The sequence below is a fragment of the Gossypium arboreum genome, chromosome 4 (genome assembly GCF_025698485.1).
Source record: "Gossypium arboreum isolate Shixiya-1 chromosome 4, ASM2569848v2, whole genome shotgun sequence".
NCBI lineage: Eukaryota > Viridiplantae > Streptophyta > Magnoliopsida > Malvales > Malvaceae > Gossypium > Gossypium arboreum.
This window is the reverse complement of record NC_069073.1, coordinates 84,082,693-84,154,781: the sequence shown is the minus strand read 5'-3', so window position 1 is coordinate 84,154,781 and position 72,089 is coordinate 84,082,693. Positions and strand designations below refer to the sequence as shown.

General features: G+C 35.3%; 2 protein-coding genes and 1 long non-coding RNA gene across 4 annotated transcripts; all 3 read right to left on the bottom strand.

Moving 5' to 3' along the window:
• Positions 1 to 27,420: 27,420 nt before the first annotated feature.
• Positions 27,421 to 29,056, bottom strand: LOC128291859 (uncharacterized). The gene is made up of 2 exons (XR_008281801.1): positions 29,019 to 29,056; positions 27,421 to 27,926 (listed from the first exon to the last, which is right to left on the bottom strand). It is a non-coding gene; the product is annotated as an uncharacterized LOC128291859 (long non-coding RNA).
• A 5,756-nt stretch (positions 29,057 to 34,812) lies between these two features.
• LOC108460586 (2-Cys peroxiredoxin BAS1, chloroplastic-like) lies at positions 34,813 to 39,131 on the bottom strand. Its single transcript, XM_017760130.2, has 7 exons — positions 38,812 to 39,131; positions 38,129 to 38,203; positions 37,931 to 38,012; positions 37,764 to 37,843; positions 36,216 to 36,341; positions 35,381 to 35,494; positions 34,813 to 35,178 (listed from the first exon to the last, which is right to left on the bottom strand). The coding sequence occupies exons 1-7, from the start codon at positions 39,013 to 39,015 to the stop codon at positions 35,062 to 35,064; spliced, it is 798 nt and encodes a 265-aa protein (XP_017615619.1). The 5' UTR covers positions 39,016 to 39,131; the 3' UTR covers positions 34,813 to 35,061.
• A 1,424-nt stretch (positions 39,132 to 40,555) lies between these two features.
• Positions 40,556 to 42,353, bottom strand: LOC108458857 (putative HVA22-like protein g). 2 transcript variants are annotated; one of them, XM_053026661.1, is made up of 8 exons: positions 42,245 to 42,353; positions 42,049 to 42,147; positions 41,889 to 41,966; positions 41,665 to 41,763; positions 41,501 to 41,557; positions 41,351 to 41,414; positions 41,017 to 41,274; positions 40,556 to 40,940 (listed from the first exon to the last, which is right to left on the bottom strand). In XM_053026661.1, exons 3-8 carry the CDS (start codon positions 41,918 to 41,920, stop codon positions 40,683 to 40,685), a joined length of 768 nt encoding a protein of 255 aa, XP_052882621.1. In that variant the 5' UTR covers positions 41,921 to 41,966; positions 42,049 to 42,147; positions 42,245 to 42,353; the 3' UTR covers positions 40,556 to 40,682. The 2 variants fall into 2 exon arrangements, with proteins under 2 accessions (XP_052882621.1, XP_017613743.1); XM_017758254.2 differs by having other exon boundaries at positions 41,017 to 41,256.
• Between the last annotated feature and the right edge of the window lie 29,736 nt (positions 42,354 to 72,089).

Genomic DNA, 72,089 nt, shown 5'->3' with positions numbered 1-72,089 from the left:
TAAGTGCAATTAAGGGTAACTACTTTGTTATTTCGACATAGTTGTTGGGTAAAGATTATGAATTAATTAAATGAAGAAATTTAATAATTAATTATCTATTTATTTTCTAGTATATTATTGAATTAGGTGCTGACCCAAACGCCCCAAATCATCTGTAAAGGCGAAGAACGATTATACGTACGGTTCGCATCGATACGGTGTAAGGAACCTAACTAGTTTAGGTTCATAAAAAAAGTTATAATTTCAATGATTGGTTTGAACTAATAAGTGGGTGTTTGGGGTCTGATTTAATGGTAAATTTATTGTATTTATATTGAATTTTGGTTTAGGTTCGTTTAAGGAATTATTAAGGAAAACTGAAAGATTCACTAGTGTACTGCGAGGAAACGAAAAATAAGGTGTGGGTCCTAAACTCATAAATTTATTTGAAAATGTTAAATATCATGTTATATTTTATAAATTATCTTGCTGATTGGGTTGGATTAATAGCTAAATTATTGATTTTGTGAGTGGCTGAACCAGGTATGTTTCGAGCCTTAAAAGATTGACATGTTGGCAAAATTGCTAGTTTGATAGTATGGATGTTTGATTGAGTTTGTAATTGCATATTTGAGTTATGAGATATGAGAATGTTTGATTGAATGATATAATGCATTGAGATATTAAGCTTATGTATGATTTAAACGCATGAGATATTTGTTATATTGTGTACTAAAAAGGGTGTTATTTATGCACAACGAAAATCCGTAAAGTATGTGAAATTGAAAGATATTGATTGATACCAACACAATGGTAATTTGAAATATTCGAACACTATTTCCATTTACTGAAAGTATGTGATTATTGATGATTGATTCTCCACAATTTTTCTTTTAAGGGAAAAACTGAAAAAGTGAATGTGAACTGTGCTCCAGGTAGGGTCCCAAAAAAGGAAGGTGAGTCAAATTTGATTACCTAAAAACCAAGCCTTTCCTAGCCAGAGCCAATCCTAGACATGCACCTTTTCATCACCACACTTCTCACAACAATTGAATAACCTAAATAAGTGAATAGAACAATAAAACACATGTACTTTCTCATTACCACACTTCTTATTTTTTAATCAATCAACTATGGATCATCTCATATATATATATATATATATATATATATATATATATATATATATATACAATTATAATATTACATAATATAAATATTATAAATAATTATAAAATAAATATATAAGGAGATAGGTGATTAAAATAAAATTGTTAACCAATGTTTCCATTTTTCTATTTCTAGAAAATAAATGAAAAAAGTGAAATTACATAGTTTTTTACCAGAACGCATTCCTTGGGTCTTCAACCGCCATCGCTCCATCTTCTCCTTATCACGGACTCCTTTTGGAAAAAATACATTTAAGCCCTATGCCCGTTTCCGGCTCACAAGAATTCTATGAATTAAAAAGGTAGTCCTACGTGGAGATGAGAGTCCACGGTCTATTTCCTAAGAACCACAAACATGGCAAAAATTAACAATTATATAACAAATATATAATATTGCATCTATTCCCATATATAACTCAAAACATGCATAAAATCTAAAAAATGTCACTTTCTATGTAATCAAACCATTCAAGAAGAAGAGAAATCTATTTTGATTATCTGTTTATACTTATAGATAGAACACAACCTGGCTCATGATACCAATTATAGGAAAACCGAGTTTGGAAAACATAGTGGAAAATAAATTTAGGGAAAAATTAGAGTTTTAAATTTTTTTTCCAAAATAAGAAATTGGATTTGATATCTAAAGTAATAAACACTTAATCAAAATTGTACCTTTTTGATTCGTCTAGGAAACGCTTCGACCGAGTAGTCTTCTCTGCTATCCTCAAGCTCACGTTTGCCGAGTGTGGGGTCACTTCGAATCAAAAAATTTGTTTACAAAAATTACCATTTGTGTAATTTTACAATTTCTCTAAACTTTTGGGTCAAGTTGTAAATTAGAAAAATATCTCTAGAAATTTTCAAAAATAATTTCTTAAGAAAATTTTCTCTCTACAACTTTCTCTTGAATTCAAATGTATGATAAATAATGACCTAAGACTCTCTTTATATAGGGAAACTTTAGAGAGTTCAACTATTATTAAACTTAATCACTTTAATATTAAATTAATGTAATACTGATCAAGATAAATATTAGATTTAAATTTAATATTAAATCTTATTAAATTAATAGAATATTTATCTACAAGATAAACATTAAATTTAATTTAATGTTAAATCTATTAAAATAATATTCTCTAGTAAAGTCCCAATAGGAATGTAATTCTTCCACTACTCAACCACCAAAGACCCACCGCAACTGACCATTTGCCGGCCATCGGATTGTCATTGGTACCCCATGCTGGTTGGGTTGCTTCCAGTTGGACCGTCAGCCTGGTTTCACATACCAAGCCCGGTTCAACTAGTTTTTGGGTCTTGGTTTCAGTTTTGGGCTCTCAAGCCTAATTTATGATTTCAGGTCCAATTTTCAAGTTCAATTACCCATTGGACCAATTGTCTAACTTGAAAATTAATTTTCAAAAATCTCACGTTAATTTTAATTAATTTGATTAATTTAATTTTACTGGATCAAAATTATTTTTTTCAAAAATCACTTAGATTTTCCAAATTAATTTTTCAAGAAAATTATTTAATCAAATTCTCTAGTTGAACAATTTTTACGATCGCCCAATTTAATTCCACATCAAATAAATCGACTCAATTAAATTATTTCCATGGTTGTAGAATTTCCTTCTGATTCAAATGCAATTTGATTGAGCTTTTTGTTGAGATAGTGGAGGGACCAATTGGACATATACAATTAGGCTCTAGTAATTGCAATTATGTCCAGAAGCATTGTTCCGATAATTCGTAATTACTTAACCATAGAGTCAGTCCACAAGAAGTACCATGATTGAAAACTCCTTATTGTATACTCTTTACGAAAGCAATTCATCCAACTGCTTTGTCCAATAACCTCGTCATGTGTGTGTTACCCTCATAAGATATCCTTAATTCCTTAGAGTTAAATCCGTTGACTCAATACAATCCTATTTTATCTCATTATCATCATTGTGTCTTCTTAATGATTTATATGATCACTGTCAATAAATGACTGTGATAAATTTCTCATTCAAGAACAAGCAACCCGTAGCCACGTTCCGTATTTATGAATCCATACAGTGCCAATGAGAGGATATTATTAACTCTTTAATTGAGCTATGAATTCCACATTTCAAATTTATCAATCTACCATTAGCAGCCTTGGCTTTTTCCTCGACAACTTTGACCTTTGTTTCTGCAATACTAGATGAGTCATGCAAGTTTATTATAGTTCGCATGGATATCTTATAAGCAACATTTATCCCTATAAAAATGTCTTCTAGACTTGCACACAAGTATTAAGTTAAACCCACTCAGGCATATTAGATGAACTTATAAGGACCAACCATCACTTACAAAGAGGAGGCAATAAGGGAGCTGTGTGGCAGATAGATACCACTTGGGTAGTAACGATAGGTGGATCGATAGGAGTGTTGGCATTTTTAGCCTTCCCTTCACTTCTCGCTGCAAAGGTGCTCGATCCTTCACCTCTAGATGAGGTTTTAACTGAATTGTCCTTAATCGCACTCCTGAAGGGAGCGTTGGCCATAACACCCCCTTTGTTTTGGGAGGAATCTTTTCCATGCCATCCCTCCCTCTCTTGGTGGGAGGTCGAATGGAGGGCCTATCCTTTAGTGTTAAAGGTGCTCGAGGCATCTAATTGGGCCTTATAAGGATGCCACCCTTATTCCTCAACACAATGGGTATAATGTAATTAGTAATAGGGTCTTTGCTACCTGCCACGCCTTTTGAGTCCAGACCTGTACAATAAACATTAGTCAAAAAAATATTAGTATCAATGTAAACAAAAGCACAAGATAAATACTCAAGTTGCTTCCTCTTCTTAGAATGAGAAAGGAACACAAGTGTCTCCTTGGTGATCTTAGCTTCATCCCAATCATGTATGTCACCAAACTGACCACCCCCAGAGGAAGCTTAGGCAAATACTCCAACTATCTCCCTACTGATGTAACACCCAAAAAATTTTGGTGTTAGATTTTGCAAAATTCAAGTAAAATAACAAGGTTTACCGTGAATTCTTTTTTATAAAGTGATTTTTAATACTAAAGGAATTAACTTTTGGAATTTTATTAATTATTGGACTTTTAAGTGGGCTAAGGGATTAAGTTGTAAGAAAGGTTAAGTTGCAAGGTAATAAGTTTAGGATTTGGGTTAGTTAAATGAATGAAGTGTAGGGGTTTAAGTGACAATTTTCATCAAGGACTATTGTTGTTATTTTCCCTTTAGGGGAATTGTGTGATATTTAGTGGAACTCTCTCCTCTCTGGCGTGGTCCTCATAAGAAAGAGGGAAAGAAAATGAATAAAGAAAAATACATAGGGAGAGGGACGGTTTTGGTAAAGGAAAGAAAGGAGATGACTTGTATATTCTCTCGAGAAGAATACCATGATTCTTGAGCCAAAATATTTTACATTATATGAACAGAGAATTGGGAAAGATAATACTGAGATTTAAGGTAATTTAATGGCTTTTCTTTTTAGTCTGTAACACTATTTTTATTAAAGGGAGAAGTTTGTAGTGTGAAAATTTAAGGTTTCATTACGTATTGATTATCGAGACATTATTTATCAGAATAATGGTTTGACTAATAATATATTAGCTTCCTTTTATTAGATTGTTAATTATGTGCTTTAGTATGATTAGTTTAACAATTTTAGATTAATGAAAATTTTAAATTGTGATAGGATTACTTTGCATATAACACTATTGATGTATTTACGTTTAGTTGTAATTTGATTGGAATTTATATTAGAATTAATTAATTGTAAATAACTACTGTTCATATAGGTTTGTTTTAAAAGGGATTAGAATGTTTTGAATTGACTCCGTACTAATTTTTGTATTGAATTGGATGTTTAAAAAAGTATTGTGTGAATAGTTAGAAATGATTGTGAATACTCTGTAACTGTTTATAAAAATGTTTTTAATTGTTTGGTAAAACGTATCAAAAACTTTCGGATGTAGTCTGCATGTTATTAAGTATAGGGCTCCCTATATTGTTTATTGTATTGTGCGGATTGTCTAGAGCATCCTAGAGTATCGTTATTGTTGCACTTTGTACATTTAATGTGATGGTTGGCTAAGTTTTGCTATGCATACGCAAGAATATTGTTATCGTTATAAGAAGCGCCTTGTGCCTTCTTCATTAATCGTTTGGTACAATGGTTGGATACTTATGTATCGCAACGTAGTTCCTTAGCAAAATTTTAATTTGAGTTTTATTAAGGGGTAGTGGAAATTGTTAAATTGTTATTATTGTTTGTTAGGGAAAGTTTTTTCTGCAATTTTGTACTTGCCATATTTAAATATTTAAGTGTGTTTTGTAATGTATTTTAATTAACCAGCTAAATTAGAATTTGGAAATCATCACTGAGCTTTGTAAGTTAAAAACGTATCAATTAATTTTTTTTTTGTGCATAGATTATTGTTGTACCGCCAATTTGTGTCAAAATAGCATTGTCTTAGAGTCTTCACATTTTCACTTAATTCATAAAGACTCTTGCAATAATATAGTATTTGACATGTACTTAGGATATGTTAATTTGGCCAATTTGGTTTTGTTTTAGAACTTATCAGTTATTTGATTGAGTTCATTAAATGATTTTTATTTTATTATTATTAGTGTGTCTAAAGTTATGTCTTTGCTTCGGCTCTTAACCTCTTTAGGTAAACTCACCTCCATAGCATCGCATGTCTCTTCTCCTTATTTCTTTTTGTCCTTTTCTCTTATTATATAGTATGTCAAAAAAAAATTTCAAAAAGAGTTTGATTTTTTGTTTGCACAGCAAGCTTGTGCATACCTAATTAATGTTTTTCTATAATCATATGAAGCATGAGGGGTCATAATGTTCACTAATTTGAAACTTGTGTAATGTTGCCAAATTCGAAAAAGTTCAACTCGAATCTGATCTTGTATAGGTTTATTCTTAGTGTATCATACATTAAAAAAAAACTACCAATATGCCCTTTATTTACCACATTATTTGATGATAGATTATAAACTATTATGATTAGGATCAATAGTTCACAAAATTAAAAATAGATTCCAACCATAGTGTTAAGTTCATTTTTTATTTGGTTTTATTAACTAATCAATTTCAATCTAGTTATTGTTTAAATGTATTTGGCTGACTCACTACTTAAAAATTGTAAATATCTAATCAGAGTTTAATTCTATTTTTATTTAATTTATAATTTAAATTAATGAAAATAACTTTTTAAAAATTACATGGATCAAACCCATCACAGCCAAGCTATTATTGTAGGTGATAAATGGTTACGCTGATTTGTAGTAACTTCTATCTCAAATTCAAACACTTGGAGCTATGTACATTTTGGGTTAATGGATGTAAGCTAGAAATGATGTTAGATTGTGTTTGGGTGAAGAAATTTTAAAATGTTAAGATTTGTAATTGTTTTGTTTGGATAAATAATTGATATAGGAAAATTCATTTATTAAAATTTTACAAATTAAAAATAATAATAATTATATTAAAATAAATAATATAAATATCATTATATTTGTAAAATTTTATAAATATTTTTAATAAAATAAAATTTAAAAACTATATATTATAATCAAATAAAAATGATTTTTGAAGTTTAAGTTTTTTTTATCTTATGATGGGACCATATGTATTAAATTAAAAAAAGTTTGGAGAAATTTTGAAAAATCATCTGTTTAGGTGAAATTTGAAAAAGGAAATTGAACTATTAAAATACCCTTTGAAATTACTCACAAATTTTAAAATTCTCTTATATATTATGTAACGCCCTAAATAATTTATCCCTATTTCTGTATATATTTGACATAAATATCTGTCTGTTTTAGTGGTTAAGTGTTTTGGGTGTGTGTGAGAGGACTTGGGTTCTGGCCTCATCTTTTCCAATTTTGTTATTTTTTTCTAATCCTAACCTTACACTCGTTGAATGGGATTTTATAAAATTGTTTGTTAATCAATATAAGAATGAGCTTGCTGATTCATTGGTTAAGCATCTGTCTGTATTCTGTTAGGTCTTGTGTTTGAATCCTTGCACGAACATGGGTATTATTTTTGCTCGATTTTATGTTTGAGTTTTAGTTGTGTTAGAATTTTGAGTAGTGGGTCGTTGATTGAGAAAATCTAGGGATATGCTATCATATCTGATTTTATTTTATTTTTAATGATTTTCCCAAAATTCCTTGTTTCTTTTTGACGTTATTCATCTTCCCAAACAAAGAAAAATCCCCAATTTCATTTTGACTCCTTTAATCTCTGACGAAGGATTTAATTCTTTTGTTCCATTCTTTGACTTTGCCTCTAATCCTTGTTTTTGTGCGTTTTGAACGTTTGGTTTTGGTGTAATCGGTAAGTGGGCTTGCGTTTGCATTCTTTTAGCATCTGATTTTTGAAGGTTGAATCCTTGTTGTATCTTTTGCGTAAGAGAAGTGGTGGAAACAATAGTTTCTTTTCAACGGTCGAATCTATGCGAGTGAACGGGGGTGTAAACAGTAAGTGAGTTCGCATTACTTGGTTTAGATTTGAAGGGTCTGTTAATCGATGGCTAAATTTGCCGTAGGTATTTTATTTTTAGGTTTTGGAGGGCTTGGGAGTACTTTAGCATCATAACCGTAGCAGGTGTGTACCTAAAATGTAGAAAAATGAGTTTCGGCAAAAGCCGAAAAACTGTTCTGAATACGCCACATGGGTGTGTGGCCACTTATGTGGTTGGTCGTGTATGAGACATGACCATGTGGTCGACGAAGGCATGGTCGTGCGTAAGACATGGCCGTGTAGTAGCTGGAGTGTAGCTGTGTGAGCCACATGGGTTAGGCCAAGTTGGGCATGTAGGTTTTGGGCCAAGCTGTACGGGCCACACGAGCAAGCCACATGGGCTTGTGGGCCCATATTTCTGAAATTTTTCCTAGGGTCGCACAGGTTGTTCCTGTAACACCCCTCACCCGTATCCATTATCAGGATAGGGTTCGAGGTATTACTGAAACTTTACATTTAAAACATACTGAATCGACTCACCAGGTTCAGCTCAGATCTGAAACTTTCAAGCATTCACATCTTGTCGCTTAAATGGGCCTTTAAGGCCCTAAATATACATATAGATAATTCGGGATAGGACTGGGAACATTTAATAACTTTAAAAAAAATTCCTTATTTAGAAGTGTCACAGGCCCGTGTATGAAGGGCCGTGTGGTCATCCACGCCCATGTGGCCTAGGGCACATTCATGCCTTTAACCCGTGGGCAAGATTGACTATTAGGCACGGCCAAGACACACGCCCGTGGGCAACACCCCGTGTCCAAAACTTGAGCATTCTATTAAATTAACACGTCCCAGACACACGTCCGTGTGTCCTACCTGTATGCTAATTTGACTTAAAGTTTTAAGTGCAAGGGACACACAGCCATACTACACGCCCATGGGGGTGGACCTTGTGTCACACACGGCCTAGACACACGCTCGTGTATCTAACCATGTGGACCTTAATAGGCTATTTTCCAAGCCTTTAGTCACCCCTTTCTACCTCTTTTTCTTAATAGATACCAAATTCAAAATAAAACATGATTATACACTTGTAAATGATCTTGATGAAGTTAGTTGTATGGAAACCTCATATCATTGGTTTCATAGAAAAAGGTTATTTCCCATCTAGTATTTATGGGTTCTTATGTTATTGTAGCACATTCAAAATTTGGCTCGTTTTTGAACTCATTGCCAATTGTAGCAACCCATCATATAAGAACAAAACATGCATATAAAGGCAGGTCATAGCCTACTTCCAAATATGCCAATTTCCATGGCCTTATACAAAAAGATGAATACATCTTTACATGCCTTTATTTGGAAATTCAAATGACACATATGAAAAAATACTCAAAGCCCTATACATGCCATTAACAAAGTAGAAGTGTCTTTATACCAAAGCTTGACTAGTTGATAGTGTGTTGCTTCTCCAACCGTCTTCCAATCCTTATGAGTCCTCGAGCTCTGTAAAACGGGAAAAGAGAGGGGGTAAGCATTTTCATGCTTAGTAAGGTCGAATAACCGGAAAGTAAACTTACCGAGTAATTAGCATACATCCACATTAATCATGAAATCATCAATTATGAAATGATTTTCTATCACATACACTCAATCAATAAGTTAGTCACATAACAAAGCATCATGTAATTTATGTAGATGAACTCATCATTCATCATCTTATTGACATACGTCATATTAATCCCATTGAGTTTCTAGGAAATCTTGATAAAATACCCATTATCCGTCAATTCTTACGAATGATCATTTCACGTATATGCATTCCCGCGAACCTCACATCTCATGGCAGGATTACCAGTCCAAGCTAAATCCCCCATATCATAAACTCATAAGGTGATGTCGAGATTACCAGTCCAGGCTAAATCCCTTATAGCGACAAACACCCTTAATGAGCTCGGATCTGAATTACCAGTCCAGGCTAAATTTAGACCCTAATAGGATTACCCGTCCGGGCTAAATCCTCAATGCACATATATTCTTCGGGAGGCTCGATCATTCAAGGAACACCTGTCTGGGCTAGATCCTTTCCATACTCGAGATCACGGATTACCCGTCTGGGCTAAATCCTTACTGCAACACATGCAGAATCTCTTTACACATATCAATAAGGGTTTATCCATCGAATTCCCTTTGTCAACCTCATCCGAGACATTTTTCACATGTTACCATCAAATATGCATTTCCATGATATTTCATGCTAATAATAAATGCAATCATCATGCATTCATAAATCATTCAATTATGCATATTAGGGGTTTACTTTAAGCTATCTAAACTTACCTAGTATTCGTTTCGGGATTGTGTTTCGGTTATTCCGAAACCTTGCGTTTACCACGATCGACCTCTAGAATTTGTTCCTCGGGATCTATAACAGCAAAAATTAACTCATTAATGCCCCAAATTATACATTTCAAGTTTAATATCTACCCCAGGTCCAAATGACCGTTTTGCCCCTAACCTTTGATATTTTTACGATATAGTCCCTAAGCTCGTATAATGAAACACATGCACTTTTTATCTTACCCAAGTCTAGCCGAACACTTTTCCTTCTTATGGTAGCCTACATTGCCCATTATTTTCTCATTTCTACCACACATTTACATCTTTTGCAAAATAGTCCCTATAAGGGTTTTTCATGAAAATCAACTAGGAAAAGATATTTAATACACATTCATCTTCCATATTCCTCCATAATCCATCAAAATACTCATGCATGGGTAAATTTTTAAACATGAACCCTAGCATGAAAAATGGGTAGAAATGGAGAGAGCAAGCTACCGAGATTTCAAAAATACATAGAGCATAAAAAACGGGGCTTAGGAGCACTTACTATTGAGCTTGGAAAGCTTGAAACCCTAGCTATGGAGAACCCCAAATTTTCGGCTGGATAAAGGAGAAAAATGGCTGATTTTGGCTTGATTTTTCCCATTTTAATTCATTAAAATGACAAATGACCAAAGTGCCCTTATGCCCTTATGCCCTTATGCCCTTTCTTTAAAATTTCATCCATGTAAGCCCATTTTTGTCTAAAAATTTAGAATTTTGGCAAATTGTTCTCCAAGACCTTCTAATTCATAATCTAAAGCAATTTCATACAAATTGCTTCTAGAATCTAAGTTTTGCAATTTATTCAATTTAGTCCCTAATTTCCAATTGGACACCTTATACTTAGAATTTCTTCATAAAACTTTAACACATGCACTCATATTTTAGGCCTCATAATAATCATAAAATAAATATTTTGATGTCAGATTTGTGGTCCTAAAACCACTATTCCGACTAGGCCCTATTTCGGGATGTTACAGTTCCGATCGACTGTAGGCCTACTGTAGGGTCGGTAAGGGCTAACCAAACCCTAAAACTATAAATTTGATAGTCAAATTTTTTTATCTGAATACGATAATGCTATGCATGTGTGATTATTCTGTTATATGTATATAAGTATGTTGAGCATGTTTAATCTGATATTTCTGTATCTATTTTATGTATTTGTTTTGGGGTGGGATTTGTATATGCAGAGGAAGTGTTTTGTATGGCGATCATAGCCTATATTTTGGTAGCTTGGCTGCATATTATCTGATATATGTCATAATGGCACGATATAGTGTGTAGGGTTTGGTGGGTGTTTTTAACCCCACATGGTGTGATGGGATGGACGAAGTTGGTGTGTAGAGGATGGGGGTAGGATTTTGAATATCTAAATCTGTTATCTGAATCTGAAATGGGCATGAGCCTGAATCTATATCTGATTGTATGTGAGTTTTCTGCATGTTTGCATGTCTACTTCTGTTAAGTTACTCACTGAGTTTACATAAAGTCACATCTGTTTTTCTATTCTGTTTAGGTAATCTACAGACTTAGATGGATCGGTGCGGGGAGTCTTGTGGTGACCACTAGTATACGAACTGAATTTAATTAAAGGTTTTATATTCTTAAAGATTATTTCTGGGAGTTTTGTATTAATTGGACTCTTCGGATTGTTGATTTAATTTTGGGATTTGGATTTTTTTTTAAATATGTTGTTTAGATAACTCACTAAAAATATGGTTTTTATACAATAGTTTTTTGTAAGCTTTCACTAGTAAACACATTTAAGGCAAATTAATTAACTGAACAAACGTTTTGACAATGTATAAAAGTAAAATAATAAAAAGAAAGAGTTCAAAAACTAAAATGGTTTTTTGTATGAATTTCGTTATCAAAACCCATTCTTTGTAACACCTTCGAATTCAGCCATAACGTATAGGCTAGGGTTGGGGTGTTACATTTAGTGGTATCAGAATTAGGTTACAAAAGTCGGGCTATGAATTTTTGGTTCCAAAATTGTGATTTAAAAAGATTGGTTTCCAAATATTTTGGATAATTTGAGAAAGTATGTAGTACTTCGAGTCTCCGACGTTGATCCTGTAAGTATCTCTGTACTTAGATAGAACTATTTTGAAAACATTGTAGTTAGTACTTTCTGAAACTGTATTGAAATAGTTAGGGACTAAAACTTCTAAAAACATCACTAAACTTCTGATAAATTGTGTATAAAATATCTGCTAATAAATACTGAAACTGATGCATAAAATTTTATAACATCAAATAAAATTTGAAAATTTACAATGAGCACTCATGGAACTTGAGGATGTGGTACTCGTAGCCGTGGTAGAGCCTGTAGGGAGGCTCGAGCTAAGTCTTCCTCTCTGGGCGGTATGCCAAATCTAGATACGAGTGAGACACCAATTTCACCTGCTACTGAGACTGGGTCTCAAAGCTGTTTGGTTGGGGATGATACACTATCCCAGGCCATGTTGAGGGTATTGGAGAGGGTTGCTGGGCCCCATTCTAGATCTGAGGGCTGTGGGTCAGTAACTGAACAACTTCGATCTAATGGAGCTGAGTTGTTTAGGGGTGTCACTAGAGTCACCCCTACTGTGGCCAAGTATTGGTTGGAGGCCATAGAGAGGATTATGAAGGACATTGACTGTACTCCCGAGTAGAAACTTAAGGGTCCAGTCTCATTGATTTGCGATGAGGCATATTAGTGGTGGTTATCAGTTGAGAAGGGTGCTCAGCCTGAACGTCTGAATAGGGATTTCTTTAAGACTGCCTTTCAGGGAAAGTATTTGGACGCGAGCTATGTAGATGCTCGTAGGTGTGAGTTCATGAATCTCACGTAAGGCGATAGGTCAGTGGCCGACTATGAGGCCGAGTTTCTGAGGTTGAGTCGCTACGCTCGAGGCATGGTGGCATCTGCGTATGAGAAGTGTGTTCGTTTTGAGGACGGCTCGAGAGACAGTCTGAGGGTTCTGATTGCTCCACAGAGGGAATGGGAGTTCGCCGTTCTGGTTAAGAAGGCGAAGATCGCCAAAGATATTAAGCACGTGGAGTGCCAGAATAGTGACCGAGAGAAGGGTAAGGATAAGAGGGATTCGGAGCCCCCTAGTTATGTTCATAAGCTTAAGAAAAAGGCTAGACCTTATGGGCCGGTTAGAGTTGAGGCTCTTGTTGCTCCTACTAGAATTCAGCCTTGTGGAGATTGTGGTAGGCATCATCCGGGCGAGTGTTGAAGAAGGATTGGGGCTTTTCTAAGGTGTGAGTCTTTGGAGCATTAGATTTGAGAGTGTCCACAGCGGGTAGATTAGATGCAAGCTTCAAGACCAGGTTCTGTACAGCCTTAGAGGGTAGTTTAGAAGCCACTTAGGGGTCGTGGATCAGCTAGGGGTGGTAATGGTATGGGTTGTGGGAAGAGAGCACCAGGCAGAGGTGCTGGCCAGACTGAGGCGAGGCAACCTACATTGGTTTATACTGCTCGGCACTGAGAGGATAGGGATGCTCTATATGCTATCACCGGTATGTTCATACTACTTTAATAGACGTAGGTTCTATACACTCCTATATAGTTAGTTCTGTATTTGAAAACTTGGGAATTTTTGTCGAGAGCACTTCTAGTGAGATCACTATATTGAGTCCGTTGGGGCAGTCTATTTGGGTTAATAGGCTTTATAAGGATGTTCCATTAGTGGTGCAATGGGCTATTTTTCTGGCAAATCTGATGGAGCTTCTGTTTAGGGAGTTCGACTTAATTATGATATGGATTGGTTGGTTGAGATCCGTGTTTGCTTGGATTGTGCATTTAAGAGGGTTGTTCTGAGGATTGAGGGTGATAAAGAAGCGGTTGTGGTAGGTGAATGTCGAGATTATCTGTCCAATGTGATCTCCGCACTTATGGCTGAGAAATTGGTTTGAAAAGGGTGTGAGGCGTATTTGGCTTTTGTCAGTGTTTCTACTTCTGGGGACTCTTCTATCGGGGATATCAGAACAGTGAGGGATTTTCCAGATATATTTCCTGAAGAGTTACCTGGTTTACCTCCTAATCGAGAAGTTAAGTTTAGAATTGAGCTTCTACCGGGTACAGCTCTGGTGTCCATCGCTCCCTATCGAATGGCACTGATGAAACTTATAGAGCTTAAGGCTGAGCTTCAACAGCTACTAGATCGTAGTTTCATCTGCCCTAGTGTGTCTTCGTGGGGAGCACCGGTTCTATTTTTGAAGAAAAAGGATGGCACCATGAAGATGTGCATTGATTATCAATAATTGAATAAGCTGACTGTGAAGAATAAATATCCACTTCCGAGGATCGACGATCTATTTGATTAGTTTCGAGGGGCTTCAGTGTTTTCGAAGATTGATCCTCATTCTGGGTACCATCAACTTACAGTTAAGGAAGCTGATGTTCATAAGACTGCATTTAGGACTCATTATGGACATTAGGAGTTCCTAGTTATGCCTTTTGGCCTGACGAATGCTCCAGCTGCATTCATGGATCTGATGAATCGAGTTTTTAGCCATATCTAGATCAGTTCATTATGGTCCTCATCGGCGATATTCTGGTTTACTCTAAGACCGAGGATGAGCATGATGAACATCTTAAAGTAGTGCTTCAAATACTCCATGAGAAACGGCACTACACTAAGTTGAGCAAGTGTGAATTCTGGTTGCTTGAGGTAACTTTTCTGGGGCACGTAGCTTCTGCTGAAGGGATCCGAGTTAATCCTAGAATAACTAAGGCTGTGCTTGATTGGAAACAACCTCAGAATGTATCTGAAATTCATAGTTTTCTGGGTCTGGCAGGTTATTATTCATAGTTTGTTGAGGGGTTCTCTTTGATTGCAGCTCCTTTGACTAAGCTTGTAACACCCCTAACCCGTATCCAACACCGGGACAGGGCTCGAGGCATTACCAGAACTTTACACTTTTAGTATACTAACTCATGTCACAAAATTTCATTTAAATTTAAAACTTTTCAATCATGAACATTATGTCTCTTTTATAGGACTTCAAGACCTACAACATATCGGAAGGTAATGCGGGACAAATACGGGCATGTTCGATTAACCTTGGGCTTCTCAGAAAATTTTTCTTAACATAAAAGGACACACGCCAGTGTAGATTGGGCCGTGTGGACTCACACGCCCGTGTATCTTCAGGAACGCCCATGCCCTTCAACCGTGGGCAACACTGACTTATCAACACGGCCATGGAAACACACTCGTGCTGCTTGCCCATGGACGAAAATGTCATTTTAACACGGCCATGATGCACACCCATATGGCCTACCTGTGTACAACTTTGAGCTAAAATTTTTAAGTGCAGGGGACACACGGCCATATCACACGCCCATGGGAGGGAACTGTGTGAGACACACGCTCGTGTGTCCAACCATGTGGACTTTATTCGGCTATTTTCCAAGCCTTTAGTCATCCCTTTCTACTACTTGTGTTTAGTGGTTACCAAGTTTGAGAGAAAACATAATTTTATGCTTGTAAATAACCTTAATGAAAATAGTTGTATGGAAACCTCATATCATTGGTTTCATACATAAATGGTTATTTCCTCTTTAGTATCATGGCTTCCCGTGTTACATTAATCCATCCGAAATTGGCTCATTCATGTGACTCATTACCAATTGATAGCAACCCATCATTAGTAATTAAAACCATGCATAAAATCGTAGCTCATAGCCTACTTAAATTAAGCCAATTTTCATGGCCATATACAAAGAGATAAACATATTTCTACATACCTTTACTTGGAAAATCAAATGACACATATAATAAAATACTCAAAAGTGCTATACATGCCATTTAACAAAATAAACAGTCTTTATACCAAAGCTTGTTTAGTTGATAGTGTGTTGACTCTCCAATTGTCCTCTAATCCTTTCGAGTCCTCGAGCTCTGTGAGACAGGGAAAAAGAGAGGGGTAAGCATTTACATGCTTAGTAAGCTCGAATAACCGAAAAGTAAACTTACCGAGTAATTAGCATACATCCATTTCTAAATCATGAAATCATCCATTATGAAATGATTTCCTATCACATGCACTCAATCAATGAGTTAGTCACATAACAAAGCATCATGTAATTTATATAGATGAGCTCATCATTCATCATCTTGTTAACATACATCATATTATCCTGTTGAGTTTCTAGGGAATCTCGATGGAGTACCCACTATCCGTCAATTCTTATGAATGATCATTTCACATATATGCACTCCCGCAAACCTCACATCCCATGGCAGGATTACCAGTCCAGGCTAAATCCTCCATATCATGAACTCGTAAGGTGATGTAAGGGTTACCAGTCTAGGCTAAATCCCTTATAGCGAAAAACACCTTTAATGAGTTCGGATCTGAATTACCAGTCCAGGCTAAATTCAGAGCCTAATCGGATTACCCGTCCGAGCTAAATCCATAATGCACACATATTCTTCGGGAGGCTTGATCATTCAAGGAACACCAGTCCGGGCTAGATTCCTTTCCATATTTGAGATCACAGATTACCAGTCCAGGCTAAATCCTTACTGCAACACAAGCAGGATCTCAGTTCACATGTAAACATGGTTTATCCATCGAATTCCCTTTTTAACCTCAACCGAGACAATTATCAACAAGTCATTACCAAAGGTGCATTTTATGCATTTTCATACCATCAATAAATGCAAATATCATGCATTCATAAATCATATAATTATGTATATTAGGGGTTTACTTAGAGTTATCCGAACTTACCTGGTATTCTTTTCGGGATTGTGTTTCGGTTATTCTGAAACCTTGCGTTTACCACGATTGACCTCCGGAATTTGTTCCTCGGGGTCTATAATAGCAAAATTAACTCATTGATACGCTACATTATGCATTTCAAGTTTAATATCTACCCCTGGTCCAAATGACCATTTTGCCCCTAACCTTTCACATTTTTACGATTTAGTCCCTAGGCTCGGATAATGAAACACATACACTTTCTATCTTACCCAAGCCTAGCCGAACACTTTTCTTTCTTATGGTAGCCCACATTATCCATTATTTTCTCATTTCTACCACACATTTACATCTTTTGCAAAATGGTCCTTATAAGGGTTTCTCATGAAAATCAACTAGAAAAAAGATGTTTAACATATTAATCTTTCATATTCCTCCATAGTCCATCAAAACACAATCAACTCATGCATGGGTAAATTTTTAAACATGAATCCTAGCATGAAATATGGGTAGAAATGGAGAGATCAAGCTACCGGATTTCAAAAATACAAAGAACATGAAAAAACGGGGCTCGGGAGCACTTACTATTGAGCTTGAAAATTGAAGAAACCCTAGGTATGGTGTCCTCCAAATTTCGGCAGCTATGGGAAGAAGATGAGCATATTTTTGCTCCATTTTTCTCTTTTTATTTCATTAAAATGCTTAATGACCAAAATGCCCTTATGTCGTTTCTTTAAAATTTCATCCATGCAAGCCCATTTTTGTCCAAAAATTTATAATTTAGGCAAATTGCTCTCCAAGTCCTTCTAATTCATAATCTACAGCAATTTCATACAAATTGCTTCTAGAAACCAAGTTTTGCAATTTTTTCAATTTAGTACCTAATTTCCAATTGGACATCTTATACTTAGAATTTCTTCATGAAACTTTAACAAATGCATATAATCATATTCTAGGCCTCATAATAACCATAAAATAAATATTTTGATGTCAGATTTGTGGTCCCGAAACCACTATTTCGACTAGGCCCTATTTCGGGATGTTACAAAGCTTCTGCGTAAGGGTGTTCCTTTTGTTTGGACTAATACGCAACAAGTGAGCTTTGAGAAGTTCAAATCTATTCTGACTCAAGCTCCTGTTCTAATACAGCCTAAATTTGGAAAAGATTTTGTGGTGTATAGTGATGCGTCGCACGTCGGTTTGGGATATGTATTGATGCAAGATGGAAAAGTTGTGGCTTATGCGTCCCGTAAACTTAAGACACATAAAGGAAATTATCCGATGCATGATCTCGAGTTAGCTACTATGGTTTTTACGTTGAAAAGCTAGAAGCACTATCTTTATGGTGAGAGGTATATTATCTACACTAATCACAAGAGCCTCAAGTATCTTCTTACTCAGAAGGAGCTGAATCTTAGGCAATGTCGTTGGATTGAACTGCTTAAAGATTATGATTGCACATAGAGTATCATCCAAGTAAGGCCAATGTGGTGGTCTATGCTCTCAGTCGTAAAGTGATAACTGATTTGAGGGTGATGTTCGCTCGTCTATGTCTGTTTGATTATGGGAGTCTGCTAGCCAAGTTGCAAGCTAAGTCTGCTAGCCAAGTTGCAAGTTAAGTCTGCTAGCCAAGTTGCAAGTTAAGCCGACTAAGATTGATCAGATTCGAGATAAGCAGTTGAGGGATGAGTTTCTAGGTTGCAGTTTCGTCAAATTAAGAGTTGCAGTACTTCAGACTTTGGGCTGAATAGAGATCGGGTTTTGTGTTTTTGAGGTCAGATCTGTGTGTCGAATGATTCTGATTTGAGGCAGTTGATTCTAAAGGAGACAAATAGTAGCCCTTTGTAACACCCCTTACCCGTGTCTGACGTCAGGACAGGGTACGAGGCATTACCAGACTTAAACATAACCAATCATACAAAACTGGGCCATAAAATTTCATTCAATTTAAAACCATTCATACATATGCATATCGTCCCTTATACGGGCCCACGAGGCCCAAAACATGCATTAGAAGTGGTTCGGGACTAAACCAGAAACTTTAGAAAACTCAAAAAAATTTCATCAAAACAGGGGTCACACGCCCGTGTGGCTTGGGTCATGCCCGTTGATAAACCGTAATTTATACATATTTTTATCCCATGCTTAGCACATTTATGGATGGCTTCTCCTTATATTTGTTGAATTTGATGCTCCTGATTCTTTAATTTCATGTTTTATACTTAGGTGAGCATAAGAGAGTAAAAAGAGCGAGAAACGGGCCGAAAATGGAGAAAATGGACCCACATTGGAAATCAACACGGCCAGGACTTCCTCACACGGGTAAGCGACACGGCCGTGTCCATTTGGCAGGATCGAAGCATGACTTACACAGGTAGACTACACGCCCGTGCCTATTTAACAGCCTTGACTACGGGTGGAGCAATTGCACACGGGCGTGTCTCTGTCGAGCCCAAGTATAGTCCTATTCGGAGAAGGCAACTTTTGAGGGCTCTTAGGCATTCTAATGCATTTAAACACCTGAGGAGGCACTTAGAACACACACACAGAGTAGGAGGTAAGGAATTACTCAAGGGAAGCCGATTGATCCATCTCAAAAGCCGGATTCATCATCAAGATTGAAGATCTCCCTTCAATTTCCATTCAGGGGTTTTGAGTTTTCTTTATGTTTTGTATTCATTATTCTTCTGAGATGTTCTCTTTTATAATTATGAACTAAACCCTCTAAATACATAAGGGGAATGAAACCTAAGATGGATCTTGTTATTATTATCTGAATTGTATGATAAATATTTTGACTTGTTTTTAATTATGTGTTCTTAATTCTTGTTTTAATATCCCAGGATATTGATTCAAGTTAATGCACTTATTCAGAGGAGCAAAAGTCCCTGTCTAAGAGTAAATTTGTCATAATTAAGCAGAGTTGATTGCACGCCTAGAGATAGGGTGACAAGATTTTGCCGGATTAGGGTGAAGCCTAATAAGAGAGTTTATAGATCAAGTTAATGCAACACTAGGTGTTAATTAGAAAGAGATTTCAATTAATCAACCTAGGGTTAGACGTTATTAGTCTCGAGAGAGATAATAATATAACTTAGGGATTTCTACGGATCAAGTCAAATGAATAAATCGTCTAATTCAGAGTCAATTAACAAGTGAAGTCTAGGTGGATTTTTCCTTGGGTATTGTCTTAATCAATTGAGTTTTCCCAAAAGCTTTTCCCCAATTTCTCTCTGTGCACTCTTAGTTTAGTCAATTAGTTTAGATAAACAAATCCCTTAATTTTTAGGCTAGATAATAAAAATAAAGTAATTACTTGTACTCTTGGTTCCTTTGGATTCGACAATCCGGTTTTGCTAAAGCTATACTACTGTTCGATAGGTACACTTGCCTTCATCGTGATAATAGTTAGTTTCAAGAATGATTAATTATAAATTTTTAAAAACCTGTCACGAATATCACGTATCACCCGTGTCCTCAGCCCATATAACTCTCTATTGATGATGTCATACACAATTTGGGGTCATATGGCCAAGTCATACACCTGTGTCCTTTACACTGCTGAGACACATGGTCATGTGCCTGCCCGTATGGCTAAGAAAATGGCCATTTACCAAGCCATTTGCCACCCTCATTTGCACACTCACATACACACTTTCAATGTCACTTAACATGGTACAATTAAGCTACCAACACAACCATAATCAAGGCTTAAACATATCAAAACAATTATTTACTGTTCATAACAAAACTGTCCGCTTGAGTCATAGTCAGTAAATTATTTATATCTGGAGCTACAGAATTCTAAATTAAGATCCGCTTGATTTTTTCGAAACTAGACTCAAATATCTTCCTACCATAAATTTTTAGAATTTATGGATTATCCAATGAGTACAGTTAATTCTTTAAATTCATCCATGTTCTGCTGTTTGATAGTTTTGACCTTTCTTCACTAAAAATTAATTATCTCTTAGTACGGGATTTAGATGATGTTCCCGTTTATTTCTCTTGAAAATAGACTCATTAAAATTTAAACATATAAATTTGAACCCCCAAGTATTTTTAGACAATTTTTAATGATTTTCCAAATACAAAATAGGGGAACCCGAAATCATTTTGACCTTGTCTTACAAAAATTCAAATATCTCATAAAATGAAATTCTTTTCCTTACACCGTTTCTTGTAACAGCCCGATTTAGACCCTAATCGGAATGGTGGTTTCAGGACCACGAATCCGAGTTAGAAAAATATTTAAAAATTATTTTTTGTGTTTATTATGTGTGAATTTATATGTGTTAAATTTTTGTGTCTTAATTTTGTTGTTTGAGTGCCCAATTAAATAAAAGGACTTAATCGTGTAAAATAAAAATTTGATGGTTAATTGTAAAAGGGCTAAAATAAATGTGTCTTTATAAATGGAGGTATTTAAAATGTAATTTAACCTTAGTTAAAGGTGATGGACGATTGTGACCATGCATTAAAATGGTTTTATATTTTTATCTTAAGGTTAATTTGGTAAATTATGAATTAATAATGTTATAATAAAACATAAAAATAAAACAACCATGCATTTGTTCATCTTTTTGACCGAAATTTGAGAAAGAAAGAAGAGAAAATAAGCTTAGGGTATTCGGCCTTATCCAAGCTTGATTCAAGGTTAGTTTTTGTTTGATTTTTGATCATTTTTACGTTTTTGAGATCGTTGCTAAGTTATCTACAAGACCCATGCTTGAATTTCTGATTTTGGTAAATATTCTGAGTTATGTCATTGTTGATAGCTTGTGATTTTTTTTGTTTGGTGGTAGAAAATAAAAAGATACGTGATAGATTAAAATGTTTTGTATTAGAATTTTTGATGATTTTAAGAATTTGGACTAAATTACAAAAATAATAAATTGAGGGACTAAAATGTGAAATAAATGAAATGTGTGAACTTGTATGGACACTAGGAGTATTTGGCCTAAGCATAGTATGTGCAAATTTTGCATGTTTTGTGTTTTATGCAATTTGGACTAAATTGTAAAAATTGTAAAATGTCAGGGGTAAATTGGTAATTTTCCCATTTATGTGTTTTTGGATGAATTTGATTGAATATTTGATTAAATAATTTTAATTTATATTAATTTAGATCAAGAAAAGAGAAAATCAGATTTGGATCGGGGAGAAATTAAAGTTGTCGACTAGCCGTCCCGTTTCGTTTTTCATCGTTCGAGGTAAGTTTATAAGCAAATATATGTTGTTAATTTTAATTAAAATGTGAACTATATATGCTGAAATGAATACGAGAATAACTACATGTATTAGCCGGATGTGTACAAGCTTGGCAGCTATGTTTTTGAATTCGTTTCGACTGAGTTACAATGCCCAAAAGCCCTGTGTAAGCCTTAGGAATAGCTAGGATACATATGTCATGACATAGGATTCTGATATGTGATGTGCGAGTAAGACCATGGCATCGATATATGTGTTCGAGTAAGACCACGTTTAATACGTTGGCATCGATATGTGATTCCAATATATGTGTGCGAGTAAGACCATGTTTAATACGTTGGCATCGATATGTGATTCCGATATATGTGTGCGAGTAAGATCCTGTCTGGGACAGTGGCATCGATATGTGATTACATGTAAGATCACGTCTAGGACGTTGGCATTGTACGATATGTATAATAATTCGAGTATCCTACCCAATTTCGAATGGTTCAACGGGAAAAGATAAGTTGTCTACAAATGTAACACCCCAAACCCGAGACCATCGCCGGTGTCGGACACGAGGGGTTAACCAGCCAAGTTCACATGTTTTGCCCACCAATTTGACATTTCCAGTCAGGCTGGAAAACTGCGTCACTGTCGCCTTAAAAATCATATCTCGAGTTTCAAAACTCGGAAACTGGTTTCGTAAATTTTCCCTGAATTTAGACTCAAAATGGAATCTGTACATATAAGGTATGTCTCCTAATTCTTTTTGGATAATTTATAGTAAATTTTTAAAGTTGCGACAGGGAACCCAGAAACTGTTCTGGCCCTGTCTCACAATAGCTTTAATATCTCTTAACATGTAACTCCTATGACCATTTCGTTTCTTCCATATGAAAATAGACTCATCAAGGTTCATTTACATAGCTTATTCACTATTTAATTCCATTCCTACGAATTTTGGTGATTTTTCACATTCACGTCACTGCAGCTGGCAGCATCTGTTTTTAAGGTAGGTCTTACCTATTTGGTAGTCTCCATGAACCAACTAGTCTTGCCATACATAGGTTCATATATGATCATTTTAACCATGCCAATGGCTGATCATATGACCAACATTCCCATTTCCAAGCCATAGCCACATCATGACACCAAATATATACATACAAACCACAATTATTCTAAGTTCATGTTTCCTTTTGAGCCATTTTAGCATGGCCGTACATACTTACATCACAACATATTTAACAAACAAGGGTAGTCCTATACATGCCATCTCAAGTTCAACCAAAATTTATACCAAAATGGAGGCTTGATAGTGTGGATGACTTCGACTTCAACGATCCCAAATCCGATTGCTTGAGCGAAATCTAGAAAACGAGAGCCAAAGCAACGGGTAAGCATTTTTATGCTTAGTAAGTCTCAAGGAATATAATCAACTCTAATTACAGCGATACATTCACATAGCCAAATGCATCATTTCATTTATACACATTCTTACTTCACACTTCATCATTATATAATTTCACAAAGTATCAATCAATTCAATAACTGAAATTCATTAGTCGATTGAGCGAATGTTGCTCAAACATGTCGACTTTCCAATGCACATATAACGTACCTTATCCTTTGGGCTTTTCGAGTGTACTAATTGAATTCATTACAGCAACCAACACTCACCTCCAGCCCAAGATTCTTGAATATAACTGGATATAATCACGTGCACAAATGCCTTGGTCTTAGCCGGATAGAATGTCTCGACGAATGCCTTGGTCTTAGCCCGGATGTAGCCACTAAGCGCAATTACCTTGGTCTTAACCGGATATAATTTCCAGCATAATTGTCTTGATTTAGCCGGATATCATTCAATTTCCATGAACACATACATCAATTATCATTGGACATACATAATTCATTTTTAGTTACTAAGGCTCAAACGCAATTATAGTCACAAGCATATTCGCCTTGGGACTTAGCCGGGTAGAATTCAAATACTCATGCATACACAATCAATAATCAATACACATCCATACTTTATTTCACACAATTCAAGTAGGGTCACTTCTTGAGGACTTACCTCGGATGTTGTCGAACGGCTTTTTCGGCTATTCGATCACCTTTTCCTTCCCCTTGTCCAATTGTGGCCCTCTTAGCTCTTGAGCTAATTCAAACAAATTCAATTTATTAAAACCTCATTATGCTAGCTTATGGCCGAATATGACAAGGAGTTTAAATGGTCATATGGCCACCCTTTAGCTTGAATACACAATGGTCATGCACATTTTATACTACATCAAGCAATTCAATACAATTTATTCGAGCATCAAGGAAATGCTAGGGCCTTCAATAGGCTACCTAAGGCGAATATTCATGTACATGTTGAGGTCAATTTTGCACTTAATACCTCACAAAACAGCATGCAATTTACTAATTAATGCTTTGCACATTGTGGCCCAAAACTTATAATATAGCATCAAGCACTTATATGTGTGCTAGGTTAATTGTGCTTGCAATTTCACAAGCATTCTTCCACATCTTCTTCTTTAAACCAATATATTCATCACTTAGTTCATAACCAAAACATAATGTGCAATCATATATATGCATATATGAGCATGGCAATTTCAAGGTGTCCATAGCCATCCAAAACACAAATTTTAACTAACATGCAAGAAGCATGAATCATGCTCAAGAATGCATCATGGCGAATATGACAATCATGCTCCTTTTCAACTTCAATCATGATAAAACAAAAGAAAGCTCAAAATCTTACTCATGAGTAGACAATCCATCATTGCATGCATCATCATCAAGCTTCACACTTAGCATGCAATGGCTTTATCACCATAACAACTTTGGCCAAATGCCATTTCCATGGCATAACAAAGATTTGAGCCATGGCTAACATGCACATCAAATTAGCAACCAAAACATGCATGAAACTCCCAACACAACCTCATACATACCTTACTCTTGATGCAAATTTAGCCAAATCACCTTCTAGATCTCTTCTAAACAAAGGAAATGAAGCAAAATCCTTCTTCCTCTTAGTATTTTTGGCCAAAAGGAGAGAGCAAGCATGAACAAATTTTTTTTTGTTTTCTTTTCTTCTTGGTTGCACGGCAATGGGGTATGCTACTCTCTCACACATTTTTTTTCATTCTTTTCTTACCCATGCCTATTTGTTTACTATTTCTCCCTAAGGCCCAACAAAACATGTTTCATGACATGTTTAACCCATATCTCTTTGTCATGGCCGGCCATCACTTGTAAAAAGGGGGAATTTGACATGCAAGTCCATTATTTTGCATGCATGCTTTAATTAGTCATCACCCTTTCCCTATCGTATTTTCAAAGTTCACTACTAAGTCCTTTCTAGTGGAATTCACCTTTATAACACTAAATCAATCATCAAAAAATGTCATACATGAATACACACATATTATAGGCATCGAAATAAATTTTTAATTATTGTTATGCCTCGGTTTTGTGGTCCCGAAACCACATTCCGGCTAGGGTCTATTTTGGGCTGTCACAACAAATGCATAAATCAGGCTAAGTGACCAGGTATGTGGTAGTTGATTACCTATTTGAAAATAAGGTAAGTTGTTTATTTGATATGTGATACAAAACATATGTATGATGTTAGTTTGAATTTGTGAGTAATTGTGAAGTATATTCGATCACAAGTTAAGTGTAATTATGTGATATTAAGGTTTGATTAATGAGTATATGATTAATGAGTATATGTAAACAAGTGTTTAAAGATTTAGCTTTATGCATTGATAATATGATTTTAAAAGTGTATGAAGATTTGTTTTAGACATATGTATATTCGGCTAACATTATTTTCATCTATAAAGTACATGATTATATATATGAAACTTAAAGCTTGAGATCAAATGTGGTTATATTATTATAATTTTGTTTAGTTAAATTAAGTTGTTCATTTGCTTATAACTTACTAAGCTATTAAAGCTTACTCTGTGTGTGTATGTTTGTTTCTTTCTATAGATTTTGGATTCAAGTTACAAGCTCGGGGATCGTCAGCAAAGTCTATCGACTATCTTCGGTATTTTACAAGCTGAATTTCTAGAATTATGGCATGTATAGGCTAGATTATATTTTGAGAAGTTTGATTTTGGTTAATGTAATCATGAGCCATGTGAAAATGGCTTAATACTTTGATATTCTTGGATTTAATGCTTCATCTCGATGATGGTTATGCTTGTTCATGATTTTGGTGTTTCGGCTCTTATATATATATTCTTGTGAAATATGGTTGGTTATAATGCTAATGGTTGTATAAGCATTCGGTCTTTGTTTGAATCTATATTGAAAGTGTATTCAAAGTACATGTTATTGTGGAGTTGTTTATGTGTTTCAGCCATAGGATAAATAATGGTTGTTAATTTAGATTAGGTATATCAGTATTAGTTAGGTCAAAATTCAAGATATATGCATGGGGTAAATTCGATGTTCACTTATGATTAATGATATGTATAATTTATGTTTTGTTTGTTATGGTAAGTCTGACATATTGGAATTTAGACTTATAATTGGAAATTGGGTTGTTGGTAAAGATATGTGCTAATATGTTCGGTTATGCTTTGTTAGTTGAACTTATAAATATATATATGCATTTATATTAAGGTTGGTATATGTGTATGTTAATTCATTTTCTTGATAAGATATATGCCTATGAAGTAATAGGGTAAAATGAAGAAAATGAAACCTTGACAATAGCATGATTATATTCGATTGATGCAATGAGATAAATGACCATATGAACAATATGATTTTTATATAATGCATTTATAATCGGTTTGAACAAAATGATAAGATCATGTTTTACTGGTTTTGTGAGTAACTTATTGGTGGATTATAATGATATATATATACACGAATATGCTTAGACATTTATTTGTAAAATGTTTAGTAATGTATTTATGAAATGGACGTGATGATGTATGATTTTACTAACTAAAGTAGGTGCATATAAATTGAAGTTGATAGATTATTTCTTATAATAATCATTTGAATGCTTTAGATATTAAGATTGCATATATGTTTTGAGTATGAAATAAAGTATATTAGGTTATAAGTTAAGCATTTAATTTCTATGATTATTTGTTTATGTTGAGTTAATAGTAATTCGAATAATTAGATAAATGGTATAATCAAAATATGTTAGTTTGGTTTAAAAATTTTATTAGATGACTTACTTTGTAATGAAACTCTATTTTGAATTGTCTTATGATCGGTAATGCCTCGTAACCCCATTCCGGTGATGGATACTGGTTAGGGGTGTTACATTTCTTCTATGTAAAACTAGACCCAATAGCTTTAATTTCATATTTTATTCAACCTCTAATTTGATTTCCACATTTTTGGTGATTTTTCAAAGTTGTACTACTGTTGTTGTCCAAAACTGTTTGCTAATTTTACTCTTTCATGATTTCTTTGTATTAATTTTCATTTAGACATACAAAACACCAAAGCATATCCATAATTAGCCATTCCAATAGCTAGTCATTATCGAATATTTACATGCCATTCATTGGCCAATTTAACCTATACATCACCAATAAAGACTTAAACATATCATTTCCTTACCTTCATATACATGCTCATAACATCATACTTTATCAAGTCCACACATACCCAGTCACCTTCAACATAACAACTTCCCACATGTATCATCTAGTCTAATTTCATTAACATACCATTATAAACCACATCACACAATGATATTGGTATAGGCATATGAGTAATTAATATGCTTGCAACTCATTAGCCAATATAAGCCAATTTTATGTGGCTACATACCAAATCAAATCCTTAATCATTACAAGCCAATACATTTGGCCATATCATAATGACACATACACAAAATGACTAAGTCCCTATACGTGCCATAGACTCAAGGGTTTGTGTTTATTTACCCAACATGATAGCTTGATAGTGTGATGGCATCTCCGGCAATCTCCAACTCGTGCTAGCATACAACCCTATAAGATATGAGAAAGGAAGGGAAGTAAGCTACAAAGCTTAGGAAGTTCATACGCAAATAATAAGAAACAATAGTCTTACATTTTTCATACAACAAACATAACATAACATAACATAAACGTCATTAAATCTTCATAGCCATAACTTACTCAATCACAATGCTTACCCCTTTTAATTTATAAGCATAATTTAATACATCTTAACATTTTCCAAACGATCGTAACCTCTCCAATATAACATACCACAATAATCATTAACAAATCATTTCAAGCCTCATAGTAACATGCACATTAATTATGCGTATTCATATTTTCAAGCCCAAAGCTTAACATCTTTCAATGATTTAAACTCTTAACTTCACATACTTTCATAACCATTTTAATAGGCAATTATGCAAATCTTTCATTTTTTACACATATCCAATGAATCACAAATCAAGTGAACTAAATATCTTATCTCTCAATTTGATATAGCTCAAAATCATAACACATGATTCTCAATTGAATTTACCATGAATTTACACATCATCAACATAAATACTTATTCATAAGAATTAACTTAAGGTCACTTTCATAATGATCATGAACTCATAATATCATGAAGCTAATGATTATAAACTTTACGTACATACCTATACGAACTTGTAACACAGTTATATCTTTTCACATTTATGACATAATCTTTGAATTACCCATTGAACCACTTGGAATACTAAAGGATGCCCGGGAAACCTCATACATATAGTAAGATGCCAATGTCATATCCCAGGTATAGTCTTACATGGAATTACATATCAATGTCGATAGCCTAGCTATGGTCTTACATGATGTCTCATATCGATGCCATGTCCTAGACATGGTCTTACAAAAAATCACATATCGATATCGTATCCCAAATATGGTCTTACACGAAATCACACATAACCCTAATGTCATGACATTTGTATCCTATCTATTCCTAAGGTTCAACCGGGACTTTTTCGTTATCTTGGCATTATCGAACTTGCTCATAATATTAATAATATAAATAATATAATATTAAAGCAATTTAAAACATAAATATAGCATTGCATTATTCACATACAAACTTACCTCGATACCAAAAATGGTGGAAAGGACTTAATAGTCAAATACTTGTTTTTTCCTCGTTCTAGGCCCGAATCTCGTTTTTCTTGATCTATAATATCAAATTTAGCTCACTTATTAGTCACATTATTCAATGTGACCCAAAAATCATATTATGGAAAATTACATTTTTGCCCCTAAAGTTTGACATATTTATATTTTTGCCCCTAAGCTCGAAAAATAAATTTTATTCAATTCCTAGCCGAACCTCTTTTATACTTATATAAGTCCACATTTTTCATTAAATCACACTTTTATGACATATTTTAACTTTTACAAATTAGTCATTTTAAGCATTTTCACCGAAAATCACTTAGTAAAAGTCATTTCTCTAACCATAAACATGAATTTTCTACCATTAAACACAAAAATACACACATATTCATCATGTGTCAAAACCCTATACTTTAACTATATCTCAAATTAGTGGTAGAAATAGATAGATTTTGTTACAAGGATTTTAAAAACATGAAAATCATTAAAAACGGGGCTAGAACGGACTTACAATCGAGCTTGGAAGCTTGAAAAACCCTATTCATGGTTTCCCCTTGTGAAATTTGACCATCGGGTTGAAGATGGACAAAAATTGGCTTTTAATTTTGTTTTTAATTCATTTTAATTACTAAATAACCAAAATGTCCCTAATTTAAAAATATTCTATTTCACATATTTCATGTCCATTTTTGTCCAAAAAATTAACCAATGGTCTAATTACCATTTAAGGACCTCCAATGTAAAATTTCATAGCAATTAGACACCTCTAGCTTCTAGAACTCAAGTTTTACACTTTTTACGATTTAGTCCTTTTGACTAAATTGAGTGCCCAAACATCGAAATTTTCAAATAAAATTTTCATGAAATCATTCTGTGAAATTGTATACCATAAAAATATAATAAAAATAATTTTTTTCTCGTCGAATTTGTGGTCCCGAAACCACTATTTTGACTAGGCCAAAATCGGGCTATTACACCCTTATACTATGCATCCCAGTGGTAATAAAATGCACCGCGACCTTTGTGAGTCATATTGGTGGCTAGGTTTGAAGCGTGAGGTTACGAATTTCGTTGCTCGTTGTTTGACGTGTCAACAAGTTAAGGCTGAGTATCAGTTGTCTTCGGGCTTGTTATAGCCTGTTAAGATTCTCTTATGGAAATGGGAACGAGTAACGATGAACTTCGTAAGTGGGTTTCCCTTGACACCCATTAAGAACGACTCTGTTTGGGTAATTGTGGATCTATTGACCAAGTCTGTTTATTTTATTCCAGTTTGGACGGACTTTTCTGTGCAGAAGTTAGCCAAGTTGTATATTTCTGAGATTGTAAGATTGCATGGGGTTCCTGCATCGATAATTTCTGATAGGGATCCTCTCTTCACTTTTCGGTTCTAGAAGAAATTACATGAGACTCTGGGTTTGAGATTGGGCTTTAGTACTACGTTCCATCCTCAGACCAATGGTCAATCTAAGAGGGTGATTCAGATACTGAAGGATATGCTTCGGAGTTGTGTAATTGATTCCGAGGTAGTTGGGAGGATTGTCTGCCGCTAGCTGAGTTCACCTACAATAACAATTTCCACTCTAACATTCAGATGGCACCTCGTAAGGCTTTGTATGGTCATAAATGTCGTACTCCACTATGTTGGACAGTGTTGGGAGAGCGTTGGGTTTTGGGTCTTGAGTTGGTTTCTGAGCCCGAAGATATGATTAGATAGATTTGGGATCGTCTGAAGGTGGCTTCTGATAGACAGAAGTTTTATGCATATCTGAAGAGACGAGATATTGAGTATTCTGTGGGTGATTTTGTGTTTCTTAAGGTTTTTCCGTGGAAGAAGGTCTTGAGATTCGGTTGTAAGGGCAAGTTGAGCCCTAGATTTATTAGGCTGTATCGAATTTTGAAGCGTGTGGGACCAATCGCTTATCAGTCAGAGTTACCTCCAGAGTTGGACCGTATTCATGATGTGTTTCACGTCTCGATGTTGAGGCGGTACCGGTCTGATCCATCTCACGTTGTCTCTATTGAGGAGATCGAGGTTAGACCAAATTTGACTTTTGAGGAGGAGCCAGTTCATATTTTAGACGCGATATTAAAGTTTTGAGGAGGAAGTTCATACCATTAGTGAAGTACTGTGGCAGAATCATGGCACTCAGGAAGCCACGTGGGAACCTGAAGACTCGATGCGTCAGCTGTATCCTCATCTATCCTGATCAGAAAAATTTCGAGGTCAAAATTTCTTTTAGGGGGCAGAGTTGCAACGCCCTAATTAATTTATCCCTTTTTTTCTGTATATATCTAACACAAATATCTGTCTGCTTCAACAGTTAAATGTTCTGAGTGTGTGTGAGAGGTCTTGGGTTCTAGTCTCATCTTTGCCAATTTTATTATTTTTTTCTAATCCTAGCCTTACATTTGTTGAATGGGTTTTTATAAAATTGTTTGTTAATCCATATAAGAATAGCCTGCTGGTTCATTGGTTAAGCATCTATTTGTATTCTGTTAGGTCCTATGTTCGAATCCCTGCACAAGCATGGGTATTATTTTTGCTCGGTTTTGTGTTTGAGTTTCAGTTGTATTAGAATTCTGAGTAGTGGGTAGTTGTAATTGAGAAAATTTAGGGATATGTTATCATATCAGATTTTATTTTATTTTTAATGATTTCCCAAAATTCCTTGGTTCTTTTTTACGTTATTTATCTTCCCAAACAAATAAAAATCCTTAATTTCATTTTGTCTCATTTACTCTCTGACGGAGGATTTAATTCTTTTCTTCCATTCTTTGACTCTCCCTCTAACCCTTGTTTTTGTGCGTTTCGAACGTTTGGTTTTGGTGTAATCGGTAAATGGGCTTGCGTTTGCATTCTTTTATCGTTTGATTTCTGCAGGTTGAATCCTTGTTGTATCTTTTGTGTAGGAGAAGTGGTGGAAACACCAGCTTCTTTTCAACGATCAAATCTGTGCAAGTGAACGGGGTGTAGACTGTAAGTGAGTTCGCATTACTCGATTTAGATTTGAGGGGTCTATTAATCGATGGCTAAATTTGTTGTAGGCATTCTATTTTTAGGTTCCGGAGGGTTGGAAGTACTTTTGCATCATAATCGTAAGAGGTGTGTACTTGAAACGCAGAAAAACGAGTTTTGGCAAAAGCCAAAAAACTGTTCTGTTGTCGCCACACGGGCGTGTGGCCACCCATGTCGTGTGGCCACCTATGTCGTGTGGTCACACACAGCCGTGTGGTTGACAAGGCATGGCCGTGCACAAGACACGGCCATGTGGTGGCTGGAGTGTGGCCTTGTAAGCCATACGGGCTAGGCCAAGTTAGGAGTGTGGGCTCACACGGGTATGCCACACGAGCATGTGGGTTTTGGGTCAGGCCTTGTGGGCCACACGGGGAAGGCCAATCTGAGCGTGTCGGTCCACACAGGTCATTCCGATCGACTATAGGCCTACTATAGGGTTGGTAAGGTTAAGGGCTAACCAAACCCTAAAACTGTAGATCTGATAGTCAGATTTTCTATTCTGAATATTATAATGCTATACATGTCCGATTATTCCATTATATGTATATAAGTATGTTGAGCACGTTTAATCTGATATTTCTGTATCTGTTTTGGGGTGGGATTTGTATATGCGGAGGAAGTGTTCTATATAGCGATCATCGCCTATATTCTAGCAGCTTGGCTGCATATTATTTGATATATGTCATAATGGCACGATATGGTGTGTAGGGTTGGGTGGTGTGATGAGATGGTTGGAGTTGGTGTGTAGAGGATGGGGGTAGGATTATGATTATCTGATCTGTATATCTGACTCTGTTATCTGAATCTGAAATGGGCATGAGCCCGAATCTGTATCTGATTGTATGTGAGTTTTCTGCATGTTTGCATGTCTACTTCTGTTGGGTTACGCACTGAGTTTACGTAAACTTACCTCTGTTTGTCTGTTCTATACAAGTAATCCACAGACTTAAAAGGGTCGGTGCGGCGGAGTCTTGTGGTGACCACTAGTATACGAACTGAATTTAATTAAAGGTTTTATATTCTTAAAGATTATTTCTGGGAGTTTTGTATTAATTGGATTCTTTGGACTGTTGATTTGATTTTGAGATTTGGATTTTTGCTTAAATATGTTGTTTGGATAACTCACTAAAAATACGGTTTTTATTAAAACAAAGTTTCCTAAAAACACGAACTGCCTTCTTGATATACAACAGTTTTTTTGTAAGCTTCTGCTTATAAACACGTCTAAGGAAAATTAATTAACTAAACAAACGTTTTGACAATATATAAAAGCAAAAAAAAAAAAAAAAGAAAGTTGAAAAACTGAAATGGTTTTTTTTTTATAAATTTCGTTATCAAAACTCATTCTTTGTGACACCTCTAGATTCGACCATAACGTTTAGGCCGGGTTTGGGGTGTTACATATTATCCAAACAAATAAATTCATTTTTAGAATTTTGAAAACAAAATTTCTCCCCAAACATACCCTTAACGTTTTCCCCAAATCTTTGGAGCAAATTTCTGTTGATCAAGGATTTCCTCTTGAATTTTCGGTATATGCACCTTAATGGAAAGGAAAATTCATGACTTTGAAAATATATAATTTGGATTGCAACAGTTCGAAAAGGAAAAAAAAAGGTATTTTCGAATATGATAAAGTTTATGAAATTTCGATCAATCTTTTGGGTTTGAATAGTAAACTAATTCAATCATTGCCAGATCAATAATACTCAAAACAAATTTGAAGTCTTAGTTATTGAAATAACCAACACTTGATTATCATTGACTCCTTTTAAATATCAAAGTTCATTCATTTTCTTCATTATTATATGCAATTAAAATATTTGTAATGTTATGTTTGGGAATATGAATATATGAAAATTTAGATTTAGATTTCATTCCATATTTAACTTACATTATATAAAAGCCTAAAAATTTGGATTTGGATTTTATTTATTTTATTAGTAAAATTAAAATTTTTAAAATTTATATAAAATGAATGAAAGCAACATGAACTGAATCCGTGAATACTTGACAAAACAAGTAGTCGAAACACTAATTTGTTATTTCTATTATTGTATTTTATTAGATTGACTATAACCTTTGATTTTAATTAAAGGTTTTACGTTCATTTTTATAATTGATTTAAGCTTGAATTTATTTAGCTAGGCTAAATAACAAAGTAGATAAAATTTAAAATAATATACTTTTAATATTTTTGACAAACAAAATTAATTCATTTTTCTAAAGTATATGCCCTGTTCTCCATCATCGTAATAATCATAATTACAATATTTCCCTTAATATGTTACATTAAGTAGACCATGTTCTAATAATTAAAAAACAAAACCCAAATGTCAGCGATGGATGATTGCAAAATTATTGGAACAGAATCAAGTGTGGATCATTAGAAAGTGCTATGGATATGGAGAATAAAAGAATTAATTAATGCCATAATCCATGCAAATAATAAACATAGCGGCATCCTTAACAACCAAAACATTAAATGAAAAAAAAAATAAAAAACAATGTTGTAGTTTTTTTATATAAAAATAATAATGCCCATTTTTGGGGAGAAATGGGTTGTTATATAAAAACCCACCATATATAATAATGGTGAATATAACGTGAGACACATGACTGGTTGTTGGTCCAACTTATGGAGTTTTGATTACTTAAAAGGGGGGTACGATTAGATGCGTGTAAAATCCCACATCAAGATATTTGTTAGCAGTCAACCCAAATATGATCAGCACTATCCAAGGAAGCTTCTTTTAACAAAAAATAGTAGAAAAATCATCATGCAGGCAGTCCAGACAGGAAGATTATTATGCTTCAGCCTTTGAAGATACAAAAGACACAATCCAAACATCAATATTTGATTATTTCTCCATACTTTTATGTTACCATCCAAGGCTAAGCAGTTCATTAAAACAAAAAAGAAACATTGAAAAACAAAAACTCATTTAGTCAATCCTAATGGACGCAACACATACCTTCTGCCTTCTAGGCTATACCTCAAATTGCTGCAAAGTAATCCTTGCTGAGCTTAGGGTCAGGTTTCATGGATTTCTCTCCGGGTTTCCACCCAGCTGGGCATACTTCATCTGGATTTTCCTGCACATACTGCAAGGCCTGCAGGACAGCAGTTATAGGCAAATTATAAGACGATACATGCCAGACGGAAACTTTCCCCATGAAGTAACACGCAAAACCTTAAATTTCAACCATTACAACCCATTTGGATGCTCACAGTGAGCCATATAAATGGCACATGATCTATGCACCCAAATGGAACTTAGTCAAGTGCAATACCAGTCTAGGAAATTATAAGTACCTGGAGAGTCCTCATTGTTTCATCTACGCTCCGTCCAATAGCAAGATTGTTGATAGTGGAGTGCTGGATAATTCCCTCTTTATCTATAATGAAAAGCCCTCTCAATGCAATTCCCTGACATCCATAATGAATTTGTAAGAACAATATTGGAAAACATATTTACAACAAAGTACTCACTTCGGGGGAAAGTATAGTTAAAGATGATAGAATGAGTGAGCCAGAAGTCATGGTTCTAGAAAGAAACTTTAGAATCTCTAATTATCAAGTGTTTTCTTTTTCCCTTACATTTGATCATAATTTTCTAGGTTTACCAAACAACTCCCCCACCCCCCAACTTGGCAGCTTTTTCCACTTTAGGGCCTGAACTTTTTTTTGGTCCATGTTAAGCCCTGAACTTGGTAATTGTTCCCACATTGGGGCTTGAACTTTTTTTGTCCAAGTTAATCACTGAGCTTGGCAATTGTTCACGTATTGGGCCTGAAATTTAGGGTTTTCAAGGACTTATTTGAACAAAAAAAAAGGTTCAAGTCCTAAAGTGGGAACAACTGCCAAGTTCAGGGCCTAACTTGGAACAAAAAAAAAAAGAGTTTAAACCCCAATGTGGGAAAAGTTGTCAAGTTCAGGGCCCAAAAAGTGATTTAACCCCCAAAAGAAGGAAAAATCAATTCTAAGGAAGCATTTTGATGAATGAATCAAACCCTAAGGGTTAAGAAATACTAGATATATAGGTATGTAAGAGTGGTATTCAGGAGCACGGTACATACTAAAAAATTTAACGAATAAATGATGCTTTGCTCATTCAGCATTAGATGCTAGCAACACGAGGTTAACAAACCTGATCAGGAATCAAAACTCCATAGGATTTGGCAATTGTCTTCGTGACATCAGATACAAGAGGATACTTCAAATCACCAAGACCACCTGACTTTCTATCTGTTTGAACCCAGGCAAGGTGAGAGAACTGCATCACAACAAGGTGAGATTTAAGTTTCGTTTCCCTTGAATGCAAAAAACATAATATTAATTTGAATGCAACAAAGTAAACATTATCAGCTAATTACAAATACAGTTGCTACTAGAAATGTATTACCAAAGCTATGATAAACATAAATATTATCTAGATTCCAAGATAAAAATAAAGATGCAAAGCATCAACTGCAAACATGCAAAACCAACTAAGCATAATAGATAAGAAGGGAAGCAGCACTAATGGTAAAATTACACAACTTCAAGATAGTTTTAAGTAACAGATACTAAATTGTTGCAGATCACTAATATGTTGTTGATTGAAGAATTTTTTTCGCAACTAGAACACCAACATTTTCCATTGATTTTCATTTCCTATTAAACACCTCTCTTTGTCCGATCTAAAATGCTTGCCACCATGATGTAGCATTTCACCCAGGTAAAAAGGCAAGAGCTTAGCATTTCATCAAGGCTGCACAAATCTTCGAGACTTGCAGAAAAAAAATATAGTGTATAAAACATAAGAATATAGATAAAACAATTACTTCACGAAATTTAGAGTGCAGTATGGTAGCAACATATCTTAACGAGGAAAATAGTATTCAGAACACCATTGCTTGGCCAGATAGAAACATCGATCTCTATAAATTTCTACAACTTTCCAGAAGTGTTTTGAGTCAAAGTAAGAGTCTTTGTAAAGGGTGACCAAATATAATTGTTTATTCAAGCCCCAAAAATTCATCCTCAGCTAAATTCTCCACACCCTAATTCTTTCTTTTATTTCTGATTTCATTTACTTTTTTTATAATTTAACTCTAGTTCGGATTCTTATTGATTTCAGGTTGTTCAAGTTGGCATCTAGGATTTGCATTCAATGCCGAATTATATATGTACTCCATTCCAAATCCGGATTCTTCTTCCTTAATCCTTCTTCTTTTTTATTTTTTTTAGTTCTTTTTTCTTTTCACTCTTAATTAGAAATTTGACTTACTTTTCCTTGTTAATTCCAGATCTGAACCGAAGCATCAATTTCAAACCAAATCAAGACTAAACCCTAAAACTAGAATTTAAATCTTGAGATTCCATATCATCTTTGATAGGACAATGGCAACTTGGTGTCTTTATTTTGGATGTGTCTTTTTGCCTTGAATAAATTTATGCTGCATTTGGTGGTTAGTTATCTCTTACCTTGTGCGCTTGACTAATTTTTAGGATACATGGTCATAGAGATTTGCAATTTTGCATTGCTTATATCATCACTGTGGTGGGTCTAAGAATAATGAACCTGCAAACTACGTAAAGCTACAATGAAGACATAAGCATTCCTTTAAGAATCTTCCGCGCCTGAAGGAAACTACTAAACTTTAATATAGGCAGAGAGGTATAAACATTTTTTGCTATAAAGCAAGGACCTTACCACACTGTCAATAGAAACACCTAATATTTCGGTGTTTAGCTTCTCAAATTCTTCATAGCGGTCACTGAAAGCAGTAATCTCTGCAAGCAGGAAGCATTTTAGGAGGTGAAAATGAGACTCTAATATCATAGAAAACTATTAGGCTAGTTGTTCAGGGTGAAAGACACCTGTGGGGCAAACAAATGTGAAGTCCAGCGGGTAAAAGAAGAGAATCACATATTTCTTCCCAATGTATTCGGAGAGCTTGACCTGAAAGAATAATGCATAGTTAAGAATAGAATTGGAAAAAACATATGTAATCATAACAAAAGAGGGAAAATTTTATTTAAGTGCCTATACTTGAGAACAATATCCACATAAGATACCTTAATGAACTCCTGGTCAAAGACGGCCTCAGCCTCAAAATCAGGGGCAGGATTTCCCACCAATGGAAGCTCACTCTGAAAGAGATGCGCGCAATATGAAACCGAATCATACATGGGAAATTATGTGGATAAAGAAATAGTTCACCATCAAAACATTCAGAATTCGTTTAGAATAAACATATCTCAAAATTAATTCTGAATTTCACTTAACATAATTTGCTCCTCTTTCTTCTTTTTCCTTTCTCCAAATTGCTAAAATGTTTATTGACAACAAACTAATTCATTTTAAACTAAATGATATAGATATCCATTTTCATTTGGAGCCCCCAACAAAACTCACCAAATGGAGTTAGCTTTGGCTTCCTATTTTGCCTTTACAATGGAGTCATAGACCCACATTTACGGCGCTATTCCTTGGCAATACTAATTTTTTCCATCTTTGTATTAAAATCGAAACCAGATCCAAATTCCACACTCTGAAATACATTCTAAAAAAATCCTTTGTAAAAATAACTAAAGCCCAGAGACATCCTAATACATTATGTTTACAATTGTTGATATTAATAAAAGAAAGTCATTAAAACAAAGTAAATGTCACATTCCCTTTCCAGTCTAAATTAAACCATTTAAAAATTAGTAGAAACATGAATAGAAAAAGCGAAAAGGGGAAGAGAAAAACATACGGTGGCTTTGACGACGAAAGACTTGCGAGAAGGGGAGGCGCGGGAGAGGGAAAAGGAGGCGGGACGAGAAAGGAGAGGGGCAGGGAGACCAGTGAAGGGATTGGGGAGAGAAAGGGATTGGGAGAAGGGCTTGGAATTGGAGGAGAAAGCCCTTGGCTTAGAGGAGATGAGAGCCGCGGCCGATGAAGTAGCTGAGCAAGCCATCTCACTCACTCGCTCACAGTTTGCAGTGAAAGAGAATATGGGCGAGGGATAAATGAAATACCAGAGGGAAGTGGATAAGAAGATAAATAAGTGGACAGTTGGGGTTTGGTCAGTGATTGGGGGGGGGGGGGGGGGTATATTTGTTGCCTTACCCACTCACTCCTCACTCCACATATTTTGGTCTGTGAACTCAAGCCGAGCTTACACAACCTCATTTTGCCTTCGTTTTCTTTTACTTTTGGGCTCTTAGCCCAATTTACCAACTTCTTCCTCAAACACAGAAAATATATAAAATCAACTTTGCATAATAATTAAATATGTTTAGTAATTAAAAAAAAAACACTTTTAAGTAAAAAAGTATTTTTGGAAGGAAAATTGTATTATTTTTGGCGGAAACAAACTTGGGCATATCCAAGATATTATCTGGGATTCTATTGTTTGGATTGAAATGCTATATTCTTCTAAATAAGTCTAGTTGCCTAGATTAATCTAAAGATATGATGTAATTGGTGTCCTGATAATTGTTGAGTCCTGTAGAAGAATCCGTCAAGAATAACATTTGTTGAATATCATTCTGAGGAGTACATTCAACTACCTTCTGCAAAGAAAGTATGTAATGAGATTCGAATTATAGGGTGAAGCATGTGATCCATTAATTGGGCGAAAAGTATAAAAGGTGGTTAATTGTAGAGGTTGACACATAGCTATTTGTTAACCAAGAATCAGAAAAGTATTCACCAAAGTCTAAGAAAGAACCCAAACCCTTGATTCAAAATATTCTACGACCCCGTAAAAAGGTAATAATGAGTAAGACCCACTAAGTTTCTTTGAACTTATATGCGTCTTTTGGTATGCAGGTCTGAGAACTGAACCAGTGTGCCAGGAAGGACCAAGCCAATGATGCGCTATGTTGGTAGACCGAGGGCAATATTATGCATACAGAGAGACATAGAATATGTTTTTCAAGCGACAAGTAGTAAGATACGTTATGAATATGTCTATCAAACACTTTATTTTAAGGTTTTATTTTATCTTTAAAGTTTGTGACAAACGATAAATGTATTATTCAAATCTATTGACTTAGAATAGATTTTATAAAGATAAGTGGTACTTTTAATATAGTTTTTGTAGATTGTAAAATGTTGTTAAGTATGTAAATATCATGATAATTTATATTTAAATATGTTAAATCAAGTCGGATATAGAGTGTTACAACAAACTTTAGTTACATCATATTATCCTACAGTTCACTCATTGGGTTGTGACTTATCCACTGCTTTCTTCATTGTCTTTTTTAACATCCTTCACCCTAATTCATTCTACCTTTGCATATATATCTTTTAGTTAAATTGACTATTGTCCACCCAAAACGGAGTAAATAGACAAGACACAATCACGAAATCTGCATGTTTTATATATTATAACACGTACAAAAGGGCATACATTTAGAGAAGCATTTTTTTTAAAAAAAAAAATTTGCACCTTATGCCCAAGACACAAAACTTCCAACAAAAAAAGCTTTCTAACTCGATGAACATAATTTTGAATAAAAACATAATATATTATTATACGGAGAGGGGAAAAAATGATGAGTGGGATTTCGGACTTGGTATTCAATAAACAAAAAAATCTTCGTACAAATTTGGTTTGTTTTATTACAAATTAAATTAATTTTGTGTTTTGGTGCGGCGGAGCTTGAGACGAGCCTGTTGGAGCCTAGAGTTACTTGGGGAATAGGGAATCGAGTCATCATCGTTGTCGAACTCGTACTCCGTTGGGCTGGTGTCCTCTTGGGATTGACTGAACCTGGGTGAGTTGACTCGGTTTATCGCTGCTGAACTCCAAGCCTTGTTCCTCGCCATCGGACTCCGTAAACCATTTGGAGACGGTGGCGGTGGAACGTTTAGACTTCGATCATCAGATTTCTACAGAAAAAGAAACATGAACGCATTTGACATAATTTTCATTTCAAAGCTAAGAAATGGTGGTAGGGATGGTTACCTTATGGACTTGATCGACATGATTGACTTGCTTGACAGCTTGATTGAGCTTTGCAGACTGACCTGCTAAATATTGGAACATTTCGAAGAATTTAGTCAACCCCATTTCTGAGCAGTTTGACCAGTAATGCATAAACACGTTCCATGCTCGAGCTCTCATCTCCATGATCTTTCGATCCACTTCTGTTTCATGTTTCGCCACGTATGGCCGCACGAAGGTATCGTACACAAAATTGGTTCCCTGCATTTTGTCATATAACTGTGAATTGAGTTTAAAGATTTGCGCAAGGAAAAGGGGTCAATGAAATGAATTCCCTCTACGATTCGATGACTACCTTGATTTTTGGATACCATAGGTAGATAACGAATGCAAACTTCATCTCGCCATACATGGGCAACCTTCAGTATTATTCATATATATGTTATTCATTTAAACCCTATTTGTAATGTTAAACAAAACCATAACCCTATACTATATCTTATACCAGGAAACGAATATGTCGGTTATCCTCTCAATAATTGTCAAAAACGCCACAAGGATCCTGCAAATTTCATGAGTTCCACAAATCAATACTATTTTTTAAATCAAATTGCACAAAATAAATATAGTCTGGTTGGGACAATGTGAAGGGGGCCCATATTTTGATACCAGTATTTACACCAAAATCTGAGTTCTTCAATCTCAACCCTGTTCTTCTCCACCATTTTAAAGCACTCAAATGCTGGATAAGCATATCCAAAAACCAACCTGAATTTATAACATAATTACCATGATTAACATCTTATTCCAAAAATCTAGTCAACCATTTCTTTATTATTTATTAACATGAAGCCAACACTAAAAAGGAAAATGAGGAACCGCCAATGACTTACAATAGCAATCTGTTCAAGAAATCACCCAACATTTTTTTAATTTATTCTTTTTTTCTGCTATCACCCGTGCTAATTTTCCTGGGCAAAGTTTTGAATGATTATTATTCATTAAACATTGGCGAAACACAAAAGAAAAAGACAACAACCCACAATTCCAAACCTGTTTCCGAAACCAAAAAAGGATGAAACACCAAATGAATTAATGAAGTCTCCTGATGTATGGCTCCAAAAATAAGGAAAGTTTAAAAAACCAAAAACCCTGCAAATAAAAAAAAAAAAAAGAAGAAAAGAATCAGAAAAAGAAAAGAGAGAAAAGCTTGTTAATTGGAAATTGAGGATTAAAATAAGTTTACAACCTCTGAAACAAACTGATGATAAAAACTAAAGGATCAGTTTGATTCTGGGGAGAAAAAAAAATTGAAAGAAATGTAATAGAATTTTTTATATTGAAAACGGAATAGATAAATGGATGGATTTATAGCATTTGGTACTAATAAGTTGGTTTTATTCATGATAATAATAGAAGGAAAAGAACGGTTTTACCGTTTGGTAGTTATGCTTTTCCTCTTCCCGCTATCTTCGCCTTTTGATATAGAAACTCTGAAAATTTGGACATCCACATTAATTATTTTCTTTAAAAATATTATGAGTAATTTTTCTTATTAAGAAAAAGACAAAAAAGCCATGCTATTATTGGATATTAAAATTTATTAATTTAATTATATATTATTTTAATACTAAATTAAGAAAAACCAGAGATATAGTACCAACTCACTCATGAGTATAAAAACCCATTACTAAATGCGAGGTTTCCATCAATCATATATATATATATAGATTAACTAATTTTATACTAGCAAATCCATTACCAAATTCATCATCCATATATATAAAATTCATATTTAAACATGTGTTGTCCCTAATATTCAAATTTATATTCTCTTTTAAAAGTGCAATGTACTTTAGTATTGTATCAAAAAAGTACAAAAGAGCAAGAATTATGGTGCAAATTTCGATGTTGCGCACCTACATGAGAAATTTTTTCAAGATGTATAACGTCACGATGATTAATTTTAGAGGAGTTAAAACTAATTAAAAAAGTACAAAAGAGCAAGAATTATGGTGCAAATTTCGATGTTGAGCACCTACATGAGAAATTTTTTCAAGATGTGTAACGTCACGATTCAACTGTGCAATGCAAAACGTTCTAAGGCATTTTAACCTATTTTCTGTTGGGGGTAAGGTCTCACTATGTTTATAAGATTTGGAAAGCTTGGGATCCCCTCTCCAACAGTATACATAGATGAATTCCTCATTCCTATTATGAGGAATTCATTACTAAAGAAAAAGATAGTAGCTCTGCATAGATTATAGGCAATTGATGGTAAATGATAAATTCTCCATTCCTGTTACGGAGGATTTATAGATGAATTGGTAGGCGCAAAATGCTTTTTGAGGATTGATATGAAGTTTGATTATTGCAAATAAGAATTAAAAAAAGAATATATACTAAAGAATGCATTTAGAACTCATCATGGCCACATTTGGTTTAACAAATGCACTAGCTACTTTTCAATCACTTATGAATGTCATATTTTCTCCCTACTTGAAAAAAAAAATTGTGCTTATTCCTTTTTATGACATTTGGTGGATAGAATTAACTTGGGCATCCATTTGAAACATTTACAATTTGTGCTTGAAATATTGAGGTCTAACCAACCCTTTGCAAAGAAGAGCACGTGTCTCTTTTAGACAACTATGGATGGAGTATTTAAGCCACGTAATATTACCTACTGCGGCTTCTAGTAATATAGAAAAGATTGAAGCAATGAAGAAGTGGCCTCTACCAAGAAACATTGAAGTCTTTGAGAGGGTTTATTGGGTTAATAGGTTACAACATGAAGTTTATTAGAAATTTTGGGGAAACCAACAAGCCATTGATTCATCTATTGAGAAAACAAGGGTTTCGATGGCATTTTGAAGCTATTGTAACTTTTAATAAGCTGAAAGAGTCAACGTGCAGAGCTCCAGTATTGGTTTTGCCTAAGTTTAACAAACCCTTCTACTTCGAAATTGATGCTAGCTTAAGAAGGATAAGGGTTGTGATTTCTCAAGATGGAAGGGCAATTGCTTACTTAAGTAAGGACTTAATGCCTAAAAATGTGACTTATCCATTTATGAAAAAAATTGTAGTTTGTCATTTTAATGGCAGTGTCCAAGTGGAGACATTACTTGAAGTTTGGTCTCTTTGTGATCAAAACTAGCCATGAGTCTCTTAAATATTTTCTGGAGAAAAATTTGACCACAACTATTTGTTGGAAAGTGGTGGAAGATAAATAATTATCTGGTAGAGAAAGAAACAACCTTGGGAAGGAATTTGAAAATTAACTGTAACAGCCCGATTTTAGGCCTAGTCGGAATAGTGATTTCGGAACCACTAACCTGAGGTCAGAGAAATTATTTTTAATATTATTTTATGTGTTGTAGCATGATTATATGAGTGCATGAAAATTTTGGTGAGATAATTTTAGCGATTGCATGCTCAATTTCGAAAAAAGGACTAAATCGCATAGGGGACAAAAGTTTTATTTTATTAGCTAAAGGTGTCAAATAGCTAGAGAACAAAAAATAAGGGTCTTTAAAGGGAAAATAAGCCTTTATTAATGGCATGGCCGGCCATAAGGACAAGAAAATAAAAAAAAAGGGTCAAAATTAGGTGAAGTTTGGTGACCTATTTGACTCGAATAAAATAAAATAAGGAAAAGCTATCATCTTTTTTCTCTTCTTTTCTTCTCCACCAAAATTTTCAGCAAGAAAGGGGTCTTGAAAGCTTGAAATTTTCAGCCATTAAGTTCTCTCATAAGTAAGTGATTTTGATGACTTTTCTTTATAATTTTTGTACTTTTGGGACCATTGTAGCATAAGCTAACTAATGAGGAGACTATTTTGCAAAATGGTTGAGGGTCTAGGGTTTTTCCATGAGACTATTCATGTTTTTTCTTGAATTTTTATGGAAGAAAATGAATTTTGGTTGTTAAACAAACAACTTTTGTGAAGTAGTTTTCATGGAAATCCTAACTAAGGACCATTTTGCATAAGTAATAAATTATGTGGTAAATGTGTGTAATAATGGGAATTTTGGGATGCTTCTAGTATAAAAAGAATTTTTATAGGCTTGGTTAGTGAGAAAATTTGATAAAAATCGATTTACGGGCGTAAAGGTAAAATAGTAATTCTGTGAAAGTCTAGGGGCAAAATGGTCATTTTGCCAAAATATGAATTATGAAATGTATTGATTAATATGATGATTAAATTAGTGAATTTTTATCATTTTAGATCAATAAATACAAAATTTGAGCCTAGACTAGGGGAAGGCCAAGCAAGTAGACTAAATCCAAATAGTCGTCCACTTTTTGTATACCGAGGTAAGTTGTACGTAAGTAAGTCAACTTTATTGCTATTATGTGTTGAGTGATTGATTTTTCATAATATGTTTGAATATGATTATGAATAATGCATGATGAAATTAATGTGGTAAATTCCCAGTTGAGCCTAGGAATAGATTAGATATCCATGCCATGACATTTGGGTGATATGTGTGCCAGTGTAAGACCATGTCTAGGACATGGCATCGGCCATGACATGAGAGCTAGTGTAAGACTATGTTTGGAACATGGCATCAGCAATGTCATGAGAGTTAGTGTAAGACCATGTCTAGGACATGGCATCGGCATTGATATGTGCGCTAGTGTAAGACCATGTCTGGGACATAACATCGGCCACATTATGAGAGTCAGTGTAAGACCATGTCTGGGACATGGCATCGGCATTGAGACGAGAGCTAGTGTAAAACCATGTCTGGGACATGGCATCGACCTTGACAAGTGAGCCAGTATAAGACCATGTTCCAAACATGGCATCGACAATTCACCCTTTTGTGTAAATCTTTTCAGATATCCTTTAGTATTCCAAATGGTTTCACGGGTTATTTTAAAGCTTATGATAATGATATGGAATGATATAATAATGTTGTGAGTGGTACAGGTTCTTATTCAAAATTCATGAGATATGAGTCTAGTTATGTTGCATTGATGGTAAGAATGACATGAGTAAGTTCCAGCTATGAAATGATTTTGGGATGATATTGAAATCTTTGGGTTATACTTGTGATATATAAGCATGTAGTGATATTTACTGATGTTCACTCAAGAATGTTGTATTGATTTATAGTATGCATGTTGATGTTGTTACTTATTTATATACAACTTACTAAGCTTTATGCTTACTCCTTATCCTTTCCATTTTCTTATAGTGTCTCTAAGCTAGTATAAGGGATCAAGGGACGTTGGAGGCATCGATCAGACTATCACCTGAAGCTTTTGGTATAGCTAGTTTAATATTTTGATTTTGGCATGTATAGGGACTTGAATCTTTTGTTTAGTGTCTTGTTAGTTTGGACACAAGAGTTGGCTCATATGATGGATGTGATATTCATTTTGTATAGGCCATTAATGTTGGCTAATATTTATTATTATTAAATGCATTCGATGCAAATTTTTCAAGGTTGTGGTTGATTTTGTTATATGTGTTATGCTTGGGATGGTTTTGGTTAATATTGTGTAGGTTGGTGCAAGTAAGGGTGGCAAAGAAGCTTGGTAAATAGCCTTATTTTTGTCCACATGGGCAGACACAAGAGCATGTGTCTAGGCCATGTGTGACATACGGACTGCCCCACGGGCGTGTAGTCCGGCCATGTGTAACATCCCAAATTAAGGGCTAGTCAGAACAATGGTTTTGGGACCACAAATCCGACGTAAGAAAATTTATTTTTATTATATTTTTATGGTCTACTGTAACACCCCAAACCTGGCCTGGAAGTTTGGCTCGAATCTAGCGTGTCACATTGAAATGTTTTTCGGAAACCATGTTTCCATTAAAAACCCTTCTTAATAATTAAAAACTTGTGCCCTTTTTAAACCTTGTTAGAAAACCTCAGCTGAATAACATTCTTAACAACTTTGCAAAAAATCCTGGCAGTTGTGAAGCTTAATTTAAAAACAATTGCGGTTACGTGATGTTTTGAACAATAGTAGTTGCTTCGGAAAACCGTGTTCTAATACTAGCAATTATAAGAAAAATAAATAAAATTCCAAATTTGAAATCCAGAAAATTACAACGGCTTTACTACAACCCACTTAAAAACATTCAAAAGCAATAATCAAAACTATAACATAAACAGTGTATGTGGCTTCCTCCGAGCCCCTTGCAGCCCCGATCCGTCTAAGGTTGGAAATTACCGGAAAGGTTAATAAACGGGGTGAGTTTACGAAAACTCGTAAATCCCTACTATATAAAAGGAACAATCACCATATAAAAGAATTAAAAGTTGGCCCACCTTACTTACGGCCAAGATCAATTGGGCCTTAGCCCATTTTAACAGACAAGACCAGATGGGCTTTAACCCATTACGTAATAAGAAACATTATCGAACTAGAATCGTAATCGAAATCGTAATCGATGTCGTGTAATGTAATCAAAATCGAATCGATGTCGTAATGTAATAAAAAATCGAATGTAAATGCAATCCCAACCCAATCCAAATTTATAACCAACCGCTACACTCTACCCGCATCAACCCTACACTCCATGTGAGGAATAGCTCAACCCACCTAGCCCTATACTCCACAGCTTGCAAAGATTGTCGCTCGGTTATCGATATTGTGACAGAGTCACCAGATACGAATATTGTGGTAGAGCCACCGAGCAGATATTTGTGGCATAGCCACCGAAATGAATAATGTGGCAAAGCCACTTAACGTAATCGTGGCACAAAGCCATCGATAATCGCATTATGTTAGGTACATAGCCATCAACTAGAGTAACATAACCGCACACGTACTCTAGGTAAATGTGATCGACACGAGTCATCAATAACCATATATTGGCACATAGCCTTAAGCAAATACGTTTGGCACACGTACCATAATCGAAGTTGGCACAGAGCCATATGTAGGTTGACACAAAGCCATAATCAAAAGGCTTTAAGCCATCGGTAGCTGTATCATGTTAGACACATAGCTATCACGACGGTAATATAGTCGGCACACAGCCTCGGGTAAATATGATCGGCACTCAGCCATTGATCGGTCCACAGTCGTCTTGGGCGACCCGTGCGACCTTATCAAATCAGTACGAATATACGGCTCTTAAGCCTTCGGTGGATCCACAGTCGTCAAGCAACCATACGATCCTAGCAGATCAGATCTTCCTTCGTACAAAATCCTAACCCATGCAACATGTCATGTATGCAGAATGTCATGCCCATATTTGAATCAAACAATCACAATCAAGTCATTCATATACCAACATATATTCACAATCAAATTCGTCAACCACACAGTCCAAGTTAGTCACTTGGCCACAAGGGCAAAACAATCATTTAACACCTTAGGGGCAAAATGGTAATTTTACCCCACAAGGTATCTCAGTAATTCCACCCTACAGGGGTATTTCAATAATTCTACCCTACAGGGGTACTCTGGTAATTCTACCCTACAGGGGTATTTCGATAATTCTACCCCACATGGGTATTTTGGGATTTCTACCCTACAAGGGTATTTCAGTAATTTTGTAAATCGAGGATAAAATGGTAATTCTTTAAATCAAGGGTAGTTTGGTAATTTTACAAGTCGAGGGTATTTCAATAATTTTACAGGTCGAGGGTATTTCAGTAATTTCACAAATCAGGGATATTTTGGTAATTTTACAAACTAGGGGTATTTTGATAATTTTACAAACCAGGGGTATTTTGGTAATTTTATAAATAAAGGGTATTTTAGTAATTTACAAACCAGAGGTATTTTGGTAATTTTATAAACAAAGGGTATTTTAGTAATTTTTACAAACCAGGGGTATTTTGGTAATTTTATAAACCAAGGTATTTTGGTAATTTTACAAACCAGGGGTATTTTGGTGATTTTAGAAACCAAGGGTATTTTAGTAATTTTACAAACTAGGGGTATTTTGGTAATTTGGTAAATAAAGTATTCTAAATAGGGATAACAATATGAATGGCCCTAAAGCCTATTCTCGGCCCAAATGGGCCCACACGCTCGTGTGGCCCTTTTAGCCTAAATCTAGCCACAGATATGAGATTCACCTAGGCTAGTCCAATATCTACTACACAATCAAACAACTTATCCAATTGGGCCAGTAGGCCCATTGGGCCCACATGGCCCCTTTCACCCATCATGCCCAAGTAGCCATCCTACACCTAGAGTAGCGAGAAAATACACACCTGATAGGAGACTAGAGTTAATCCGCTCCCGAGCACTCTTAGCCGACGCCCAACCCAAACGAAAGCACGCCATAAAGCGAAAGGGATCACCAAGAAAGGTACCTTTACTCTCTTCATGGTTCTCTCTATTTAAAGCCACCAGATCCACTCTTATGTTAGCTTCCGATGTGAGGTCCCTCCATCACCGAGTTTAAATTCAACACCAACTCTTGCCACCGTTAGCAAAATAAATGCTCTTTGCTTGCCATGGGATTCGAACCCATGCCTCCCCTTAAATGCTCCACACGCTACTTGCCATTAAGCCACAAGGCTTTTTGTGTCACAATTTCTCCAACAATATTCTTAACGCCTACCTACTACACCCAAGGTTTGATTCACCTTAAACCAAAATTTTTGCTAGAGTCCAAGTTTGAACCCAGGACTTCTCCAACACTTCTCGGCACACTTAACCACTAAAACAAGCCTTCATGAACGAAATTTTCACGCACAACAGAATATTATAAGCTGCCTTCAACCGCTCTCATGCTCAAGGCCCAAATTCAGGGTGTTACAACTCTACCTCCCTTAAAGAAATTTTGGCCCCGAAATTTCCATCTAACAGGGTAGTCGTGTAACATCTACCCCACTACGCTATCATTGCAAGACTCGATCCTACTATCACTATCACACTTCAACAAGAACTTGAAACATCTCATACATACAATACTTATTCACGTATGCGACCACATATTTATCAGACATATATACAATTTCTATATCCAAACATCACATCCACATAAAATAAATACCAAATTTAAATTCAGACCAATATATAAAAAAAATTCTACAGTATTTCAATTTCTAAACAGACAAAAGTATTCAGAAGACTTACGGATTCGGCGCCGGAGACTCGGTGTGCCACACTTTTTAAAAGAAATACTTCAAACTGGCCACATAGTTGAAAATAATTTTTTGAAAATCAACCTTTGAAAACCCATTCCACAGCCGAGTTGTTGCAACCCAGGCTCTGATACCACTAAATGTAACACCCCAAACCCGGCCTGAAAGTTTGGCTCAAATCTGGCGTGTCACATTGAAGTGTTTTTCAGAAACCATGTTTCCATTAAAAACCCTTCTTAATAATTAAAAACTTGTACCCTTTTTAAACCTTGTTAGAAAACCTCAGCTGAATAACATTCTTAACAACTTTGCAAAAAATCTCGGCGATTCTATGAAGCTTAATTTAAAAACAATTGCGGTTACGTGATGTTTTGAACAACAGTAGTTGCTTTGGAAAACCGTGTTCTAATACTAGCAATTATAAGAACAATAAATAAAATTCCAAATTTGAAATCTAGAAAATTACAACGGCTTTACTACAACCCACTTAAAAACATTTAAAAGCAATAATCAAAACTATAACATAAACAGTGTGTGTGGCTTCCTCCGAGCCCCTCGCAGCCCCGATCCGTCTAAGGATAGAAATTACCGAAGGTTAATAAACGGGTGAGTTTACGAAAACTCAGCAGAAATCCCTACTATATAAAAGGAACAATACCATATAAAAGAATTAAAAGTTGGCCCAACCCTACTTATAGTTTCAAGATCAATTGGGCCTTAGCCCATTTTAACAGACAGCACGGATGGGCTTTAACCCATTACATAATAAGAAACATTATCGAACTAGAATCGAATCGAATCGAATTAGGTGACAAAATCGTAATCGTAATCAAGATGTCGTAATGTAATCAAAATCGTAATCATGATCGTGTAAATCGAATCAAAAATTAGAATGTGAATGCAATCCCAACCCAATCCAGCCTATAACCAACCGCTACACTCCACCCGTACCAGCCCTACACTCCATGTGGGGAATAGCTCAACCCACCCAGCCCTACACTCCACAGTTGCAGCATTGCTACTCAGTTATCAGATATTGTGACAGAGTCACTAGATACAGATATTGTCGCAGAGCCACCAGAACAAATATTTGTGGCATTGCCACCAGAAACAGATAATATGCAAAGCCACTTAACAGAATACGTGGCACAAAGCCATCGATAACTGCATTATGTTAGGCACATAGCCATCAACTAGAGTAACATAACCGGCACACACGCCCTAGGTAAATGTGATCGACACAGAGTCGTCAATAACCATATATTGGCACATAGCCTTAGGCAAATACGTTTGGCACACAGCCATAATCAGGTTGGCACAGAGCCATATGTAGGTTGACACAAAGCCATAATCAAAAGGCTTTAAGCCATCGGTAGCTGTATCATGTTAGGCACATAGCCATCAGCGACGGTAATATAGTCGGCACTCAGCCATTGATCGGACCACAGTCATCTTGGGCGACCTGTGTGACCTTATCAAATCAGTATGAATATACGGCTCTTAAGCCTTCGGTGGATCCACAGTCGTCAAGCAACCATGCGATCCTAGCAGATCAGATCTTCCTCCGTACAAAATCCCAACCCATGCAACATGTCATGTATGCGTAATGTCATGCCCATATTTGAATCAAACAACATACAATCAAGTCATTCATATACCAACATATATTCACAATCAAATTAAATCAACCACACAAATCCAAGTTAGTCACTTGGCCACAAGGGCAAAATAGTCATTTAACACCTTAGGGGAAAAATGGTAATTTTACCCCACAAGGTATCTCGGTAATTCCACCCTACAGGGGTATTTCGGTAATTCTACCCTAAAAGGGTATTCTGGTAATTCTACCTTACAGGGGTATTTGAGTAATTCTACCCTACAGGGGTATTTCGAGATTTCTACTCTACAAGGGTATTTCGATAATTTTGTAAATCGAGGGTAAAACGGTAATTCTATAAATCAAGGGTACTTTGGTAATTTTACAAGTCGAGGGTATTTCAATAATTTTACAGGTCGAGGGTATTTCAGTAATTTCACAAATTAGGAATATTTTTGTAATTTTACAAACTAGGGGTATTTTGATAATTTTACAAACCAGGGGTATTTTGGTAATTTTACAAACTAGGGGTATTTTGGTAATTTTATAAACAAAAGGTATTTTAGTAATTTTACAAACCAGGGGTATTTTGGTAATTTTACAAACCAGGGGTATTTTGGTAATTTTATAAACAAAGGGTATTTTAGTAATTTTACAAACTAGGGGTATTTTGGTAATTTTACAAACCAGGGGTATTTTGGTAATTTTATAAACAAAGGGTATTTTAGTAACTTTACAAACTAGGGGTATTTTGGTAATTTTGTAAACCAAGGATATTTTGGTGATTTTATAAACCAAGGGTATTTTAGTAATTTTACAAACCAGGGGTATTTTGGTAATTTGGTAAGCTAAAGTATTCTAAACAGGGATAACAATACGAATGGCCCTAAAGTCTATTCTCGGCCGAAATGGGCCCACACACTCGTGTGGCCTTTTTAGCCCAAATCTAGCCACAGATATGAGATTCACCTAGCCTAGTCCAATATCTACTACACAATCAAACAATTTATCCAATTGGGCCAGTAGGCCCATTGGGCCCACATGGCCCCTTTCGGCCTATCGCGGCCCGAAGTAGCCATCCTATAGCTAGAGTAGCGAGAAAATACACACCTGATAGGAGACTGGAGTTAATCCGCGCTCCGAGCACTCTTAGCCAACGCCCAACCCAAACGAGCACGCTATAAAGCGAAAGGGATCAGCCAAGAAAGGTACCTTTACTCTCCTCATGGTTCTCTCTATTTAAAGCCAGCTTCGCATCCACTCTTATGTTAGCTTCCCGATGTGAGGTCCCTCCATCACCAGAGTTTAAATTCAACACCAACTCTTGCCGCCCCGTGTTAGCAAAATAAATGCTTTTTGCTTGCCATGGGATTCGAACCCATGCCTCCCCTTAAATGCTCCACACGCTACTTGCCACTAAGCCACAAGGCTTTTTGTGTCACAATTTCTACAACAATATTCTTAAGGCCTAACTACTACACCCAGGGTTTGATTCACCTTAAACCAAAATTTTTGCTAGAGTCCAAGTTTGAACCCAGGACTTCTCCAACACTTCTCAGCACACTTAACCACTAAAACAAGCCTTCATGAACGAAATTTTCACGCACAACAGAATATTATAAGCTGCCTTCAACCGCTCTCATGCTCAAGGCCCAAATTTAGGGTGTTACAACTCTACCTCCCTTAAAGAAATTTTGGCCCCGAAATTTCCATCTAACAGGGTAGTCGTGTAACATCTACCCCACTATGCTATCAGCAAGACTCGATCCTACTATCACTATCACACTTCAACTAGAACTTGAAACATCTCATACATACAACATTTATTCACAGAAGCAGCCATATATTTATCACACATATATACAATTTCTATATCCAAACATCACATTCACATAAAATAAATACCAAATTTAAATTCAGACCAATATCTAAAAAAAATCTACAGTATTTCAATTTCTAAACAAACAAAAGTATTCAGAAGACTTACGGATTCAGCGCCGGAGACTCGGTGTGCCACACTTTTTAAAAGAAATACTTCAAACTGACCACGTGGTTGAAAATAATTTTCTGAAAATCAACCTTTGAAAACCTAATCCACAGCCGAGTTGTTGCAACCCAGGCTTTGATACCACTAAATGTAACACCCCAAACCCGGCCTGGAAGTTTGGTTCAAATCTGGCGTGTCACATTGAAGTGTTTTTCGGAAACCATGTTTCCATTAAAAACCCTTCTTAATAATTAAAAACTTGTACCCTTTTTAAACCTTGTTAGAAAACCTCAGCTGAATAACATTCTTAACAACTTTGCAAAAAATCCTGGCAGTTGCGAAGCTTAATTTAAAAACAATTGTGGTTACGTGATGTTTTGAACAACAGTAGTTGCTTTGGAAAACTGTGTTCTAATACTAGCAATTATAAGAACAATAAATAAAATTCCAAATTTGAAATCTAGAAAATTACAACGGCTTTACTACAACCCACTTAAAAACATTTAAAAGCAATAATCAAAACTATAACATAAACAGTGTGTGTGGCTTCATCCGAGCCCTCGCATGCCCGATTCGCCTAATGATGGAAATTACGAAAGGTTAATAAACGGGTGAGTTTACGAAAACTCATGTGAAATCCTCGCTATATAAAACGAACAATACCATATAAAAGAATTAAAAGTTGGCCCCACCCTACTTATAGTTTCAAGATCAATTGGGCCTTAGCCCATTTTAACAGACAAGACGGATGGGCTTTAACCCATTACGTAATAAGAAACATTATCGTAACTAGAATCGTAATCGAATCGAATTAGGTGACGAATCGAATTAGAATCGATGTCGTAATGTAATCAAAATCGAATCGATGTCGTAACCGAATCTAAAATCAGAATGTGAATGCAATCCCAACCCAATCCAGCCTATAACCAACCGCTACACTCTACCCGTACCAGCCCTACACTCCATGTGGGGAATAGCTCAACCCACCCAGCCCTACACTCCATAGTTGCAGCATTGCTGCTCAGTTATCAGATATTGTGACAGAGTCACTAGATACAGATATTGTGGCAGAGCCACCAGAACAAATATTTGTGGCATTGCCACCAGAAACAGATAATATGGCAAAGCCACTTAACAGAATACGTGGCACAAAGCCATCGATAATTGCATTATGTTAGGCACATAGCCATCAACTAGAGTAACATAACCGGCACACAGCCCTAGGTAAATGTGATCGACACAGAGTCGTCAATAACCATATATTGGCACATAGCCTTAGGCAAATATGTTTGGCACACAGCCATAATCAGATTGGCACAGAGCCATATGTAGGTTGACACAAAGCCATAATTAGAAGGCTTTAAGCCATCGGTAGCTGTATCATGTTAGGCACATAGCCATCAACGACGGTAATATAGTCGGCACACAGCCTCGGGTAAATATGATCGGCACTCAGCCATTGATCGGTCCACAGTCGTCTTGGGCAACCTGTGCGACCTTATCAAATCAGTACGAATATATGGCTCTTAAGCCTTCGGTGGATCCACAGTCGTCAAGCAACCATGCGATCCTAACAGATCAGATCTTCCTCCGTTCAAAATCCCAACCCATGCAACATGTCATGTATGCAGAATGTCATGCCCATATTTGAATCAAACAGTCACAGTCAAGTCATTCATATACCAACATATATTCACAATCAAATTAAATCAACCACACAAATCCAAGTTAGTCACTTGGCCACAAGGGCAAAACAGTCATTTAACACCTTAGGGGCAAATGGTAATTTTACCCCACAAGGTATCTCGGTAATTCCACCCTACAGGGGTATTTCAGTAATTCTACCCTAAAAGAGTATTCTGGTAATTCTACCTTACAGGGGTATTTGAGTAATTCTACCCTACAGGGGTATTTCGAGATTTCTACCCTACAAGGGTATTTCGATAATTTTGTAAATCGAGGGTAAAACGGTAATTCTATAAATCAAGGGTACTTTGGTAATTTTACAAGTCGAGGGTATTTCAATAATTTTACAGGTCGAGGGTATTTCAGTAATTTCACAAATTAGGGATATTTTTGTAATTTTACAAACTAGGGGTATTTTGATAATTTTACAAACCAAGGGTACTTTGGTAATTTTACAAACCAGGGGTGTGACACCCCTAAGGCGACCCTAGTCGGAAAGTGGTTTTGGGACCACAAATCCGAGTCATTAAAATAATTAACCGTCATATTTGATGCTTATTATATATATATATGCATGTGTGAAAATTTCATGTTTGAATTTTGTTAATTGTAAGTGAATTTTATTAAATAGGACTTGTGTGAGAAAATTTAGAAATGTGCTAGGCAAATGTTAAAGTGGCCTATTGATGCATGTTAGAAAATGCTTGTCCTTGCATGTAAAATTACCCAAAACTTTAGGTAGTGGCCGGCCATGCTATGGGTTAAAGCATATTATAAACATTTTGTGTTAATGTTTTATGTTAGAAATAATAAAATAAAAGGTTAGTAATAAAGTAATGAAAAGGAGGGTGATGAAAACAAAGTTGTCTCATCCATGCTCCCCATTGCGTGACTTGAGGAAGGAAGAAGAAGAGGATTCTCTTGCTTCATGTTCGGTTGGTTGATGTTTAGGAAGAGGTATGTTTGATGTTATTCCATGAAATTCATGCATATTTCTAGATGATGGTTTAAATTCTTTTGCTATTTGATGGAGATGATACTCGGCCATGGGTGTTGTCTTCTTGGTTGGTGTTTGATGTTGTGGTAATGATGCATGAAGATGATTGAGTTTGAGTGCTTAATAAAAAGGATGGGTCTTAACAACTTCATGAAGTATTCGGCCATGGTGCTAAAATGTTGTATTGTGTTTAAACTTAGAATTTTTTTAGTTATATGGATGTGTTAAGTTGCTTGAAATGTTAGATTAATTTGAACTCATCACCAAGTTCTTTAGGCAACCCATGTTAAAAATTTTGGTATTGAGATGCCTAGAAATTTCGGCCATAGTAGCTATTGTAACACCCCGAACCCGAGACCATTGCCGGTGTCGGACACGAGGGGTTAACAAGCCAAATCCACATGTTTCGCCCATCAATTTGACAGTTCCAGTCAGGCTGGAAAACTGCGTCACTGTCGCCTTAAAAATCATATCTCGAGTTTCAAAACTCGGAAACTGTTTTCGTAAATTTTCCCTGAATTTAGACTCATATATCCATCCATGGATTTATTTCTAGAATTTTTGGTCGGGCCAATTGGTACAGTTTATTAGTTAAAGTCACCCATGTTACAGAGATCGACTGCTCTGACCTTTGCTCGTTACAACTTGAATATCTCTCTGTAAAGGGCTTTAATACTGGTGCCGTTTGTTTCTAATGAAACTAGACTCAAAATGGAATCTGTACATATAAGGTACGACTCCTGATTCTTTCTGGATAATTTATAGTAAATTTTTAAAGTTGCAACAGGGGACCCAGAAACCGTTCTGGCCCTGTCTCACAATAGCATTAATATCTCTTAACATGTAACTCCTATGACCGTTTCGTTTCTTCCATATGAAAGTAGACTCATCAAGGTTCATTTACATAACTTATTCACTATTTAATACCATTCCTACAAATTTTGGTGATTTTTCAAAACCACTCCACTGCTGCTGCCAGCATCTGTTTTCAAGGTAGGTCTTATCTATTTGTAGTCTCCATGATCCAACTAGTCTTGCCATACATAGGTTCACCTATGACCATTTTAGCCATTCCAATGGCTGATCATGTGACCAACACTCCCATTTCCAATCCATAATTACATCATGAAACCATATATATATATATACAAATCACAAATGGTCTAAGTTCGTACTTGACTTCTACGAGCCATTTTCGCATGGCCGTACACATATACATCACAACACAATTGAACCGACAAGGGTAGTCCTATACATGCCATTTCAAAGTTCAACCAAAATTATACCAAAATGGAGGCTTTGATAGTGTAGATGACTTCGACTTTAATGATCCCGAATCCGATTGCTATCGAGCAAAATCTATAAAACAGAGAGCCAAAGCAACGGGTAAGCATTTTTATGCTTAGTAAGTCTCAAGGAATAAAATCAGCTTTAATTAAAGCAATACATTCACATAGCCAAATGCATCATTTCATTTATACACATTCACATAATCATTCTTACTTCACACTTCATCATTATATACCTTCACAAGGTATCAACCACTTCAATAGTTGATATTCGTTAGTCGATTGAGCGAATGTTGCTCAAACATGTCGACTTTTCCAATGCACATATAAACATACCTTATTCTTTGGGCTTTTCGAGCTTACTAATTGAATTTATTACAGCAACCAACACTCACCTCCAGCCCAAGCTTCTTCGGAATACAACCGGATATAACCACGTGCATGAATGCCTTCGGGTCTTAGCCCGGATAGAACGACTTGCACGAATGCCTTCGGGTCTTAGCCCGGATGTAGCCGCTAGCACAATTGCCTTCGGGTCTTAACCCGGATATAATTTCCAGCATAAATGTCTTGGGACTTAGCCGGATATCATTCAATTGCTCATGCACACATACATCAATAATCATTAGACATTCATGTTTCATTTTCGTTACTAAGGCTCAAACACAAAGGTAATCACTAGCATAATCGCCGGGACTTAGCCCGGTATCATTCAAATACTCATACACACATAAATCAATAATCATTACACATCCATATTTCATTTCACATAATTCAAGTAGGGTCACTTCTTGAGGACTTACCTCGGATGTTGTCGAACGGCTTTTACGGCTATTCGATCACTTTTTCCTTCCCTTGTCCAATTGTGGCCCTCTAAGCTCTTGAGCTAATTCAAACAAATTTAATTTATTAAAACCTCATTATGCTAGCTTATGGCGAATATGACAAGGAGTTTAAATGGTCATATGGCCACCCTTTAGCTTGAATACACAATGGTCATGCACATTTTATACTACATCAAGCAATTCAATACAATTCATTCAAGCATCAAGGAAAAGCTAAGGCCATCAATAGGCTACCTAAGGCCGAATATACATGTCCAATTTGAGGCCAATTATCCACTTAATACCACACAAAAAAAACAGCATGCATTTTACTAGTTAATGTTTTACATATTGTGGCTCAATACTTATAATATAGCATCAAGCACTCATATGGCCGATTATACTTGCAATTTCACAAACATTCTTCAACATTTTCTTCTTTAAACAAACATATTCATCACTTACTTCATAACCAAAACATCATGTGCAAACATATATATACATATATGTGCATGGTCAATTTCAAGGTGCCCATAGCCATCCAAAACACAAATTTTAACTATTATGCAAGAAGCATGAACCATGCTCATGAATGCATCATGGCCGAATACATCACAATCATGCCCCTTTCAACTTCAATCATGGTTAAACAAAAAAGAAAACTGAAAGTCTTACTCAAGATGGCGACAAAGAAATTTCAAGAGTAGACAATCCATCTTTGCATGCATCATCATCAAGCTTCACACTTAGCATGCAATGGCTTTATCACCATATTCACTTGGGCCGAATTTCATTCCCATGACATAACAAAGATTTGAACCATGGGCTAACAAGAACATCAATCTAGCAACCAAAAACATGCATGAATCTCATGGCACAACCTCAAACATACCTTACTCTTGATGCAAGTATAGCCAACCTCTTCCTAATCCTCTTCCAAACCAAGTATGAAGCAAAACTCCTTCCTTATCCTTAGTATTTTCGGCCAAAAGGAGAGTGAAAATAGATGAGCAAAAAATTTTTTTTTCTTTGTTTTGTTTCTCTCATGTACGGCACAAGGGGAAAGCATCCACACTCATTTTTTTTTCATTTCTTTACCCATGCTCTTATTTTATTATTTCTAACATCCACCACTAGCAAAACATGTTTAAGACATGTTTTCTTTTGCCCATCTTCATCACCATGGCCGCCACTTCCTTCTCTTTGGGTAAATTGACATGCAAAACCATTCTTTTGCATGCATATACTATTAGACCATTGAAGATTGGCCTATCACCTTTCAACAATGTTTCATATAAGTCCATCTTAATAAATTCACATAGAAATGATCAAATTAATGCATGCAACTTTCACACATGCATTTGCTAACATCATAAACATAGAATATAACTTTTAATTACTTATAAGACTCGGTTTAATGGTCCCGACACCACTTCCCGACTAGGGTCAAATTAGGGATGTCACAGCTATGGAGAAATAAGGTTTTTGTTTCTTGTTAAATTGGATGTATCTTGTTGTATGAGTGCTTGAACAAACTATGATTAAATAGATGCATAGATTCAAGGTGGGAAGAATTGGCTATTATGCTTGATACTAATGCCGAATATGAGAATGTTGTACTTGAAAAATGTAGGTGAACATGACAAGTGTATTCGGCTTAGGGCATAAAGGATATGAAAAATTTGGTATTTATTTTTGATTGTGTGTGTATGACCATGGATAATTGGCTGCACAAATATTATAAATACATAATGTATGTTAAATTTATTACGCTACAAAACATTATACATGATCGGCCAAGGTAAATTATTTGAGTAAAGTATATCTTGATGGTACATTTCAGCTAGTATAAAATGTATATGGATGTCGTATGACTATGTTTAATTTGGGAAGTAAATTGTTTGATTTAGCTCAAGAGCCTAGAGGATCAAAGTTGGATAAGGTAAAGGAAAAAGTGATCGAAGAGCCGTCGTAATTGTTCGGCAACTTCCGAGGTAAGTTTTAAGTGATTAAACGTTGAGTAAATTCAATCATAATAGGACATAATGGGTTGATTTAATAAGATATGATGTGGCCATGATATGCCTTAAACTCAAATGGTAAGTTCATAAGTGTTTGGACTTGGAAATTTAAGAGCAAATTGTAATAATTTGCTTAGGACAGCAGCAGTAACGTGATTTTAGAAAATCACTATAAATTATTGGTGTGGAATTATAGGCTGAATAAAATATGTAATCAAAGCTTAATTAGTCTAGTTTCGTATAAAAGAGACCGTGTAAGCAAAGAAATTTCCTATAAAGAGATATTTAAAGTTGTGTGAGACAAAGGTCGAATGACTCAAATCCCTGCTCTGTTTTTAGAAAATCATTATAATTTGTAAAAAATGGTTATAAGATAAAATTTATATGCTTAGACTCCTTAATGAGTCTAGTTTCAAATGAAATCAAATAGAACATATTTTTAATTCTGTACAATGATAAATTTGATTCGTAGTGAAGAGTGGTCAGATTAGTCAAACAGTGAAATAGGGGAAAATTTAAGAACAATCTGGTATTGATTGGCCAAACCTAAAATTCTAAAAATTTTATGGATGGAATATATATGAGTCTATATTCAGGGAAAATTAACGGCAATTGATTTTTAGTTTTGTAGCTCTAGTTATAAATAATTTAGTGACTATTGCTCAGGAAAACAACTTATAGTGAATATGTGAATTTGTTGTAAACATTGATGAAACTATTTGAGTTGCTTATAAGCTATTGCTGAAATTGATGTACAAGATAAATATATATGTGTGTGGTAAAGCCGAATGGCTAATGTGAAATATGTATGAGATATGTATATGTGGTAAAGCCGAATGGCTAATATGAAATATGTATGAGATATGTATATGTGGTAAAGCCGAATGGCTAGTGTGAAATATGTATGAGATATGTATATGTGGTAAAGCCGAATGGCTAGTGTGAAATATGTATGAGATATGTATATGTGGTAAAGCCGAATGGCTAGTCAGAAATATGAATGAGATATGTATATGTGGTAAAGCCGAATGGCTAGTGCTGAAATATGAATGAGATATGTATATGTGGTAAAGTAATGGCTAGTCTGAAATATGAATGAGATATGTATATGTGGTAAAGCCGAATGGCTAGTGCGAAATATGAATGAGATATGTATATGTGGTAAAGCCGAATGGCTAGTGCGAAATATGAATGAGATATGTATATGTGGTAAAGCCGAATGGCTAGTGCGAAATATGAATGAGATATGTATATGTGGTAAAGCCGAATGGCTACTGTGAAATATGTATGAGATATGTATATGTGGTAAAGCCGAATGGCTAGTGTGAAATATGTATGAGATATGTATATGTGGTAAAGCCGAATGGCTAGTGTGAAATATGTAGGAGATGTGTGTATATTGTGGCCGAATGACCAAATGTGAAAGGTGTGTATTATTAGATATTTGATGAGGCAAATGAATTACAAATATGACAGTCGATGTGAATGTTGTAACATGTGATTAAATGTACATGAAACTTGAAATATATTCGGGTAAGACCCGATGACTACGTGTGGAGATTATGTCCGGTAAGACCCGATGACTACGTGTGGAGATTTTGTCCGGGTAAGACCCGATAACTACGTGTGGGGACTATTCGAGCTAAAGGTTTCGCTGAAGTTTCGAGTAAAGCATAAGATTATACGACTTCACAGTAACAATTGGTAATAAATACGTTCAATACGTTACGCTGGTTAGGTATGTATTTTGAGATTATATTTAATCTTGATTTGGACTAAATCACAAGGTCGTTATGTGATGCATATGTGAGTAAAGCAATAAGACTGTTCTATGATTATTGTGCGTTTGGTCAATGTGGAAAGTTAGGTGAAAATATGTAATGTACCTATGTTTATAAGAGATCACTATCAAGTGAGAATTTATCTGCCTATTATATATGATGAGATGGGCATATTCGGTAAAGGGATGGTATGCCCGAAGGAAGAGTGAAATAAAAATACGAACAACTATGTTATAATTTGATTGTTATCTGTTGACACCGCTTAAAACTTACTAAGCATTGTAATGCTTACTCCGCTTACTTTGTTTCCTCTGTTTTATAGATCTCATTTGGAAGCTACAGGCTCGGGGATCGTCAGCAACTAGTCACACTATCACTATCCACTGCTTGTTACTGTTATGTTTTGAATTATTTTATGGCATATAAAGAATAGCCCAGTGGCCGAAGAATATTTTGGTTAATGTATATAAGCTATGCGAAAATGGCATCTTTTGAATGTGTACTTATAGCAATTAAATTGTATCCCTGACTGTCTTTAGTATTTACCTAAAGGAACGTTCTTTATAAAAAAAAATATTCAAAATTTTTACTGTTCGGATATGAGTTTCAAGACCGGTAATGCCCCTTTACCTATTCCGACGACGGATACGGGATAGGGGTGTTACATTTTATTGGTATCAGAGCTACGGTTTAGTCGATTCTAGGACTAACGTAGCACGCGTGAGTCTATTTATACATGCCATAAAGTGATAAAGTGAGAGTGTGATGATTTTTGACTATTAAATTGTGTTTGTTGTATTGTAATGAATTTTGATCCCGATCGAGCTGTAGCAAGCTTCTGACTATGAGAATTTGCGATATAACTTCACTTGGATATGCTTAAATCATTAAGTTGATCAGGTACGTATCATGTACTCGTATTTGAATTTTGGATTTGGATTGAATTATAAGGGTATAAGTGATGCAATTTTGAAAGAGTGTTACGACTATAAATGTGATCTTTGTATGTGGCTATGGAACTGAAAGTTGAATGGTCGATAAGCATGTTGTGTTTGTATTCAAGTAATGTAAATGATATACTAATGTGTATTGTTATATATGTATATGTACATGAGAATTGAGAGTTATATAGCGGGCTAAGTCCCAAGAGCATTCGTCTTTGGTGTTATGTCCTGCTAAGTCCGAAGAGCATTCGTCTTGATGTTATATTCGCTAAGTCCCAAGAGCATTCGTCTTGGTGTTATATCCTGCTAAGTCCCAAGAGCATTCGTCTTGGTGTTACATCCGGCTAAGTCCCAAGAGCATTCGTGTTGGTGTTATATCCGGCTAGGTCCCAAGAGCAATCATCTTTGGTGATGTGCATTCGGCCTCCGTGCCTAGTAGGCTTCGCGCCGGTAATTTGAGTAAAGTTTAAGTGTTCATTACTATACGAATTCAAATTTAAATGAAGGGATATGTTTAAAAGTGTACATACATGATGTTTATAGACTTGGTTAAGTCATTTCAATGTGTAACAACAAATGAATAGGGGCACTATATGTGCAAATGATTAGAGGCACTGAGAGTGCGAGTTCTTCAACCGAGCACTATGTGTGCGAGATCGGTTAGTAGACATTAAGTGAGTAAAACAAGATTCATGTAAGACCTCGTATGGAACGAAGGCATTGATTTAAGATGGTGGATATGTTGTTAAGAAATGAATTCATGTTATAAATGTGTTACAGATTTAGTTTATGGAATGCTTGGTATATGAAGTCATATGTGCTATTACTAAATGACCCCTATTTTTGTTAATCATGTTCAAGAAATTATTTCGATTAAGTTCGACATTTGAAAGTCTGTAAGAATTTTTGTTGAATGCTGATAATTTTGGATATATGGGTTATGTGCTAAAATAAATCCCATGCCGGTATAATATATGAGGCTTTATGCCAAATCGATTGTATCTGGTATCGTTAATGGTGATTGAATGTGCTAAATGAATTCAATGTTCGGTATGTGGAAGTTGATTTTCATTGGAAATAGGTTAAGTTGAATAGTGAGATATGATGGAGTTATAAAGGATATTTATTGGGATGTTTGAGTATATGTGTACTTTCGGTCAAAGTTACTGACTTATACATGAATGAAAATGTGGGTTACAAATATGTGGGTTGATGATGTGAATTATACATGTTAATATGTGCTTAATATGTGTTTGAAATGCATTTGTGAATTAAATTAAGTGATTATTGCTTATGAAATCAAGAAAATGAGATATATGTGCATACTTGTAGAAATGTTTATGTATTTGTTTTAAGATAAGAAAATGATTTTATAGATCGATGCAAAATCAAGAATTAATTACAATTGCTATCGATGAGCTAATATTTATATGGATATAATTCAATAAGAGGACGTTATCCTAAACTAGGCATCGGTAGAAATTTTGGGGACGAAAATCCTAAAGGGGGGAAGAGTTGTGACACCCCTAATGTGACCCTAGTCGGAAAGTGGTTTCGGGACCACAAAACCGGGTCATAAAAATAATTAACCGTCATATTTGATGCTTATTATATATATATGCATGTGTGAAAATTTCATGTTTGAATTTTGTTAATTGTAAGTGAATTTTATTAAATAGGACTTGTGTGAGAAAATTTAGAAATGTGCTAGGCAAATGTTAAAGTGGCCTATTGATGCATGTTAGAAAATGTTTGTCCTTGCATGTCAAATTACCCAAAACTTTAGGTAGTGGCCGGCCATGCTATGGGTTAAAGCATATTATAAACATTTTGTGTTAATGTTTTATGTTAGAAATAATAAAATAAAAGGTTAGTAATAAAGTAATGAAAAGGGAGGGGTGATGAAAACAAAGTTGTCTCATCCATGCTCCCCCATTGCCGTGACTTGAGGAAGGAAGAAGAAGAGGATTCTCTTGCTTCATGTTCGGTTGGTTGATGTTTAGGAAGAGGTATGTTTGATGTTATTCCATGAAATTCATGCATATTTCTAGATGTTGGTTTAAATTCTTTTGCTATTTGATGGAGATGGTACTCGGCCATGGGTGTTGTCTTCTTGGTTGGTGTTTGATGTTGTGGTGATAAGGCATGAAGATGATTGAGTTTGAGTGCTTAATAAAAAGGATGGGTCTTAACAACTTCATGAAGTATTCGCCATGGTGCTAAAATGTTGTATTGTGTTTAAACTTAGAATTTTTTAGTTATATGGATGTGTTAAGTTGCTTGAAATGTTAGATTAATTTGAACTTATCACCAAGTTCTTTAGGCAACCCATGTTAAAAATTTCGGTATTGAGATGCCTAGAACTTTCGGCCATAGTAGCTATGGAGAAATAAGGTTTTTGTTTCTTGTTAAATTGGATGTATCTTGTTGTATGAGTGCTTGAACAAACTATGATTAAATAGATGCATAGATTCAAGGTGGGAAGAATTGGCTATTATGCTTGATACTAATGCCGAATATGAGAATGTTGTACTTGAAAAATGTAGGTGAACATGACAAGTGTATTCGGCTTAAGGCATAAAGGATATGAAAAATTTGGTATTTATTTTTGATTGTGTGTGTATGACCATGGATAATTGGCTGCACAAATATTATAAATACATAATGTATGTTAAATTTATTAAGCTACAAAACATTATACATGATCGGCCAAGGTAAATTATTTGAGTAAAGTATATCTTGATGGTACATTTCGGCTAGTATAAAATGTATATGGATGTCGTATGACTATGTTTAATTTGGGAAGTAAATTGTTTGATTTAGCTCAAGAGCCTAGAGGATCAAAGTTGGATAAGGGAAAGGAAAAAGTGATCGAAGAGCCGTCGTAATCGTTCGGCAACTTCCGAGGTAAGATTTAAGTGATTAAACGTTGAGTAAATTCAATCATAATAGGACATAATGAGTTGATTTAATAAGATATGATGTGGCCATGATATGTCTTAAACTCAAATGGTAAGTTCATAAGTGTTTGGACTTGGAAATTTAAGAGCAAATTGTAATAATTTGCTTAGGACAACAGCAGTAACGTGATTTTAGAAAATCACTATAAATTGTTGGTGTGGAATTATAGGCTGAATAAAATATGTAATCAAAGCTTAATTAGTCTAGTTTCTTATAAAAGAGACCGTGTAAGCAAAGAAATTTCCTATAAAGAGATATTTAAAGTTGTGTGAGACAGATTATCGAATGACTCAAATCCTGCTCTGTTTTTAGAAAATCATTATAATTTGTACAAAAATGGTTATAAGATAAAATTTATATGCTTAGACTCCTTAATGAGTCTAGTGTCAAATGAAATCAAATAGAACATATTTTTAATTCTGTACAATGATAAATTTGATTCGTAGTGAAGAGTGGTCAGATTAGTCAAACAGTGAAACAGGGGAAACTTTAAGAAAAATCTGGTATTGATTGGCCAAACGTAAAATTCTGAAAGTTTTGTGGATGAAAGATATATGAGTCTATATTCAGGGAAAATTAACGGCAATTGATTTTGAGTTTTGTAGCTCCAGTTATAAATAATTTAGTGACTATTGCTCAGGAAAATAGCTTGTAGTGAATATGTGAATTTGTTGTAAACATTGATGAAACTATTTGAGTTGCTTATAAGCTATTGCTGAAATTGATGTACAAGATAAATATATATGTGTGTGGTAAAGTCGAATGGCTAATGTGAAATATATATGAGATATGTATATGTGGTAAAGCCGAATGGCTAGTGTGAAATATGTATGAGATATGTATATGTGGTAAAGCCGGATGGCTAATGTGAAATATGTATGAGATATGTATATGTGGTAAAGCCGAATGGCTAGTGTGAAATACGTATGAGATATGTATATGTGGTAAAGCCGAATGGCTAGTGCGAAATACGTATGAGATATGTATATGTGGTAAAGGCGAATGGCTAGTGCGAAATATGAATGAGATATGTATATGTGGTAAAGCCGAATGGCTAGTGCGAAATATGAATGATATATGTATATGTGGTAAAGCCGAATGGCTAGTGCGAAATATATATGAGATATGTATATGTGGTAAAGCCGAATGGCTAGTGCGAAATATGAATGAGATATGTATATGTGGTAAAGCCGAATGGCTAGTGTGAAATATGTATGAGATATGTATATGTGGTAAAGCCGAATGGCTAGTGTGAAATATGTATGAGATATGTATATGTGGTAAAGCCGAATGGCTAGTGTGAAATATGTAGGAGATGTGTGTATATTGTGGCCGAATGACCAAATGTGAAAGGTGTGTATTATTAGATATTTGATGAGGCAAATGAATTACAAATATGACAGTCGATGTGAATGTTGTAACATGTGATTAAATGTACATGAAACTTGGAAATATATTCCGGGTAAGACCCGATGACTACGTGTGGAGATTATGTCCGGGTAAGACCCTATGACTACGTGTGGAGATTTTGTCCGGGTAAGACCCGATAACTACGTGTGGGGACTATTCGAGCTAAAGGTTTCGCTGAAGATTCGAGTAAAGCATAAGATTATATGACTTCACAGTAACAATTGGTAATAAATACGTTCAATGCGTTAAGCTGGTCAAGTATGTATTTTGAGATTATATTTAAGCTTGATTTGGACTAAATCACAAGGTCGTTATGTGATGCATATGTGAGTAAAGCAATAAGACTGTTCTATGATTATTGTGCATTTGGTCAATGTGGAAAGTTAGGTGAAAATATGTAATGTACCTATGTTTATAAGAGATCACTATCAAGTGAGAATTTATCGCCTATTATATATGATGAGATGGGCATATTCAAGAAAGGGATGGTATGCCCGAAGGAAGAGTGAAATAAAAATACGAACAACTATGTTATAATTTGATTGTTATCTGTTGACACTGCTTAAAACTTACTAAGCATTGTAATGCTTACTCAGTTTACTTTGTTTCCTCTGCTTTATAGATCTCATTTGGAAGCTACAGGCTCGGGGATCGTCGAGAACTAGTCACACTATCACTATCCACCGCTTATTCTTGTTATGTTTTGAATTATTTTATGGCATGTAAAGAATAGACCAAAGGGTCAAGAATATTTTGGTTAATGTATATAAGCCATGCAAAAATGGCATGTTTTGAATGTGTACTTATAGCAGTTAAATTGTATCCCTGACTGTCTTTAGTATTTACCTAAAGGAACGTTCTTTATAAAAAAAAAATATTCAGAATTTTTACTGTTTGGATATGAGTTTCAAGTCCGGTAATGCCCCTTTACCTATTCCGGCGACGGATACGGGATAGGGGTGTTACAAGGGGTATTTTTGTAATTTTACAAACTAGGGGTATTTTGGTAATTTTACAAACTAGGGGTATTTTGGTAATTTTACAAACTAGGGGTATTTTGGTAATTTTATAAACAAAGGGTATTTTAGTAATTTTACAAACTAGGGGTATTTTGGTAATTTTGTAAACCAAGGGTATTTTGGTAATTTTACAAACCAGGGGTATTTTGGTGATTTTATAAAATAAGGGTATTTTAGTAATTTTACAAACCAGGGGTTTTTTGGTAGTTTGGTAAACAAAAGTATTCTAAACAGGGATAACAATACGAATGGCCCTAAAGCCTATTCTCAGCCCAAATGGGCCTACACGCTCGTGTGGCCCTTTTAGCCCAAATCTAGCCACAGATATGAGATTCACCTAGCCTAGTCCAATATTTACGACACAATCAAACAACTTATCCAATTGGGCTCAGAGGCCCATTGGGCCCACATATTCCCCTTTCTACCATCACGCCCAAGTAGGCAACCTCTGACTAGAGTAGTGAGAAAATACACACCCGATAGTAGACTGGAGTTAATCCGCGCTCCGAGCACTCTTAGCCGACGCCCAACCCAAACGAGCACGCCATAAAGCGAAAGGGATCAGCTAAGAAAGGTACCTTTACTCTCCTCATGGTACTCTCTATTTAAAGCCAGCTTTGCATCCACTCTTATGTTAGCTTCCCGATGTGGGAGCCCTCCATCACTAGAGTTTAAATTCAACACCAACTCTTGCCGCCCCCTGTTAGCAAAATAAATGCTCTTTGCTTGCCATGGGATTCGAACCCATGCCTCCCCTTAAATGCTCCACACGCTACTTACCACTAAGCCACAAGGCTTTTGTGTCACAATTTCTCCAACAATATTCTTAAGGCCTACCTACTACACCTGGGGTTTGATTCACCTTAAACCAAAATTTTTGCTAGAGTCCAAGTTTGAACCCAGGACTTCTCCAACACTTCTCAGCACACTTAACCACTAAAACAAGCCTTCCTTAACAAAATTTTCACGCACAACAGAATATCATAAGCTGCCTTCAACCGCTCCCATGCTCAAGGCCCAAAACTTCTAGGCCCAAATTCAGGGTGTTACATCTACGATTTCACTAAATTGTTTCGTGAAAATTTCGTTCGAAAATTTCGATGTTTGGGCACTTAATGTGGTCAAAAGGACTAAATTGTAAAAAGTGCAAAAAGTTGAGTTCTACATGTTAGAGGTGTCTAATTGTTTTGAAATTTTAAATGTGAGGTCCTTAAATGGTAATTAGACCATTATTTAATTGTTGGACAAAAATAGACATGAAATGGGTGTAATAAAATATTTTTAGGTTAGGGGCATTTTGGTAAACTAATAATTAAATGAATTAAAAAAGCCAAAATAGCCAAAATTTGGTCATCTTCTCCATGTACCAGCCGAAACCCCCATGGAAGCCATGGTTAGGGTTTGGTTCAAGCTTCCAAGCTCATTTGTAAGTGATCCTGAGCCCCAGTTTTAAAGTTCTTTACATTTTTGAAATCCCGGTAACATGTTCTAGCTATTTCTACCATTATTTTGAGCTAGGGTTTGTGTTTAAAAATTTACCCATGAGTAATATGCATGCATTTTGATGTATAATGGTAGAAAATGAGTGTTGGGTGTTTAATAAATGACTTTTACTAAACGGTTTTCGATGAAAACGTCTGAAAGGACTGTTTTGTAAAAGTTGTGAAATTGGTCATAAATGGGTGATTTAGTGGAAATTGGGGGCTGTCATAATTATGAAAAATGATCAGCATGTCATAAAACATAATAAAATAGGATGAAGTTTAGGGGTCAAAATGCAAATATGTGAAAATATGATTTTTGGACCCATATGAATAATGTGACTAATTAGTAGGCTAAATGTGATGTTATAGATCAAGGAAAACAAGATTCGGACTTAGAACGAAGTCGAAGAAGGTTAAGCACAAACTCGAAATAAATAGTCGTACTCGAAATCGAGGTAAGTTCATATGTCAATGATAATGCAATGATATTATTATTGTTCATACTTGAACTTAAATTGATGTGTTAACATTGGGTGATGGATATTCATTTAATTTATATGAGGATTATATATTGTAACAAATGCCAAATTATAATTATATGTAATACCATGTTTATCTTATGGACTAATGTCTAAATAAACATGGAAATGTGTTGAACTGGATGTACATCGCATGAGCAGCTATGCATAATGAGATACTTGATGAAAAGAGAAAATTCTCGGTTGAATAAAAAAGATAATTCGATGGATAAACCATGGCTTACATGACTTGAAATTCTGCATGTGTTGCAGAAAAGGATTTAGCCTGGACGAGTAATCCGTGATCTCAAGTATGAAAAGGATCTGGCCCGGACAGGTGTTCCTTAAGTGATTGAGCCTCCCAAAAAATATGTGTCCATTAAGGATTTAGCCCGACGGGTAATCCGATTGGGGTTTGAACTTAACCTGGACTGTTAATTTAGATCTGAGCTCATTGAGAGTGCTTGTCGTTACAAGGGATTTATCCTAGACTGGTAATCCCTACATCACTCCATAAGTTTATATTACGGGGGATTTAGCCTGGACTGGTAATCCCACCATAAGATGTGAGGTTCGTGGGAGTCAGCGTATGAAATGATCACTTGTATGAATTGGCGGTGAATGGGATATCCATCGAGATTTCGAGAAATTCAATGAGATTAATATGAGAAATGAAATAAAAGGCTCTTGCCATGTTACATAATGTATGTTATATGATAGTATTATGATGCATGTGAGTTGTCATGTTTGGACGAGTGCAGTGCTAAATGATAGCACAGGAAAGTACTCGAAACCCATGAACACGTACTTGACATGAGAAATAAAATGGACTTATGACAATGGTGCAAATGAATGAGTGATATTTATGAGAATAATTTCTACGACAAATTGTGATGGTTATTATCTTGTTGCACTAAGACAGATTTGGTACAGAAGCATTGGTTTGAATTCGAAAATCCGCTAAAAATTGTGTAAATTGAATTAAAAACTGAATAAAATATTAAATGAAATCCTAATGAGTCTAGTTTTACATAATGGAAACGATGTAAGAAAAAGAATTTTGTATCATGAGATATTTGAATTCTTGTGATACAGAGTCAGACTCCCCTGTCTCAAATTTGGAAAATCAATATAAATTGTACAAAAATAATTATGAGTTAAAATTAATATGAATGAAATACTTAATAAGTCTAATTTTAGGAGAAAGATACAGGAACATTATCCGAGTCTCGTATTAGGAGATAAATAAATTTTAGTGAAGAAAGGTCAAGTCACAAAAGCAAACTAAGCAGGAAACTTTGAATAATAAACTGTACTTATTGGCTAGACCAAAAATTCTAAAAATTTTATGATAAAAATATATATGAATCTAGTTTATGGGAAAATTAACGGATATTAATTTGAAATTCTTTAGCTTGAGTTATTAATAATTTATTGAGTATGACTTGAGTAGACAACTTGACCAGAATATGAATAAAAGCATAATTATAGTTATTTTACCTAGGGA

What these genes read in the sequence shown, in the direction of transcription:
- LOC108458857 (XM_053026661.1), bottom strand. Translation starts at nt 41,920, where the DNA reads ATGTTGGGTGATTTCTTGAACAGATTGCTATT. An exon ending in TTCTTGAACAGATTGCTATT is followed by an intron (nt 41,764 to 41,888) that starts GTAAGTCATTGG and finishes TTATAAATTCAG; the next exon opens with GTTGGTTTTTGGATATGCTT. An exon ending in TATGGTATCCAAAAATCAAG is followed by an intron (nt 41,275 to 41,350) that starts GTAGTCATCGAA and finishes CTCAATTCACAG; the next exon opens with TTATATGACAAAATGCAGGG.
- LOC108460586 (XM_017760130.2), bottom strand. Translation starts at nt 39,015, where the DNA reads ATGGCTTGCTCAGCTACTTCATCGGCCGCGGCTCTCATCTCCTCTAAG. An exon ending in CTTTCGTCGTCAAAGCCACC is followed by an intron (nt 38,204 to 38,811) that starts GTATGTTTTTCT and finishes CATCTCTTTCAG; the next exon opens with AGTGAGCTTCCATTGGTGGG. An exon ending in GAGTTTTGATTCCTGATCAG is followed by an intron (nt 35,495 to 36,215) that starts GTTTGTTAACCT and finishes TATGGATGTCAG; the next exon opens with GGAATTGCATTGAGAGGGCT.